Genomic DNA, 58,745 nt, shown 5'->3' with positions numbered 1-58,745 from the left:
ATTTGTGCCGCTTTCAAAGGAATTCATCATGGAATGAGTGCTTCCGAATGTGATCAATTTTAGGGGCCATCCAGAAACCACGTGGTCATATTTTTGAAGATTTTCAAACCCTCCCCATGTGGTCTATCGTGGTCATTTGGCAGACCCCCTCCCCTTTGACCACGTGGTTTTTTCAAGTACAAAATTAAAAAACCCTATGTAACTAAAACATATGGTTAATCCGATCAATTTTGAAGATGGACAATTTCAACTGATTCAAAATCAAACTAAAACCCAGCATGGAAATTATAAATTTTCATTATTTCGAAGATTTTTATGATGTTATCATGTTGTAATGTGTATCAGGTATCAGGTTATCTAGAACTCGCATACCTTCGATGCATCAGGAGGATACAAAAAAATGCGGACTCGCGAATATGTTATAAAAATTTCGAGAAAAATTTGTAATGGTTAAGAAATTTTCCAAAATATCCCTATTTTTTTAATTTCTTTATTGGTGATTGCAATTTTTGCTTTTACAAGTGCTAATTTATTATTGTTTTGTGGAAAATTTTCAACTGTTTATGGAAATTTTGCATTATTTGCAGTAATTCTATATTTATTTAATACTCATACCCTGATTTCTTTATTGGCAATTTCCAATTCTATTATGGAAAATTTCTATTTTTTCTCTAATAAATAATCCAGAGCTGGCTCATCTCTCAAAATTTCTAATTCTTCATTGAAATTTTATTTTGATATTGACTCGTGGAATCCAATGATGCCATACTAAACATATTTTCTCGGTCACTCTGATGTCTTTCGAATAATTTCCCAAGGAACTTCTATTCCATATCTCGAATATGCTTCAGTCAATGGTCCTTACATAAGCGACTCATAGAAGAATGAATGTATTATAGATCAATTATCATTTTGAAGTTCGGATCATTCGATTTATCCAATTAACCAAATTATGAATGATGTATGATATAATATCCCATTAGGTCCATTGGGTTGATATGACAATTGTTATTTGTACAAGCTACTACAGACTTTTAGTTAAAAAATTATGTTGAGCTTTTTAATGGAATGTCTTTACTTGTCATAAGACGAGTTTGTACCTTCCCATTTAATTCCACCACTTGATTGTACCTTGACAGATACGTATTTCGACCTCAACAGTAAGGTCGTCTTCAGTGTTTCGTACTTGACTCGACTTAGGTTATACAAAACTTTTAGGTTTCAAAAACGTCCTGGAAGTCGTAATGTTTGAACTACTTAATCATTCAAGTCCGTGAACCCAGTGCTTCTAAGGCCCTACAAAAAGGCATAGTCATTGTGCAGCTTGATGTTGACTCAAGATAATTTTGGGTACCTTGTCTCTTAGATCTCATGTTAATGGAAATTAGGATCATATGCTTATTTCATCGGATTGGGTACATACCGATGATGAGGACATTACAAATGTAATGATTGATCACCCGAGAAGTCGTGGGCTGAACTTGAGAGCAATCACTGGCTTAACGTTCAGGATGACCCATCTTATGTGAGTGTTCAGAATGATTCAAACATTTCAACTTCATTTGCATGCTCTTAGAATCGAAATCTTCCCAAAGTTTCGGATAACTGAGTTTTCAGGGTCAGTAAAATTTGAGCTCCCATATTTTTTTCTGTAAAACCAATATCTAGATGAACAATTTTACTGAAGAAAATGGTGGTCTAGCTCTCTTTTGTGATTTAATAGACAATCTAAAACGCTGGACATATATGACCCATCCGTCCTGAAAGGGTTGAGATTTGTTTTGGAATTCAATTTCAATCGTTATTATAACACTATTTATTACCCTAGATTAATTTAGGAATTGGAGTGTTTTTTTCTGGAACACTGCCACTTTTTTTCATATCGCCGGACTCTTCTTAGTTCTAAGACCCATTTATGAATTTAAAAAGCATTTTATTTAGAATTTCATGTTGATTTTTTAAATGCAAACTTCTCTATGTCATAACCTTTTTCATACGCACTACTAGAATTTTGTGCATTATTGATCGAAAAATTTAAAAATGCACCTAAATGTTCTAATTAGATGCATTATTACATTTTTCGATCAATTAGCCTAATTATTCAATATCATAAGAACTAGGCTTCTTGATCCTAAATAATTGCCTTCATTTATTGCTTTGATGAATTTTAAATTCCAAGATCTTCCTAATTTTCAAGAATAATTATTCTGGAGTTGCAAGGGAAACCCTTCAGAATAGTTAGATGAAATTCTTCGGAGTCTCCACGGAAAAATCTTCAGTATTTCAACAACTTTTTTTTCGAAATTCTGTGGAAGAGTTCCTAATAAAGGTTCGGTAGAAATTTTGAAGAACTAGAAGAATCCGTAGAAGGATCCTAAATGCATATTTACGATGATAATTCCAATAAACATCAAATTCCGAAGAACTTCCGGTATAAATTAGAAAAAAATCCAGCTTACTTTTTTTACAGAATCTCTAAAGATTTTTTTTTTCAAAATCCTGGGCAAATTTAATGAATCTTCAAAGGAAATTCTTCTAAATTTCCAATGGATTTTTTCGTTTTCAAAAAATCTTAGAAATTTTCAGCAGTTTTTTAATTTCCAAAAGAAATAATTCGGAATATACCAATATAATTCCGATGGAAATTCCTAAGATTTTCCAGTAGGAAATCGAAAAAAGTTCATCTAAAACACCAATAATGAATTTCCGAGGATATTTCGATGCTTTTACAAGTGGAAATAACGAAAAAATTGCACTTTTGTAGTACTTGTGAAGGTTGTACTTTAGAAGCAATTCCAATAGGAATTCCTTAGAAAATTAAATCAAAATTTTAAAGATTTTCTGATGTGAAAATTCCTTAAAATTTTTAAATCATTTCTTGTGCTTCTTTGCATGGTAAAGATTTAAAGCAATGTTTAGCTGAACCTACAAAGAAATCAAAATGACTTTCCGAAGAAGAATAAATTTCCCATGAAATTTTGGAAGAATTTATGGTGCAAATTAAAAAAAACACGAACCTTGAGAATTCTAAAGATTTATTCTTTGAAAATCCAAAGTATTTGTTGAAGAGAATCCATAGACTCTTCCGTGGAAATTCTAAAAAAAACCTCGAATAAAAAAAATATTTGGAAAATTTAAAAAATGTGATAGAATTCACAAAGAGCGTAAAAATTTCTTTTCAAAATTCCAAATTTGAAAACAAAAATCCAAAACCAAAAAATCAACGGTAATATCAAAGTGTTTCATGTGGCATTGGCTATTTAATTTCTCATGAAAATTCAGAAGATTTTTTCTTGAAAAATTTAGAAGTCTTCTTCTTCTATGGCTCCATATTCCAACTGGAAGTTGGTCTGCTTTTCAACTTAGTTTCTTCTATTAGCATTTTCTCAGTTATAAATTGAAAGTTTTAAATGCCAGCAATTGTACGATTGTATATCTTGTGTAGCAAGTACGAAGGATACATTATACCTAGGGTGTCGACAATGTTTGAAACCCGAAAACATCCTAGACAGGAACGAGAATCGAACTCGTCATCTCCGGATTGGCAATCCTACGCCTTTGCTCGTAAGGCTAACTGGAGACTGAACATTTTGAAGTGCACTCCCTAAAATGTTCGAAAAACTTATTTTGGAAATGAAATAGAATTTCTGGTGAAGATTCGGAAGAACTTGTCGAAGAAATTCATTAGAATGTAAAAAAAATATGAAAATATGAACATTTTTTTCCATCGAAAATTGTATTTCCCACGAGACTGTTTTGAATTTTCAGACAGAATTCACATGGAATTTTTTTCGGCATTTACACTGGAGATGTTTTGTTTTTTTTTTCATGACCAATTTGTAGCAAAATTTACAAGCAAAATTTTCCAGAGAGAATTGTTCAAAAAACATTCTGAATGCTAGCACTTTATCAGGATTATATGAAGTAAGGTTAAAGTTTTTACAGGAAATTTTTTTACTGGATTTTTCCTGAATATCCACAAGACATTCTTTTGAAGATTTTTCTTGAATTATTGTAAAAACATGAACAGTTTTTAAAATTGTAGCTGTAGTCCGCTGATGCAAAAGTGTCGGCGGCGTGATGCCAAAAACCATCTGCGGCGGATTTTTAAAAAAATATTTTTTCATTTTTCTTTCCCAATTTTTTTTGGTGAAATTGAGACTGAAACGCAACCTACTTTTTCGTTTTTTTTTTTTGTGGAAATAGGATCTTAAGCTAAGTTGGCCAAATAACTCAGATATGCATCGGCGTTGCGACCGACGCTGCGTTACCGGGTTTTCTCGATGCTTAATGCTAAATTCTTTTTAACACTGAGTTGAAAAGACGCTACGTGGGCATCGGCCCTAAGATGCGCTTTGCGTTTAATGATTAAATCATTAAATTTTGATGATTGTATTTTTTACACCGCTATTGTTATTTACCAAAAATTTTCGTGTTAAAAAAAACCACGTGGTTCGAGAGCAACACCCCCCCTCTCCCCATGTGGCTTATCGTGGTCATTTTCCAAACCCCCTCCCCCCCTATATGACCACGTGGTTTCTGGACGGCCCCTTATATCAGTTCAGCTTTATATCAGTAAGTATGTATATAAAAATAAAGGAATTGTGTGATTTTTTGTATTCTGATTCAAATTCTATTTTAAACCTTATTTCATTATGTTTATGCTGAAGCATACTTCATATTCATTTATCGGCATTGTTTTATCACAGACAAACAGACGTAACAGCTAGAACAATTTGTTTCAAAATCCATTGCCCAGTTATTTTACCACCACCTAACGTGCATGTTGTACGAAACAATGTTTAGTACGACAATGTCAACAGAAGGCGCTAGTGTAAGATGTTAAATACAAAGGTATACGATGCGCGCGCCCCTGGATGTGAAACTCGCAAACAGTTGAATTTAAAACGACCGTTGAGCTAATGGTCGATGGGAATTTTCTCAGTGTTACGTCTGTTTGTCTGTGGTTTTATGGTATTGACCTAAATCAAAACCAGAATATACGAATATAGCATACGAAAATAAAATACATTTGCTCACTAGACGAATCCTCCGCACCTTTCTAAAATGCACAAAGATATGTCTTTCAGATTGTGTTTCAGAAATGTGGTCGCAAAGTTTTTACGACGACAGTTTGCCAGGTATGAAGAAATCATACAAAACCTTGCAACAAAAGGATATCATTTCTTTCCAAATTCAACATTTTTATAGGAGGCTCGGAAACCCATAGTCTTTTATACAATCAACTCGACGAACCAAGCTATTGTCTGTTTGTCCTTGTATATGGGTTTGTGCATATGAGGCATGCAAAAATTGTTGTAAAATTTTCATCCTCAACCGACTTCAATTGAGTGCAAGAAACAGCTGCTATGGACAGTATGAGCCAGTCACGTCCTTACAGTCAATTTAGGATTAGGAGAGGAAAATTAGTTTGATACTTATTATTATAAGATTATAAGAGGAATGCTCTGCATCTCCGTGAGCGCCACGGGAAAGGAATTCTTTGGTTTGTTGAAAAGGTAATTCATGTGAAGCCACCTTGGTAAACAACTAAATATTTATTGTAAACGAAGTTTTCTTTTTGAAAACTCGAAGACGAAAACCGTGCTTCAAATCAATCCAACGCAAATTCATGTGCTTCGTTTAATGTTTTCCTTAGGGCTAGGGGTTCTATTTTTCCCGGGAATCAACTTCTATCTATCGCGGAGAATGACTTGAAATAATAATTTAGGTTAAAAATATACATTCGACCTAAAGGGATTGATGCTTGCTGTTCTGTTCGAAAAGCGGTAACTCTTCCTGCAAAACAAGTTCAAGAGAAAAAATATGCTGTGTCCGGATGACCTCCGCTATGTGCTACATTCCCAATAAGTTTCACATTCATCTGTGAAAAAGACGACATTGAGAGGATTTGTTCTATCATTTGTATTGTCGCCGGAGAGTTTCTAGCATTAACCATTCTGAAACTCGACCATATATTTTATTTAATACAAACAATCTTTTGGGCAAGGTTGATTGAAATACCGCTTTGATTAATATTACGAACATTTGAGCATATTTCCTCTTTGGTATTTGAAGTAATATTTGGAAATACATATTTTAGAAAATAAATTGTCACAGAAATAAAATCAGACGAGCGCTTGATGGCCATACCGTACTTCCAAGATTAAATGATTCTTTCAATCAAATTAGGTTTTAAATTTCGAAGAGCATTAAAAACGCATTAAATACAGATGTGCTCGACTTGCGGTTAGCGGCAGTAATGACCTCAAAACCTAAAATCTGTTTACTTTTATACTCTGACATGTCCAGATAGTTCGCATTGGCTCATACTAATTTGGAAAAAGCCCATAATATATTCAAATGAAATATTTCAGACATATCTCGAAACCAAGAGTGTTCGGAACATAATTTTTTTCGGTATTTAAATTAAATTTAAAATATTTTAACATAATAATTTCCCACGAAATTCGGGAAACTAAAGTGTACATCCCGGGAAATCGCTTCTCGAAATGGAAGCCCTACTTAGGGCCTTCTTAACTCTTAAGCGGTGCTTAGTCATGCACTGAAACCTGAGGTATAAGAGGTGAAGAAGTTGGCCTTCAATAAAAAAGGGCCTCAGGAATCCCCGCCACGACTGTGCCTCTTTGCAAAGTTGTACTGATCTGATTCATGTCTGATTACATTTACACTCTGAGCCTGACGTCTTAATTATTGAGTAGGATCACTTTTGAAAAAAAAAACCAGCTTAATTCACCGAGTGGTGACACTGCCTTTCTCGCATTTAGCCAAGACACCAACCTTATATTACGCTTATATAGTTCGAGTCCATTTCCTTAATAACTTTTAAACGCAATGGTCGATTGTTATCAAATTCAATAGTGATCAACAAGGCTTTGTCCCCTGTCGAATGCAACTTGTTGCGAGAAAATCGGTTAAAAATTTATGTATGAAAAAGACAGATATTTGTTCAGTTCGCCTAACTGAGTCGATTGATATATAACATCATGGGTCTCCGAGACTTCTATAAAAAGTTCGATTTTGGAGTGAAATGATAGCCTTTCGGTACAACTTTGTTTTTATTTTTATGATTTTGTTCAGCGGCGCAGCCAAAATTTTTGATAATACACGACCGCACGAGACAGTATGGTTGAGGTCAAAATTTGTTTCGAAATTCCGCGGAATTCCGTTAAATTTCGTTATAAGCTAGTTTTTTCTAGCGAAAGTTTTGTTATTTCACGAAACGAAACGAAATCAAGAAATAAGATTTCGCCATGCTCAAATTCCGCGGAATTTCGTTTCGAACCATCTGAAACGAAATTTTTCGAAATACCGCATATGCTTATTCACAACTACAGCATGAAGATGATTTCTAGCTAAAAATGCGAAATTTGTCGCACAAAAATAAAAATGCGTTAATGGAAATTGGTGTTTGAGGAAGTACTTTGTAGAACGTCCGGAGGAACTCTTCTGTGGACCTTCGGGAGGAATGCCTTTGAGAAACTTCCGGAGGAATTATTTTGAGGAACTTCCGGACAAATTGCTTTACGGAACTTCTGGAGGAGTTCCTTTGAGGATCTTCTGGAGGAATTCCTTTGAGGAACTTCTGGACGCATTTCTTTGAGGAACACCCGCAGGAAAATCTGGAGGAACTCCCGGAAGAATTTGTGGAGGAACTTCCGGAGGAGTTTGTGGAAGAACTTACGGATAAATTTCTGGAGGAACTGATCGAGGAATTCCTGAAGAAACTTTCATAGGATTCCTGAAGGAATTTCCAAAGGATTTTCTGAAGGAACTTCCGGAGGAATCCCTGGAGGAACTTCCGGTGGATTATCTGGAGGAACTTCCAGAGAATTTCCTGCAGGAACTTCCGGAGGATTTCCTCGAGGAACTTCAGGAGGAATTCCTGGATGAACTACAAAAGGAATTTCTGTATGAACTTCCGAAGGAACTCCTGGATGAACTTCCGAACGAACGCCTGGAGGAACTTCTAGAGAAAATCTTTTGAGGAACTAACTGGAGGAACTTCAAAAGATATTCCTGGAATATCTTTCCGAGAAATTCCTGGAATGTCTTCCAGAGAAATTCCTGAAGGAAATTCAGGAAGAATTCCTGAAGGATTTCCCGGATGAATTGCCGGAAGAAGTTTCGGAGGAACTTCTGGAGGCACTTCTGGAGGAATTCCAGGTGGAACTTTTGGAGGAATTAGTGGAGGAGCGTCCGGAGGAATTCCTAGAGGAATTTCCGGAGGAATTCGAGAAATATCTTCCGGAGAAATTCCTGGAATATCTCTCAGAGAAATTCCTGTAGGAGCTTTCGGAGGAATTCCTGGAAAATTTCCGGAGAAATTCCTGGAGGAACTTCCGGAGGAATTCCTAGAGAAACTTCCAGAGAAATTGCTGGAAGAACTCCCGAAGGTACTCCCGGAAGAATTCCTGGAGAAACTTCCGGAGGAATTTCTTGAGGGTTTTCCGGAGTAATTCCTGTGAGATACTTCCGGAGGAAATCCTTCCAGAGAAATTCTTATGACGAGCTTCCGGAGGATTTTCTCAGAGGAACTTCCGGAAAAATTCCTTTGAGGAACTTCCAGAATATTCGAAGGAATTCCTTTGAGAAACTCCCGGAGGAATTGTTGGAAGAACTTCCGGAGGAATTGGTAGAAGAACTTACGGATATTTTTTTAGAAGAACTCATTGAGGAATTTCTGAAAAAAAAACTTCCAGAGGATTCCCTGAAAGAACAACCGGAGGAATTCCTGGTTGAACTTCTGGTGGATTTCCTGGAGGAAATTTCTGAAGATTTCCTGGAGGAACTTTGGGAGGAATACCTGGAGAAACTTCCGGAGAATTTCCTGGAGTTACTTCGGAGGAATCTCTGGATGAATTTCCAGAAGAATTCCTGGAGGAATTTCCAGAGAAATTCCTTTGAGATATTTAAGGAGGAATTGCGAAGGAATTCCTGGGATAACGAAGAAATTCCTGGAATGTGTTCCAGAGAAATTCGTGGAGGAATTTCCGGAAGAATAGAACTGCCGGTGGAATTCCTGGAATATCTGTTGGAAAAAAATCTTGGAATATCTGCCAGAGAAATTCATGTAGGAGCTTCTGGAGGAATTCCTGGAGGAACTTCCGGAGGAATTCTTAAAGATACTTCCAGAGAAATTCCTGGAGGAATTTTCGGAGGAATTCCTAGAGAAACTTCCAGAGGAATCACTGGAGGAACTCCCGAAGGAATTCCTGAAGTGATTCCTTTGAGGAACTTTCGGAGGAAATCCTGTGAGGAACTTCCGGTGGATTCTCTCTGAGGAACTCTTGGAAAAAAATCCTTTGAGGTACTTCCGGACTTCCTTTGAAGAGCTTCCAAAGCAAGTCCTATGATACACCAGGGAATTCTTGGATGGTCAAGAACATATATTGTGGACGCATTTTAATCTTGGTATCACTAAGAGTATGTACCACATTTGAAACCGCCTGGCTGACCTTTGGTTACGCGTATAGACCCAAAGGCCTTAACTCCAGGGATTTCTTGGATGGCCGCAAACATAAACTGTGAACGCATTCTATCATTTGCATCACTAGAGCAAGTCGAATGAATATAAAACCTTTGGAATACCCTACCGCAACATTCATGTATGCCAAAAATACTACGCCTCAAAATATATCAGATCTTACATGGAACAATATACTCAAATATAACTGCTCACTAGCTCCACCTTTTGTAAGAAGTACTGATTATATTGAGTACCGCTTTGTAGTCCTGGACATCCTGAACAACTTGCTACAACTTGAGTGTAGGTACAAAGGTTCTCAAGCTAGAGCCATATTTCACACATATAAGAATATTGCAAGCACACTAGCGCCACCTTTTTGTGCATTTCCTAATTACTTCTCCCATCACAGAGCAGTCCATTTCCACTAGACGATCGTTGCTAAAGACATTTTCTTAACAAATTTCAAATTTGTTCGATAAAAATATTTACAATGTATTGGAGTATCTTGAGTGCACAGACAACGTTAGTTTTTTTAATAGAATTAGACTGTAGTGTTTATTTTCAAGATTTTTCAAGCGAATTTACACCTAGCGGAAAGATCTCGGCGAGTTTTAGCAAACTACCAAAAATAACGAAAATCGATTGAAAAATAAAGTAGCCTGGGGTCATATTGACCCCAGAGCACAGACAAAAGGTTAAGTACATATAGATTTTTGCATATCGCTTATTGATTATTGCTTATTAATAATTTCTTACTGCTTATTGCATATTATTCGCATTGTTGTATGTTGATTTACATTGGTCAAGTGTTTTAGAGCACATCCGCCTTTAGTCTAATTACTATGTTAAGTGTCTCATGCCATGTTTGGTATCGTGGCTTAAGAACCGTTATTGGTATCGTAAACCTAAAGTAAATCGCGAAATGCATCACCCTTTCAGGGGCATACAGCTCCAAAAGAAAGTAATAAGCAACAGCGAAAATCAATGTTCCAACTTTGCTACGATGGTGATGTGGCATGCACGAAGGAATGATTTTCAGATGCGCAGATCACACATTCACTTGTCCCGTCAAAAATGACTGGTGAATGCTGTTGGACAGCCGTTGTGATTACCATTCTTGGACTCTGTCGTTGCTGCCCTTAGACATAGAGAAAGTGAGAAATTAAACGAATAGTTAGTAATAGCTATAACCAGACAAAACATGGACTACAAAAACAAAACAAAAAATCGAAATCCGTGGTACTGGAGAGTTTGCCATTCGCTATATCTCTACTGTCCTCTATTGGCACTTCATTCGGCTACCGTACAACCCCAGCAAGAAGATTATCGTGAATTAAGAGCAGAAGCTGAAAAACATTGCCGTACAGACATGATTTTTATTCGTTATAGTGTCGGCAAAATTTAAGATAAGCGTTGTTCCGTCAATCCCGTATGAAAATTGTCCAATCAGCGGCGTAAAAAGTATTCAGGGACGCGTCGATGAGCATATGAAAGTACTATGTCTATGATCAGGATACAGATTTACGCGGAAAAATGCATTTTTAGCCAAATCTATATATCTTAGAAAAAAAGATTGTTCTACAAAGTTGCTCGGAATAGTAAGGCCATCAATATTGTGCTATAAAAAAATAGGGTGGCCCATTATATGAAAAAAGAAAACAATCGAATTTTATGGAATACTGACATGTAATGTTCTACAGAGTTGTAGAGGGAACCACCATTTTAATCTAATACCGCCATTCACGAGTCACTCACGAGTTGAGTCTTTCATTCATTTTTTAGCCATTCTTCGTGAATCTAATGCAATCGATGAATATTCTTCATGTTCTTTTATTTAAATCTTATTTTCAAAGGCTCAAATGCGGAGAAGCATATAGCGAGGCCCAAATAATTAAATTCATCATTTGGCTAGCTAAAATTACTGCTTTGCAAAGGTTAGACCCATTGGTATTTTTTAACAGCAACCTCTATCTGATAAATTAATTTCATTTTTTGTAACACTTTTTGGATTTAAATGTAAATTCGTAGAAATTAATCCAGATATATGGATACCTGGTCGGCTACAGCGTCGATACACCTATGCCTAGCGTATTGTAGAGCTCTGCAATCGTCGGCCTTGGGCGATATTTCTCCAGTTACTCCGAATATTTAGGGTTCCCAGGTCCGATTCCACCGCGTGCAGTCAGCGTCTTCGTGGCCTTCCTCCTATGTGGCCTATTTCTGAGCCATATATGAAGATCCACTTTTACACCGGCGGTATAACGGAAATGGAAAAATATAAAACAAAATTATTCGCGAGTTCCCAAATTTAGTGTACCGCAAAATCTCAGCACTCTTGTTGCGATTATGCTTGTTTGTGAATTGTCACTAACGAATTTGTGTCTTAATATTTTCAGCGAACAACTGACCAAAAAGCTGGTGTAATATTCAAGGATTTGTTTTGAATAGAAATCCATTTTTTTTCTTTTTCTGGGAATTACTCAGGGAGTTTAAATAGAAACCATTATGAGAGTTCATCCATGAATCCCTTCTAGAGACCTTCGAGGAATTCCTTAACAAATTCCCTTTTGGATTGTTACGTAAGCTATTCCATGAGTCCTCAAGGACTTATTCTGCGAGTTCATCTAAAAATTCTTTTATGAGAGATGATCTTCTAGCAATCCCTGAGTTATAGAAACCTTCCAAGAATTTCTCCAGCAGTGTCCGTAGATTTTTAGGATTTTTTTTTCATGATTTCCTTCTCTATGATTTTCAATAAGGGTTCTTCCAGGAGAATTTATCGGGGATTTTTTTTCGGTTGTTCTTACAGCAATTTCTCCTGGAATTCCTCCAGTTGAAATTTGTGGGATAATTCCTGGAGGAAATCTATGGGACGCATTTTTGGAGAAATTCCAAAGTGAAACTCTTTGCAATTCAATAATAGATTCTTTCAAAAAAATATCCCTATACATATTTCAGAATAAATGCTTGAAGAAGGGTGATCCGACGGTTTTGCGCCCGAAAATTCGCCAGCTGATCGCCAAGGAACTAAATTGCACTTTTCAGCTCTGCAGCGAGGGCGTGAAAGTGATGCCTGCAAACAAGGACCATCATCAGTCCGTCGTGGAGTTCCTCGAGGACCACACGTATGAGTACTACATTTATGACCACCCCGCCACGGGGCCGCTTAAGGCTTTGCTGCGAGGGCTCGACGACATGAAGGAGGAAGATCTCATTGCGGAATTCGAGGGCTGCGGCCTGAAGCGAATGGCTGTGCACAAAATCGCTCGTCACGAACGAGAAGATTTTGCGACCAGCTTTATCTGGTCTACTTGGAGCACGGCTCCACCACGTGGAAGGACCTGAAGCTGGTCGGCATTATAAATTACACAGTCGTTGACTGGGAGCGATATCGGTCAGTGCACCGCGGGCCCTCCTTAGCCGTGCGGTAAGATGCGCGGCTACAAAGCAAGACCATGCTGAGGGTGGTTGGGTTCGATTCCCGGTGCCGGTTTAGACATTTTTCGGATTGGAAATTGTCTCGACTTCCCTGGGCATAAAAGTATCATCGCGTTAGCAGAAATGGTAACTTGGCTTAAAAACCTCGCAGTTCAAAACTGTGGAAGTGCTTAATAAAGCTGCGAGGCGGCAATGTCCCAGTGGGGGATGTAATGCCAACGAAGAAGAAGAAGAAGAAGAAGAACCGCGGCTGCTTCAACTTCCAGGAATTGCCGCAAGAAGCCGCGCTGCAACAAATGTTGGCAACCCCATCCGACCGAAGAGTGTGACAAAATTGAGGTGGCTGATCCCAAATGCGCCAGCTGCGGCGACAAACACCGGGCTACAACCAAGGCGTTGGTGGAAATCCGGAAAGAGCCCTTCACCAGGACCTTTTTTTTTACAAGGGAGGATGCATTTACACACTAACCCACTACACGTGCATTGAAGTTGCCAAACTACCACACGGAAGTGTAGTGGAGTGTCGGACTCGACCATACCGGTAATACCGACTAAACTCCCTTGGGCTCCACCATCGTTTCCCCCAGGAACTACCTCCCAGTACTACTTCTGGGGGATGGCAGTACTAAACGTACTCGCTCATTATCGCTCACACAGGCACCCGTCCCATGCGAGACTGACTTGGGTGCTCGCACACCATTCACACCATTTGAGTCTTACTTGGATGCTCACCCAGGCGCTCCGCTGCCATGCCTCGAGGTGTCAATAGCGGTAACTGCCTGGGCCTACAGATATTACGCTACGACACTCCTGCCTCAGCACGAGCAGATCAATCATACCACTGCCGAAGCAGACCACACGCTACCCTGCCGAAGCAGGGACACTCCCCATGCACCACATGTGCACAACTGTAGGTGTGTGGGTACAACCCCCTGCTACCCTGCCGCCGAAGCAGCTTCTCCAAAGACTATTCGCTCCATGTGACCCTTATTCGGGTGCTCACTCTAACACTCCACTGCCATGCCTCGAGGTGTCGATAGCGGTATGTAGGGACAAATCAACGATACTACGCTACGACACTCCTACCTCAGCATGTGCAGTCCATACTCAGACTTCTGTTGCGCTTCGAGGTGACAATAGCGGCGACGCGCTATGACACTCCTGCCTCAGCACAAACAGATCACTCACTCCCTGCCGAAGCAGCTCACGCGCTACCCTACCGAAGTAGGCACACTCCCCATGCCAATTGGCACTCCCTGGGCTGTTGTGCGCTTTGAGCGGCGCAAGGTCGCTTTGGTAGGGCCTGCTTGCGGACACATGTAGCTTTTCGTAGGGGTTTAACAGAGCCCACTGCCAAACCCCACCACGTCCTAGACAGGCCCCCTGACTCGCAGAGGCCGTGGGGAGGGTTCGTAAGGCCCTTGGACATAGTCCCTGCTGCCCCTACTCACCAGAACCCTGCCGAAGAAGAACCGTGATCCTGTAGTAAACGTGGTGAACTTTCCTTTATCACCCTCATCGTGGCATACTGCCCAAAGCAAGCGAAGGAGATCGATGGGACATCGGCCGCCCACCTTAGAGACATCGCGAAGCTTACACGGCGCCAAGGGCAATACATCATTGCCAGCGATCTGAGTGCAAGATATCAAGCCTGGGGAAACTCAAAAAAGCAATCAGAACGGCATAATATGGAGTAGCGATCTGGAGGAAGGCCATTACACCATCCTGAGCCTGGACCGGAGTTCATTCGACGCTTGACCTGTTCATCACGAACATGGACAACCACATATCGCAGCCGGTCGTCTATCAAGAGATCAGCTCGGATCACTATCCGTTGCTGGCCGAAATCGGTTCGTCGATCAACCGTCACCAACTCTCCATCAGAAGGAACTACCATCGAGAGAACGGCAAATGCTGGGTAAAGCGTACCATTGGTACTTCGCGTACCTGAAGGAATAAAATAGACCCCATCTCGCGGTCCTTAGCCTCTTACCCAGCAACTCCTATCCCTACCTCCCCGCGGTGCTGGCCGGGATACGAGCAACCTTAGGGAAGATCGGGTAACCAACCCCGGTGGGAACTATGGTCGTATGCTGACAGGGAAGGGGGGGTTTGCTCCTCTCCGGAGGTGCAAATCTTATTGAGCGTCTGTTCTCCATGTCAGGATCGGCTCACAACAGCGTCTGTTCTCCATGTTAGGGGCGGCTGATCATCGTCCGAGTGCCAGCGAGGGACTCTAAGTGAAACTGTGCACCATGGTCCTCCGGAAATTTAGGGGGTTTGGTGTCAAGCCCTGCAAGCCAGCCTTTAAAAATCATAAGCAACGAACAATCAACAAGAGAGTACGGACCGGAACCATCGGCGAAGACCACTGCGACGAAAAGGGACTAGCGATTGGAAACTCGGTTCGTGGAACTGCAAATCTCTCAACTTCATCGGGAGCACACGCATACTCGCCGATGTGCTCAAGGACCGTGGATTCGGCATCGTAGCGCTGCAGGAGGTTTGTTGGAAGGGATCAATGGTGCGAACGTTTAGAGGTAATCATACCATCTACCAGAGCTGCGGCAACACACACGAGCTGGGAACAGCTTTCATAGTGATGGGCGATATGCAAAGGCGCGTGATCGAGTGGTGGCCGATCAATGAAAGAATGTGCAGGTTGAGGATCAAAGGCCGGTTCTTCAACGTCCATAGCCCACACTCCGGAAGCACTGATGATGATAAGGACGCATTCTACGCGCAGCTGGAACGTGAGTACAACAGCTGCCCAAGCCACGACGTCAAAATCATCATAGGAGATTTGAACGCTCAGGTTGGCCAAGAGGAGGAGTTTAGACCGACTATTGGAAAGTTCAGCGCTCACCGGCTGACGAACGAAAACGGCCTACGACTAATTGATTTCACCGCCTCCAAGAATATGGCCATTCGCAGCACCTACTTCCAACACAGCCTCCCGTATCGGTACACCTGGAGATCACCATTGCAGACAGAATCACAAATCGACCACGTTCTGATTGATGGACGGCACTTCTCCGACATTATCGACGTCAGGACATATCGTAGCGCTAACATCGACTCTGACCACTATCTGGTGATGGTTAAACTGCGCCCAAAACTATCCGTCATCAACAATGTTCGGTACCGACGACCGCCGCGGTACGACCTAGAGCGACTGAAGCAACCTGATGTCGCCACTGCATACGCGCAGCATCTCGAGGCAGCGTTGCCGGAAGAGGGTGAGCTCGATGGGGCCCCTCTTGAGGACTGCTGGAATACAGTCAAAGCAGCCATTAACGACGCAGCGGAGAACAACGTCGGATATATGGGTCGAAGTCGACGGAACGATTGGTTCGACGAAGAGTGCAGACAGATTCTGGAGGAGAAGGACGCAGCGCGGGCGGTCGCGCTGCAGCAAGGTACCCGGCAGAACGTGGAACGTTATAGACGGAAGCGGAGACAGCAGACCCGCCTTTTTCAGGAGAAGAAACGCCGCTGTGCCGTTCTCAAGAAATACGCAAGTTCTACCAGAAGCTCAACGCATCCCGCAAAGGCTTCGTGCCGCGAGCCGAAATGTGCCGGGATAAGGATGGGAGCATCTTGACGGACGAACGTGTGGTGATCGAAAGGTGGAAGCAGCACTACGAGGAACATCTGAATGGCGCTGAGAGTACAGGCAGTGAAATTCAATTCAGCGGAGGAGATGACTACGTCAGTTCAGCGGACGATGGAAGCCAACCAGCCCCCACCTTGAGGGAAGTTAAGGATGCCATTCAACAGCTAAAGACCAATAAAGCAGCTGGTAAGGATGGTATCGGAGCTGAGCTCATCAAGATGGCCCCGGAAAAGCTGGCCACTTGCCTGCACAAACTGATAGTCAGAATCTGGGAAACCGAACAGCTACCGGAGGAGTGGAAGGAAGGGGTTATATGCCCCATCTACAAGAAAGGCGACAAACTGGAGTGTGAGAACTTTCGAGCGATCACCATCCTTAATGCCGCCTACAAAGTGATATCCCAGATCATCTTCCGTCGTCTGTCACCATTAGTGAACGAGTTCGTGGGAAGTTATCAAGCCGGCTTCGTTGACGGCCGCTCGACAACGGACCAGATCTTTACTGTACGGCAAATCCTTCAAAAATGCCGTGAATACCAGGTCCCAACGCACCATCTGTTCGTTGATTTCAAGGCGGCATACGACAGTATAGACCGCGTAGAGCTATGGAAAATTATGGACGAGAACAGCTTCCCTGGGAAGCTTACCAGACTGATCAAAGCAACGGTGGATGGTGTGCAAAACTGTATGAAGATTTCGGGCGAACACTCCACTTCGTTCGAATCGCGCCGGAGACTAAGACAAGGTGACGGACTTTCGTGCCTGTTGTTCAACATTGCGCTAGAAGGTGTCATGCGGAGAGCCGGGTGTAACAGCCGGGGTACGATTTTCAACAGATCCAGTCAATTTATTTGCTTCGCGGATGACATGGACATTGTCGGCCGAACATTTGCAAAGGTGGCAGAACTGTACACCCGCCTGAAACGTGAAGCAACAAAAGTTGGACTGGTGGTGAATGCGTCAAAGACAAAGTACATGCTTGTGGGCGGAACCGAGCGCGACAGGGCCCGCCTGGGAAGCACTGTTACGATAGACGGGGATACCTTCGAGGTGGTCGAGGAATTCGTCTACCTCGGATCCTTGCTAACGGCTGACAACAACGTTAGTCGTGAAATACGAAGGCGCATCATCTGTGGAAGTCGGGCCTACTACGGGCTCCAGAAGAAACTGCAGTCAAAAATGATTCGCTACCGCACCAAATGTGTCATGTACAAGACGCTTATAAGACCGGTTGTCCTCTACGGACATGAAACATGGACAATGCTCGAGGAGGACTTGCAAGCACTCGGAGTATTCGAGAGACGGGTGCTTAGGACCATCTTTGGCGGTGTACAAGAAGACGGTGTGTGGCGGCGAAGAATGAACCATGAGCTCGCCCAACTCTACGGCGAACCCAGTATCCAGAAGGTAGCTAAAGCCGGAAGGGTACGATGGGCAGGACATGTTGCAAGAATGCCGGACAGCAACCCTGCAAAGATGGTGTTCGCTTCCGATCCGGCAGGTACGAGACGGCGTGGAGCGCAGCGAGCGAGATGGGCAGACCAGGTGCAGAACGACTTGGCGAGCGTGGGGCGTATCCGGGGATGGAGAGATGCGGCCTCGAACCGTGTATTGTGGCGTCAAATTGTTGATTCAGTGTTATCTGTTTAGATGTTAACTAAATAAATAAATAATAATAAAACGGAAAGAAAAACATCAAGTTTTGATACATGATATTCGGAAGATTTTGTACCAAATTACTTTGGCTGCACTGGCGACCACCTCGTTAGAGCAACCGACTAAAAAACAACAAGGCAGTCTCAATTGAGTTGTCACATCCTATCCTAGCTCAACACTCGTCCCAGGACACAAAATTCTGAGGTCCATCGTCTGGCCGGTATCAAAACACTTTGGTGAGTGTAAAGATCGGTTCAGGGTCCGTTGCTTATCTTCTGACCAGGCTGCCATTAAGGTGCTTATAGCAAATTAGGATATCAAATTGTAGTGTAAATATGTAGATAGGTTATCAAATTTAGCTCTAAGTCTTTTTAACAAAGAATGCCTTATTTAGGCTGCAATGTAGTATTATCTTTCTTTAGCACAAATTTTGAAAACAAATAATACAAAATAAATGACAAATAAATGATGAAGGGACATGTGGTCAACCACTAAATCTGTAAAAAATACTGTAAAAACTACCGTTAAAAACACAATAATTTTAAAGTAAATTAATTTCAACTAACTAAACGAATATTAATTAAAAGCAAATATTAGAAGTGTGGCATCACTGAAAATCGTGAGCTTGTATAATTACTATAAATCGTTTATAGTTCGAGCTGATCCACAAATCAATAATCTTCGCTAAATATGATCAACATATCTTGCCTCATGCTTTATTTATAAAGTTTGACTCTCCACGTGGCTGAATATGTTAGATTACAGTTCTATCACTTAGGATGAAGATTCTCAAAACTGGTCATTCTCACAACTGAAAGTATACAGGCTTGATAGAAATGATCAGTGAATGGTATCATATGAGCATCACTCGTTTATATAACATATTCTTCCATAATGGTGAATTTATTCACTGCGAGACAGATAGAGGAAACTGGGGTATTATGCACCCCCGGGGCAAAACGACCCTTTGGCATTTTTGAGTACATTTTCGGCAGTCTTTCGATAATATTTACTACAGAGCATGTAGTTCGAATCTCGAACTACCAACTCAGTAGTAATCATTCTCGAAAATATTAATGGAACACTGCTAAAAAAGCCAAAAGGTCGTTTTGCCCCAGGGGTGCATATTACCCCAGTTTACCCTATGCGTAGAAGTTCAACAATGGGACAAACAGACTTGATGTTGTTTCCACTAATTTTTCGAACATTGTTCGGTATTTTTTAATGTTTTCGGAAAATATGCATAAGAATAGACCGCTCTGTGATAAAAACTTGAAATCTCCAAAAACATTATGCGTAGAAGGGCAGAGAAGGAATAAAATAAACCCCACCTTGCGGTCTTTATTTTCAATTTAGATTTCAAGACAGCGCCAAAGGAAAATATTAGCAAATTTACATTTTAAGCGGTTCTAAATTGGTGCAAATTATTCCAAGCCGCACAATTTTTATCTGATACAATGAAAGCAGTGTAAATATCACAAAAAATCTGTTTAAAAAATTGATTAAAGTATGTATGAAGCAGAATGGAATCAAACGCGTAGAAATATGATGGCATTGGAAGTTTATTATTCTTTTCACCTCATAATGAAGCTTTATGGTGCGCATAATTCACCTTTCACCACAGTGCAAGCGCCTACCGGTATGCCTTCGCGCGTGATTAACGTGAGGTGAGTAATATGCTTTCAACTCCTATTTTCGTAAGACAAAATCTAGGTTTATTCGTGGTAATGCTCTTCAGACAGACTGATTAACGATGGGATGCCCAAATAGGGATGTAGAAATACGTGAACTTTTTTTTATTCATACGTGTCAAGAAAATTACTGAAAAACCTTTGTTTTTTTCTTCTTGACATTGCGTCTCCACTGGGACATTGGCGCCTCGCAGCTTCCACATTTTTAAGGTGATTATCTGATAATACAATAGACCAGTGCATGATGACGTAGGTTGACAGTTCACAGAGCTTTTTCTCCGGGACTTAGCCTTCGGTGCAGCTTCCGATAAAATTGTTTCGTCATTTTATTCGCATGTAGATGTCCATTGCGATTGATTTCATGCTGAATGCAAAGAATAACACTAAAATATTCGGATCACAGCAATTTTAAACTAAAAATATGAATTTTAATTTTCCCTTCGTCGATTTTTCTTCTAACACCTTGTAAACAAGCTCTGTGAACTGTCAAAATAAGTGAGGTTAAGTTAGAGTTTGCATTGGTCTATTAATATCGTGGTGAATTTCATATTCACCAAATATTTTCCTACTCCCATTTCCAAAGGCGCAAATCTGATCTAATAATCTTTGCGGTGATTATTTTTGTAATGTAAACAGGAATTGTCATCTGCTAAAAGGCTCCCCCACCTAAGCGATTTCATCGCCGCGACGGCGCCAACTAGTCGCCGCGATTCTATCGTTGGGTCGCTGAAGGCAATGTTCTATTTACGCTTCCATACCAACGACGACAGAATCGCTGTCGCCAAGCGATAGAATCGCGTCGCGACTGTCGCGTCGCGTGTGTTTGGGGGAACCTAAAAGCGTTTACATTTTGCTAAATTCGCGCTAGTATTGTCGGATACTGTATTATCTGCTAGGATTAGCGGATATGTTAGCGGATATGTATGTTCTATCACTATTTTTAAATGCCAATGATGTCATCAGAAGCTATGATCTATCTGGTGAGACTGCAATATCTCACGAAACTGAAATCGTTACGATGGAAATATTATAACTCTATTTGTCGGGGTATACATAAATTTGTTATCTTGTGATTATTGTTTGAATGTTTTGTGCTGTCAAAATTCGAATTTGAAATTAGTTGGGGAGAGTTCATCTCTCTACAAGAACTTGTTTTGATTGTTTTGTTTTTTTTTAATTATTTTTCCTCCAAAATACGCAGCTTTTCCGACTTGCAATGCGTATTCATAAACGATTTTCGTTATGGAATTCGACAGCGTAGACAATATTAGAATCAAGAGATCAAGTGTCTCATATTGAGGCAACAATTCAAAATCCAAATATTCTAAAATAGTGAAAAAATGCTGACATTTTTACCAGTACAGATCATTTACCATTTTCATCGCATTGCGCTGTGCAAAAATGAAAGCATTTGATAATTAGAAGAAGTTGTTCAAATTTTGCGTGACCACTAAAAACAAATCTTTAAGAGGGTCAAACACACAAATCTAGTCTCCCCACCAAAAGTCTCTTTAATCTTCTCTTCTTCTCTATATAATAAAAATGAGTTGAGATTTCCTTCCTGACGATTTAACTCGCGAACGGGTTGATCGATTTGCAAGATTTTTTCCCTGATCGATTCGTTTTGTGATTCGCAAGGTTTGTGTATACAAAAAGTTGGTGAATCTGACGGGGAAATGATCAAGATGAATATACCACTAGGTGTTCCAATTTGCCAAATTCACGATTTAGCCATCTTGGACTTCAGTATGATAGAGCCAGCCGGTTTGATTTCGTTTTGCACTGAAAATGAATTTTCGCCTTCTTCTCTTCCACAAACTTGGCAGATTGGAGCACCTAGTACTGTATTCATCTTGATTAGAATATAATTTTGGGTCAACTGTCGAGGTCAACAAAACAAACGCACGGTAATTGATCTAGGGTGCGGCGCTGCAAATAGTACATTGTGACATTTGCAACACCCAGGCAAAGCTGGGTTCTTTCGCTAGTAAATATATAAAAATTGTCTTCCCGCACCTTTCCCTATAGGGTTTACCTACTCATTATTTTTCTTTCATTTACTGCAGCTTATTTCTATTTTTACAAATTTCCTTTATTGCATAAATAATTATAAATATGATCCTTAGCCTAATTTATCACTCTTAAAATGTTCACCCACTGAATGACACCTTTAGAAGCAGCACATGAAGTAATCTGGCGCGCACCTGGCAATTGAGATCTGAATTCGTGGACAGTTCCAAATTCGCTCACATCGGCACTTCGACTTGTACTTTCGACGTTTGTACCTCTGAATAACAAAATCGCCGATTTGGATGTCATTCTCTTTGGGGGGTTGGTTGTTTTTCTTGAACGGCGCCGGGGAAGAAGGTTTCTGAATGTAAAACAAATCGGAATCTCCGGTGAGTTTGACCGATCCGGTTGCTCTCCGACGATGTGAGGACACAGGGCCTCCTGCGAATGATGACGGCCGCAGTGGGCTTATGTTGATGATGTCGTTGTCTGTGCGAAGATTATCATATTGCAGCTTTCCTTCTCTGCTGGAAATATTGTGAGCCACTGCCGAGTCCATAATTTGCAGTTTTATTATTTTACTGGTTTGTGTGTCTAATTGGGACATTTCAGTTGTTGCAGTTGTATCGATTGATGTTGAAGTGGTTGGTGCCTCTTGAAACGATCTTGACTGAACGGACTCTTTTGCACCCGCCTGGAGGGCTTTAATTTGAACCAATTCGAGTTTACTGCCCCTGTTATTGGAACGGCTGGATGAAACACCAAGAATTTTGAATTGTGCGTCGCATCGGTGCAGCAACAGAACTGATGCTGCTGTCAAAATAGTGAGGGATCTGGAATGATAATAAGATTGATATGATTACAAATTTACTTTTTTCAATTAGCTAAAATCTAGCTGGTGCTATCTCAAATTTGCAAAAAAAAAATCGATAGCGTCGAAACCAATTCCCACATTTCAAATAGAAATGTTGGTAGTCTTATGGTCCATGGATGCAAACACACACCTCCAATGCAAGGATGCAACATGTGGAGGCGCGTGGTATATCACATCATGGGTTATTGTCACAAGGTTGTTTTTTTACTAGCTAAATGTAAAGTTTCTGATTATAAAGTTGCGCAAAGAGGATCTTCTCACACTAATTCTGAATGATGTTCTTGTTATTATGTCTGCAGCTTTCATTTTTGTTCAACCCTTCAAGTGACTTCACGGTAGTTTTGTTTGTGCTAATCACCGCGCGTTTATTAATTAATTAATCCGCTAGATTGATTCACCAAAGCCAATCTAGCGGATTAATTAATTAACTTCACGGTAGTGTTCACTTCTAAAGTATTTTTAATTCGATAACCAAGTCACCCACAGAGTGCAAACACGTGAGTTTCTTATTACTATGTATTGAAGTTTTTTGAAGATGTTTCTAGAACAAATCCAATACATTTAAATTCCTGCGTTTTAATTCGCCATAATAATCATTAGGCGATAATAATACTTCCGCCTTACCAACAAGCATTTGTTTACTTTGCTCGATAGGTAGGCTTCACTCTTTGCGCAACTCTATATATAATAGACTCTGACTAAATGCTTTATCTCCATGTGATAAATTTGGAGAAGGGGGGCAGTGGACAGTGCGTGGAGACGCGTAGTACATTGTAGGTTAGTCCAAATAGAAAAATAAATAAAATAAAATAAAAATAAATAATAGAATCAGCACAAACACAATTTCTACTAAACGCTCTTCGTAAATTATGTTAGACGTTATTTCTTCTTCCATCTTATGAAGCACATGCTTATAAACATACACACATTGAAAGAGCTGCGAGAATTTACAATGGCTTCATTTGTTAACGATATAGTTTCTCGACGTGTTGACTCAACTGAAATTTTATTGAAATTAAAGTTTCACATACCTTCTCAACTACTTCGACATAAGACATTATTTTAACTAACTACCGCCAAACAAATTACGCTAAATTGTTGCCAAATTATGGCTATTGATTTAACAATGTGTGACATTCCACGACGTCATTCCTAGCTGAAATATGCATTCAAATATTTTCATAATATATTTATGAAGACCAAGAGACATTGTAAGATGTCAAACTGTCCTTGAGTTCAGAACTTGCCACTAGAAGCTTGGATATGCATTCAACCATGTCCATAACATACTCCAGAATATCCCGGGGCATCAAAACCGTCCTTGAATTCAGAACTTGTAATGTACAGTCACAGGTTTTTTTGGCACTAGAAGCTTGGATATGTATTCAACCATGTCCATAACATATTCCAGAAGACCAGGAGATATGGGAAGATGGTTTTGGGACATTCTGGGTTATCCAAACCGTCCTTGAATTCAGAACTTGCGATCTACAGCCACCACTCTAGCTTTTTCGTCGATTTAAGCTTTGATATCTGTTCAACCATATCCACAATATATTCCTGAAGATCAAGGGATGGTGTTGGGATAGCCTGGGTCATCAAAACCGTCCTTGAGTCCAGAACAGCCACAGCAGTAGATTTTTCAGGTAACCGTGTGTGTGTGTGTATCTTCAATCTAACCCCCACTGTCCGGCAGTGGTATTATGGAAGAAAGCTGTCTTTAATAAAGTCAGCTTTAGCCCGGGAGTTAGAAGGTGTTAGCTCTACTGCAGCTCCAATGACCCATTTCAGACTGCCTGGTAACTCACGTCCAGTCCGAGGTCACTATCACTTGCAATAAGCCCCGCCTGTTTATGCTACCATTATCAATTGGATAATGGATCCATAAACAAACTTCCGGATTTTTAAATCCAGCGCGTATTTAGTTTTGGAATCATATAAAAACATATTGAAACAATCTCACCAAATTGATCCAATTCCGGATAAATGAACTGAGGAAGAGAAGACCACAACTAGTGTCCACGAAAAAATCACTACTCTTCCAGCGCTATTCCGAGCAATTTTTTTATCCATATTTTCCTGGTATTATCACACATTCATACATATTTTCACCAAATACATCCCCGTATTCAAACTACACAAACGATTTCGCACGCTCAAATACACTACAATAATACACTTGAGTAAAAGTCACCAAACTCTTAAATCTCAAACTCTAGATCACTTAAACTTTTTTCTTCTAGTAGATTTGCAAAATATATACATCAGCCGAATCTATTTCTTGCGGAAACGAACAAAAACCGTGACAGCAAATTTAAAAGCAACCGTCCGCGCGCATGGCTTGCTGCGATCCCCAGGTGATTTTTCAGGTAACCGTAAGCATTTAAAAAATCCGTACGTGCAACTACCCGACCAGTAGATAGTAACAGATTTATATCAGACCTTGTTATTCTGTTACAGTACACTGCGCCTATCATGCACGTAAATTTTACCGGATTATTCAGGTAAACAATAAAAAACATTAATCCGATGCCTTTCACATGTCATTCGTAAATATTATAGATATGCAAGTGAACTCTACCTGATATTCAGGTAGATATTACGTGAATTTTGGGTGAATTTCATAGGAGACCATATGTAAGAAAATTTGAGTGATTCTCATCAAACGTCAACGCATTGATGGCGGTGAAAATAAGAGAATGGTTTGTAAAGTGTTAACATCACAAATTTACATCATGAAGGAAAAGCGAATGTAAGTATTTTTTTGTTATTTTGTGGAATAATTGCCTGATTTTGCTCCCTACAATATTTATAAGGACTCGCTATTGGTGGATTTAATTATACCATATCGACGATCGAAACGGGAAATGGAACCATACTCCCCTGGAAGACGAATGGAGGACCAACTGAATATTGTACTATTTTTCAACGGATTGCTCCATTTGAATCTGTGTTCGGATCGGCCAGAACTATAATTACTTACAATAGCTTACAATGATTGTCAAGCTTAATTATTTTGAGAGATACATGTCAGGCCTACTTTGCGATTGAGGCGTAACAAACAGAAAGTTCCTGAAACAAGCATTTTCTGTAAAAACCACGGTATATTTCAGAATCATAAAACAAATGATAAAAATGTTCATCCACTAAAACGTGTTTTCATTTTTTTTTATCAATAATCACCAATAATGCTAATTTTCAATAAAAATAGAAATAGAAATTTCAATAATATCTATCTGAAAAACCCTGTAAAATTCATATGAATATCACGTAAATTCTACGTGATTCATGTACGGTAAATGTTACGTGAAAATCAGGTACATATCACCTGAATCATTTGAATCGAGATTGACATTTCGATTCACGTAGAATTCACCTGAAAAAATAGGTGGAAAATATCTACGTGTGTTTTCAGGTAAATGTTACGTGAAAATTATTTGCAGTGTAGTTTTTCATAACAGCGGTTGTTATAAAACATGTACCATTGTAGTTAAAATAACAAAAATTGTAACAAAATCTCTTCTAGTTTTAACAAAAACATTACTAAATATGTTATTTATTGAACAAAAATATGATTCGTTGTGTTGCATGAAAAGTGGTAAAAATAGCTTGTACTATAAAAAATTATGTTCTTGAAATAATTCTGATTATCCATAATGTAGACAATTAACTTTGTCCAGCTGTCTCAAATTTGAATGTAGGTTCGAGTTATACTGTAGCTGGTACCTTCGTTTTTTTTCAATTCCTATCTACCAAAAATGTAGGCAATTTTTTTTTCGGTAGAAATAAACATAACACATTATGTTATATTCATGTTATGACGATCATGAAACTTCCTTTCCATCTTTGGCAGAGAATTTATAACAAAACTATTGCAAGTTTTGTTATTTGTAACACATAATGAACCGGTGCCAGCGAAAGTGGTACATAAACCATTTTTGTCAATTTTGAGTTTTTTACACCAACGGCTTCTATTTGAAAAGATTTAGCAAGGGAATCACGAAAAATTGATTTTTGGCAACTAAATCTGGAGATATGCACATTTTATTTTCTGGTATATATCACAATGGCCATTTCGTTGCCAGAAAAAGTGGTACATGTACAGTTTCACCCACTAAAATCAGCTTATTTAAAAGAAAATTCAGCAACATGACTGTTTTCACAACAGATTTTAATCCTATTTTAAATTTCAAGATAGTTTACTGCCGTTTAGAATGACTTTAAAAATGTACATGTACCACTTTTACTGTCAATTTTTTTCGGTTTCTGTTTCCTTTTGTTCCCATTAATAGTGGTACATGTGCAATTTGTTCTAATAAACTTGAAATTTGTCATAAAATTCACTTATTTCTCACTACTATTTTTAGGCACATCAGTCATAACATGTTGGTACAGTTTAGTTGCAAAAAATTGCAAATATGAATTTATTATTCGTTGTTTTTGGGAAAATGCGTCTCCTGAAAAATTTACTCAATGTAACATGTACCACTTTCGCTGGCACCGGTTCATATTGATATAATTGTGATAAAGTTTTGTTATGACTAACTGGTCGGGTATACTGCCGCTAACCGCAAGTCGAGCACATCTGTATATGGGGCTCCATATACAGATGTGCTCGACTTGCGGTTAGCGGCAGTATATCGCTGTCACAATGCAAATATAGTGCTAATGGTTACTTCATGCAGCCATGGACCTTGCGGAATGAAGAATACTTTTATCTTTCTTTATCTTTCTTTATTGGGAGCAGGGAAAAGCCCGTTCGAGTAGTGCAACAATAAGCACTTTCTCGAATGGGCGTAAAACCTCCTCATCTTTTGTATCAACAGAATTTACATATACTCCAAATGATACAATATTGACTTATATCTAGAATTACTATCTACTTACAGATAACACAGGTACAATTCGGTAAAACGATTACTGTTACAATACAAGAAATAAATGCCTAACGAGTAGTGGTTGATGTAGTAGCCAATAGGTGCGTGAATCGCTTTTTCAACGTCGAGCGTGAAAAATGGAAATCGAATTCAGAAGAACAACGATTGAATATTCTACACATGGCAATAAGGGGTTCGTTATGCCCGTAATTTGTGCGGGCACCATGAATAAAAAAGAAAGGTCTAGACCGGAGCTGTCTTTGGGGAATATTTACATCCAAACTAGATAAAAGACCAGGGCAATCAATTTGAGAAATAAGAAGATCGGAAACATAAAGTGCCCTGGAGACCTCGCGACGCACACTTAAAAGCTCTAATCCTATAAGTTTACAGCGATCGTCATAACTTGGAAGATTAAAAGGATCATTCCACGGTAGGTGGCGCAGAGCAAAACGCACGAATTTGCGTTGAATAGATTCAATGCGTTGTATACTGTTGAGATAGTATGGTGCCCAAACAATGCACGAGTACTCTAAGACTGATCTCACCAGAGAACAATACAGGGATTTCAGACATTGAATGTCTTTGAAGTTTTTTGCTATCCTGAAGATAAAACCCAGTGTTTTTGAGGCTTTTGAGGTGATGTAAGCAATGTGCTCCTTAAAAGTAAGCTTGGAATCGAGCAGAACACCAAGATCTTTGATTACCGATTCCTTTTAAGGCTATCAGCACCAATTTTGTAATCAGAATCAAGCAAAGTTCGTCGACGGGAGAACGAAATAACTGAGCATTTGGCATCATTGAGGTCCAGTCGGTTAATTTTACACCATTCAGTGAACCGCTCTAGCTGAGATTGTAGAAAAAGAGCATCATCAGGGCCATTAACAATCCAATACAGCTTGAAGTCGTCGGCAAATGAAAGTTTGAAGCATTCCAAGTGTAGATGAACATCGTTAAGGTACACCAAGAAAATCAGCGGCCCCAAGTGGCTACCTTGTGGCACTCCTGAAGTAACGAGGAAATATGTTGAAATGATGTCACCGATCTTAATGGCCATTTCCCGACCACTCAAGTAGGACTGTAACCAGTGAAGAAAAGATCCAGAGAAACCCAAACGGCCAAATTTTGCGACAGTAATCTGATGATTGATTTTATCAAATGCCGCTGAAAAATCAGTGTAGATGGAATCAACTTGTTGGCCTTTCTGGAGAGCTTTAGCGATGAAAGATGAGTACAGTACAGTTTATGCACTGCACATGTCACTCCGGCCTTAGGGGCGATTTAAATATGACGTCTACTATTTTTTTGATATCTAGATCCTCTCCCTCTGTCATGTTTTTTTGTATAGCTAGTGTAAGTACTGTCACAAAATCTTAGAACCCCTCACCCCCAAAACCTGTGACATCATTTTTGAACGACCCCTAGCCTGAAAATAAAAAAATAAAAAAGGGGAATCAAAAGATTCGGTCCTTCACCAAGTTGAAAAGCATCTGAAACGAAGCACCTCTGAAGGAACTTACGGAAGTTTCGTTCCGAAAGAGCACATAGTTTTTTTTATCTCGGCTTTATCGTCGGCCTATTTCCTCATGAGTAGCAACCATCGAGGTCAGGAAGGCCACTCCTAATGCCTTTTTACATATCGTATGCATCAACATACGTGTCTGGCCCAAGGGTTTTTAACTTCCGATCCCGATAACACGAACTGACCCGAAATTTTTCGATCAGTGGTTCTCAACCTTTTTATTCGTCTTGCGGATTCTCAAGTATCCCTGCACGACCCGGGCAGAAGCCATGAACAGAATAACAAAACATGATATGGACTTGATTGATATAAGAGATAAAAGAACAGGCAACAACATCAAAAATTTGCACCGAAATATCATTTAAATATCAAGATATGCTATGGATAAGAACAAATCAATGACACATGATATTGATCACTTATTACAAATAGCATAACTTGATCTCCTCGTGATATTTTAGTGCAAAATATTGATATTGTCGCCTGATCTTTTATCTCTTATATCAATCATGTCCATATCTCATTTTGCTATCTTATCAACATTTGATATTATTGAGATATTTTCTTCTACTCGGGGATGCGTCTCCGTATTTCTCTACTGATCGTTTCCACGCCAAATAGGTATTGCATCAAACTCGAGTGTCATCGACTTGAATGAAACTTGGCACATGTTTTCATATGGCTAGAAAAGAAAATCCGCTGGTGTTAAGGCCATTATCTTGAAAAGTTTTCGTATGAGCTAATTTTAGTGTATTTTAGGAGAACTTATGGGAATGTCTCCGGTTGTGGGACAACCTGAATAATTTTCAACACTTTAACTCTGATACGACAAATCGATCCAACTTGTAATTTGACAGCATACATAATCAGAGCCTATATCCAAACGTGCACACGTATATGGTTTCTTGCTGCGGGCAAAAAATGTCAATATTTAAGAGCGATAAATCTAAATAAAACATAAGAAACAGGTGAGTGTTATATTTTATTATTTAGTAAATTAAAATTACTTCGTGATGTGATATAAAATTTCAGTAACATCGTCCCGTAATGGAACGTACACACAGTCAAGCAGTTTGACCAACAATGACTCCACCTCTCGTTTATTCAAACATCCATCAAGTTTCACCAACAGCGGCACGAACAATCAATTTATTCGACCAACAATATCACACACGAACGACCGAAGCGCCAACGTGTACACCAACCATCAAAAAAAATATGGGGGTTTGTACAACTTCACTACAAATGCTCAAACATGTTCGGCGAACCTTGACTCCACCCCCGACAGCTCAAACCAAAATCAAACCGTTTTAAATTTTTGCCAACCGTCAAATGGTTGTTTGAACAACTTCACACACGTTCAAACAAAGCAGCAACCGAAGCGTTTTCTTGGGGGCGGAGTCAATGTTCGTCAAACTGCTTGACTGGTGTGTACGTTGCATAACGCTGGGTAGACACCTTTACGTGGTGTATTGAGGAGTAAGATCTACCACGGTTACATTGCCAGCTACAGGCAAATCCTGACCCAACGAATACCTTCCTCATTATCCAACTCCGTGGTACTTATGAAGGTGTCGCTAAGTCGGTGGCCTCTCGTTAAGTAGGTACCACATCAACACTTCCTTCCTCACCATAATTACGGTGAAGATGGGCGTGGTCAGCAGGAGTAGTCATCCTCATGCTTTTGTTATTTTTGTTTAAGACTGGAATCAAGGACTACTCCCCTTCTTGATTTCTGATAGCATTCTAGATAAGGATCTCAAAAGTAAAACATGAGTATCACTAGTGTCCAATCTACGAATTACACCGTAACAATGCTAATGCTAATGCTAATAATATAAAATTTCAGTAACATGTTTGTGTCGTGTAAATTCGCTGAACTAAAAAAAATATGAACCGTAACGTAACACTCGACTTGCAACCTTGTCCAAAAATACGTATTCTGGCACAAAAACAAAACAAAAATTGTTGAAAAATGTATTAAAAGTTTGTTTAAGAAACTACATTTGTTAACGCATTTCGGTGAACAATTTTGGAGTACTGCTTGCGGTTTTCGAACTGGCGCCTCAAGGTGTTGACGTTGAGTTTTGCTTTGCCTAAAACTATTGATCTGTATCGAAGAAATCGAAAGATTCGGTTTCAGTTTGTTTAAGAACAGTTTTTGCCTTTCTCGTACAACAAAGTTGTACCGAAAGTCTATACGATTGCTCCAAAAAAGAGCTTTTGATAGAAGGCCCGGAGACCCATACTATTATATACCGAGTGATTCAGCTCGACGAACCGAGGTGATGTCTGCATGTGTGTGTATGTGTACAAATTTTGTAGACAGGGGACAAGGGGGACCTTAGAAAGAAAATCAAAATAAAAAAAATGTTTTCAATAATGGCGGCAATGCGTATCAATTAATGCAAAAACATGCAATTCGAAAAAGCGTTAGCGTTGTTAAAATTTTTGCCTTTCTCGTAAAACAAAGTTGTACCAAAACTCTATCATTTCATTTCGAAAACGAAATTTTTGTAGAAGCCCTGGAGATCCATTGTTTTATATTTGGTATATTGGTCGATTGGTATATAAATATAAAAATTCATTCGACATAGGGATAGGAGAAGCCTCGTTGATCACTACTGAATTTGATAACGATCGACCACTGCGTTTGAAAGTTATGAAGAAAATGGCACATCCCAAGTAACATTTTTGGTTTAATAACGTCCTTGAAAATCATTATTTGCTCTAAAAAAAGCTCTATAAAACCAGAGTAGAACTAAAATGTTGCTAGGGATGGTTTGAGGCCCTCTTTAGCCGTGCGGTACGATGATATACGAATGCAAAATGGTAACCAAGCTCTGAAACTTCGCAGTAAATAACTGTGGAAGTGCTTAATGAACATTAAGCTGCTAGACGGCAATGTCCCAGTGAGGGATGTAATTCCAATGAAGAAGATGGTTGGATATAGGCGCCATATAAGGTTGGTGTTTTGGTGCGAGGTAGTCAGTATCACTACTCGATGAATTGAGTTTTTTTTTCAATGAGGGGCTTTAGCCAAAGCCACCGTGCCTATGTAAGCCCAAGGTGCAACTTACTTCAAACTTTGCTACACTTATAACAATACTAGACTTATGCTACACTTACAACAATATACACTTACTTATATTGTCAAACCAAATTAACCATTTTTAGATCATAGTTCGATTTTTATGCCTTGTATCAGTTTCAGTTTGTTGTTGAAATACTGACCAGGCTCTTTAACAAATTTATCAAAGGTAATTTTAGGACAATTATGCGTGGAATGAAGACAACACGAATGGAATAGATATATTTCTGTGTGTCGACAGCCGGCTCGGTTGATTAGCATACAATATAGCGATAAATTGCCCATTTTTTCCTGAAGCAAGCACTTCAGGTTTCGGTTTCAAGTTTAAGATCGCTTCCTCATGGCTAGCAGAAGAGTTTTTCTAGGGCAGCGGGTGTAAATCTTCGGTGTTGGTTGTAGTGGCCGTTCACCGGTTTGGAGATTCACGTGGAACAAGAACAGAAACGCTATTTATTTCTTTTGTGGTGATATAACTTCAATTAAGATGTGGTATTGTATAATTTCGCTTCGCAGTTCGGTGAACAGGTGATTCAATTAATTCGAACGGGACTGTCTGTATAAGAAAAGTTTTAAAAATTGTGATTTTGGGTTCGTTTAATATTTTGAATAAACATGTGTTTAAGAATTCAGTTTCAGTATAAAATTTCAACAAGTTAAATTTATTGTATCCAGTTCTGTCTTATATTTGGCAAGCATCCCCACCCCATATTCACAATCCTCATGGACCATTAAAAAATGTTTCAAGCATATTTTAGTTACATCACGCTAGATCCATGCACTTCTTCAAATGATAAACGCAATAAACTTGCGTAAAAAATCAGGGAAGCGGACAATTTAACTGGAAGTGTCGGATAATAATCAAGAAATAGCAACGATCTGGTGTGTTGTGGAGAAAACAATCGTGCTCGCACTCTAGTCGATCTAGCAATGTGCTAAACCAAATACTAATTGCTCAACTATTGACAGTTTAAACCTAGGTTTGAACGCAAAATACAAACCCGAGCAAGATTATCTGCAGTCAAACCTCCAATAGTCGATGTTGAAAGGACGGTCGACTCATGGGAATATCGAGATGTGGAATAGAAAATCCTTTGGAAGGTGTTTGAATGTACTGCGCGTTGTGGACTAGGTACCCATACGAATCCTAATTCTAGTTTCTTAACAATTTACTAAACCTTACTCGTGATTCTGCATGAGCAAATATCATATAAATCCGCCGGAAACGATAACAACATATCTGCAGAAGGAATGAAGTCTGAACTGATAGGTTTGACTGTATATGAATAAAAACTAGTTGAGGTTTTTGTTGTCTCGATTTGACTAGCGAAAGGATTCACCCAGCGCCTGATTGGGGTGGCGGGGTGGGTCCGGTGGAGCCATGGCTTGTTGTTTAGTTTGAATAAAACCTATAATCGAAATCGATTTACAGCATGGCGCTGCTAGCAACCTAAAGATTGATAACATATGAGAGAAAACTAACCTAAGCCTATAATTTTATTGGTCACAACTGGAAACAAAATGTATTCAACAAAAGGACGATGAACCGTATTTATCCTAATTGATTGCCGATTCGCTATTTTGAATTAATTTCATTTAGTACAAAGTTAGTAGTCATTCCCCGTCCTACGTTCGAGACAATCGGATCGTTTGCCGTTGTTATCCCTGCGCAGTGTGATTTTGCCACGTGTTTTTTTTTCCCTAAAAAGGGTCGTTTTACACCGGTTTTTTTCACCAGTAGTGCAACCCGGGACTGGGAAGCAGCGTACCCTGGCTGAGTCCTCCGGTGCGACTGTTCCGAGACGGTTTCAACCTACAGCAAGGCCCGGCTGAAATCATCCTACAGCTGAATTCCATTGGAAACATTATCATCAGCATCAAAGCAGATACCATACCATCGCCCTGTGTCTGCTGCCTATACCTATACGAGAGCCACAACGGTACACTAGCATTGAAGATCGCCTATCGCCTGTCGGCTACCTAGCATCGCATCGATCTGTTCGTTCGCAGAGTGAGGTAAAATTTCGATCTGCTTATTTCTCCTACATTCTGCTGCTGTCTGTCGATAGGCCTCCCGTTAGTGGCTTTTACCACAAAAGTTGAAGATTATTTTTTGATCATTTATTTTTTATTTTTTTTTATTTCTCTCTATTTTTCTCCATAATAATAAGATACAACATATTCCCTTATAAATATCATTAGCGTTTTTTTTTTATGTATTTTGTAGAACTATAAGTTATAAAAGATCTAGTTTCCATTCCCTTCATAAAATAAGAATAATCTCCCTAAAAGATCACTGAAATCTACATAACTTGTTTTTCGAGCGTTATTTTCATCCAGTACTGTTTGTCCCCCTATTTTCTTACAAAGTTGCGGTGGATGATTCACACGCTTTATGGAAGGAAACGATAACGGCGAGGACTCAGAATTTGTGATTTCAGATGACGATGAGATAGATTCCCCATCATATGAAAAATTGATTGGTCCCTTTTGTGTTGCCGGAGGCCAAAACAAAGACAAGACGTCTGAATTAGCAAATCCATCTTCAGGTATCTGTACCTCAGTATCTCCAGTACTAATGGATACTAGTGCAATCGTTGATACCAATGCTAACCAAGAACATGTGTTTCTTCCTGGCTCCTCTCCCCCGGCAACTCCTCGTCTTAAGGCTTATCCCCGGATCTAAGGGTCCCTTCCTGGTTTTCTTTCGGCCCAAAAGCAAACCTTTGAATAAATTACAAATTGAAAAGGACCTGGCAAAGTCGTTTCGAGGCATTGAGGAAGTGAATTCACCGAGTCGCAACAAATTACGGGTCACAGTTAGTGATCGTGATCAAGCAAATAAAATTGCTGCCTGCGAGCTCTTTCGCATGGAATACCATGTTTACATACTAAGTCACGAAGTTGAGGTTGCAGGAGTGGTCACCGAACCGTTTTTGACAAGCGATGACATCAAGGCTGGCACTGGTGGATTTAAAAACCGAGCGGTTCCAGCAGTTCAGATCCTTGATGTGAGGCAAATGAACTTTGTGTCACCAGATGGCACGAAAAAACCATCAGATTCATTTCGAGTGACTTTTTCTGGCTCAGCTCTGCCTGACTTCTTGCTAATAGGAAAGCTTCGTTTACCTGTCCGTCTCTATGTACCGACGGTCATGCACTGCAACAGGTGCCAACAAATTGGACACACCGAAAAATACTGCTGTAACAAGCCACGCTGCAACAAATGTGGCGAACAACATGCTGAGGGTCCCTGCAGTAAGGATCCCAAATGTACTTGCTGTGGCGATGCTCCGCATGATCTCTCTGCATGCCCGCGGTACATAGAGCGGGGAAAACATCAAATCCGCTCTCTCCAACAGCGGTCGAGGCGAACTTACGCAGAAATGCTGAAGAAGATCGCCCCAGCCGCTGTACCATCAACCCAATCTATCACCAATACTAACATCTTCTCTTCCCTACCTCAAGATGATCAAGGCATTGACTCTGGGGATGGTGAAGAGTACACTGTTGTCGAAACAGGATCAAAGAGAAAGCGTATGAGATAAAACCCAAGCAGCATGCGCAACATCTTTCAAATAGGTGTTTGTTCCTAATAAATTGCATTGAAGACACTGGCAATACATCGAGTCACATTAAAGCCACTTTCCAGTTTCAGAAAATCACAATGTTTCATTTCCGTTTAAGTGGCGTCGCAATATTCTACCCATCTGACTTCTTGGGTGGTTTAAAATTCGATGTGTTTCATATTTGAAACAAAACAGATAAGTTGCAGAATTAATAACACTTCGGTTCGTTGCTGTTACGACAATGTTTCTGATATGTTGCAAAACACTTTGAGCTCAGCTGAGCAGTATTTTATTTTTGACAGTCCCCTGCATGTTCCGTATAAGGTACAATGAAGTTACAAATGACTTTGTTGTTTATGTAGTGCACTTGTAGCAGAATCTCCAAATAGAATTGTTGGTGTGATGGTTATAGTAGCAGGTTGCAAATCTCAAGGTCCATGGTTCGATTCCCGGTTGGTTTTTGTGTTTTTATTTTCATTGTACCCGCAAGATGTTGCAAATAGGCTCCACCTCTTGCGCTTTTTGTGTCACAAAGGAGTTCCAAATACGACGCGTTGTGCATAAGTCAGACCTTTAGTAAGTCACACCACAGTTGTTGTTACTCACTGAGAAACAAGAGGTGTTGCTTGGGAAGCTTCTACGCCAACACGTATCTCAAAAAGTTTCTGTCGATCAACAGGTTTTCCGACCCTCGCCTGCGAAATTAGCAAGTAGCGGAAAACCCAAGAAAGTTTCTCCTCCTGGGTTCAAATTTGTGGCTAATGATTTTCCGTCACTTCCTGGAACATCTAAAACCCCAGTTGTTCCAATTTTTTGCCCAGAAAGCAGGAAAAAACAATATGGTCAATGCGAATCTCAACAACCACAAGCTGAAGCATCAAATAAAATGTCGCTTTCTGGGATTGTGGATTTCATCTTCAACCTATTGGAGCTTTCACCCGCAACAAGAAACATCATTAATATGATGATTTCTTTAGTGAAACCTTTTTTGAAGCAACTGAGTTCGAAGTGGCCTATTCTTGATTCGATCATATCCTTTGATGGCTAATACAACCAACGAGGTCGGGGATATGGTCACGATACTACAGTGAAATTTAGGAGTATCATCAAAAATTTAGCAGCGTTTAAGTATTTAGTTCACAGCACAGGTTGTGATGCATTTACTCTCAGTGAAACATGGCTAACTTCAGATAAAAATCCCAATTTCCACGATTTCAACATTATTCGTCGAGATCGAGGTGATGGATATGGAGGGGTGCTCTTGGGGATCAACAAGCTCCACTCCTTTTACAGAATAGATCTTCCCTCGATGATAGGCACTGAAGTAGTCGCATGTCATGTCACCATACGAGGTAAAAGCTTCAGCATAGCTTCTGTGTACATACCACCGAATGCGACGGTGCGGCACAGAGATCTCACGGCCATTTGCTCAGCTATGCCGGAGCCGCGGTTGATCCTAGGAGATTTCAACTCACACGGTACAGCCTGGGGGGAACTTACCGATGACAACCGCTCTTCCTTGATTTATGACATGTGTGACAACTTTAATATGACATATTTAAATAACGGAGAAGCAACACGTGTGGCGCCATCAGGACTCGAAAGTAGAATTGACCTCTCAATCTGTTCGATTTCACTAACATTGGATTGTACGTGGAAAGTAATTCAGGATCCCCATGGTAGTGATCACTTGCCTATCGAAATCTCAATTACCAATGGATCGCGTAAGAACCATCAATCGACAATGCATATGACCTCACGAAGCACATTGACTGGGGCAAATATGCTAAGGCGATCATCGATGGTGAACAATTGGTCGATGTACTTTCTCCGTTGGAAGAATACCGATTTCTCGCCGGTTTGATCCACAACAGCGCGCTTCAGTCACAGCGTCGATCTATACCGAGTTTCAAAGCGCGTCATCGTCCACCCTCTCCCCTCTGGTGGGATGACGAGTACACTAGAGTTTATCGAGAAAAATCCGACGCGTTCAAGGATTATAGAAAGCGCGGTGCGCGGGATAATTACGACCGATATATGTCTCTTGAACGCAAATTCAAGAGCCTTGTGAATGCTAAGAAACGCGGTAACTGGCGCCATTTCGTTAATGGGCTATCACGGGAAACGTCGATGTCAACTCTTTGGACTGTCGGGAGGAGAATGCGAAACGCGTCGTCGGTTAACGAAGATAGGGAAAGTTCTCATCGATGGATCTTCGCTTTCGCCAAAAAAGTGTGCCCGGATTCCGTTCCAGGCCAAATAATCGTGCGTGACGCTGGCCTCGGTCGAACTGAAATGGATAACCCTTTTATGATGGTCGAGTTCTCGCTTGTTCTCCTTTCTTGTAATAATTCTGCCCCAGGAATGGATGGAATTAAGTTCAACCTGCTTAAAAACCTCCCAGACGTCGCGAAGTTGCGTTTGTTGAACTTATATAATCAACTCCTGGAGAACAACATTGTTCCAGATGAATGGAGACAGGTGAGAGTGATTGCCATAAAAAAGCCGGAGAAATCCGTGTCCGATTATAACTCGTACCGTTCAATCGCGATGTTGTCGTGTATACGGAAGCTGTTAGAGAAGATGATTCTCAATCGGCTCGACAGATGGGTTGAATCAAATGGCTTTCTATCAGATACTCAATTTGGATTCCGCAGAGGCAAGGGGACGAACGACTGTCTTGCGTTGCTTACTACAGAAATACAACTGGCCTATTCTCAAAAAGAACAAATGGGTTCAGTTTTCTTGGATATTAAGGGGGCTTTTGACTCAGTTTGCGTTGACGTCCTTTCAGACAAACTCCACGAGTGTGGGCTTTCACCAATATTAAACAACTATCTGTACAACTTGTTGTCTGAGAAACATATGAGCTTTTCTCATGGAAACTCAACAACTTCTAGAATTAGTTACATGGGTCTCCCCCAGGGCTCATGTTTAAGCCCCCTTCTTTATAATTTTTACGTTAGAGGCATCGATGAATGCCTCATGGAAAATTGCTCGTTAAGACAGCTTGCGGATGACGCCGTTGTCTCCTACACAGGAACAGGGGCGGGCGATATGCAAGGACCATTGCAAGATACTTTAGACAATTTGTCTACTTGGGCTATTCAGCTAGGTATCGAATTCTCTCCGGAGAAAACTGAGCTGATTGTCTTTTCTAGGAAGCATAAGCCACTCGAATTAGAGCTTCACATCAGGGGTAAGAGAATCGCTCAAGGCATTTCCCATAAATATTTAGGGGTCTGGTTCGACTCGAAAGGCACCTGGGGAATGCACATTAGACATCTGTATCAGAAATGCCAACAACGAATCAACTTCATGCGTACAATTACCGGAACATGGTGGGGAGCCCACCCGGAAGATCTGATAAAGCTTTATCGTACAACAATTCTGTCGGTCATCGAATATGGTAGTTTTTGCTTTCAATCCGCCGCGAAAACACACATGATAAAACTACAACGGATTCAATACCGTTGTCTTCGTATAGCGTTAGGCTGTATGAACTCGACTCATACAATGAGCTTAGAGGTACTTGCGGGAGTACTTGCTTTATCGGATCGTTTCGCGGAACTGTCGTTGAGGCTCCTCATTCGTTGTGAGGTGTTAAATCCTTTGGTCATTGAAAATCTCGAGAAGCTACTCGAACGAAACTTACAAACAAAATTTATGAAACTGTACTACTGGTATATGAGCCTGGAAATTGCTCCTTCTTTGATTGTTCCCAATCGTTGTTGCTTCCTAGACTCTTCCAATTCTACTGTAGTTTTTGATCTAACCATGAGGCACGAAATCCATGGAATTCAAGATCATCTCCGATTGGAGAGCATACCTAAAATTTTTGCAAGCAAGTATAGCCACGTCAGTAGCGATAAAAAGTTTTTCACCGACGGGTCAAAAACAAATGAATCCACTGGTTTCGGTGTCTTCAATGATTTTCATAGCGCCGCTCGTAGACTTCGAAATCCTTGTTCCGTATATGTCGCAGAACTAGCGGCTATACACTATGCATTAGAGCGAATCGCCTCTCTTCCCTCTGATCAATACTTCATTTTTACGGATAGTCTCAGCTCAATAGAGGCTATTCGTTCAATGAGGCCGGTACAGCACTCACCGTATTTCCTGCGCGAAATACGATTTATATTGAGTGCTCTATCGAATCGCTTATACACTATCACCCTGGTATGGGTCCCTTCACATTGCTCTATTCCGGGTAATGAGAGAGCGGATTCACTTGCCAAGGTGGGCGCTATGGAAGGTGATATTTATGAGCGTCAAATCGCCTTCAATGAATTTTTCACAATTGTCCGTCAACAGGTCTTGCTCAGTTGGAAACAAAAATGGGATGAAGGAGATTTGGGTAGATGGTTACATTCTATTCTTCCTCAGGTAACGAACAAACCTTGGTTTAAGGGATTGGACCTTAGCCGAGACTTTATCAAAGTAATGTCACGGGTAATGTCCAATCACTACTCACTAAACGCGCATTCCTTTCGAATAGGGCTCGCAGACAGCAATCGCTGCGGTTGCGGTGTTGGTTATCAAGACATCAACCACGTTGTCTGGGAATGCCCCGAATACGGAGCTGCCAGGTCCGATTTACGTACATCCCTCCGGGCCCAAGGGAAACCAGACAAGGAAAACATTAGAGACGTACTGGGTAACCTTGACCTGGCCTACATGATTCTCATATACAAGTTTTTGAAACGTATCAATGTCTTCGTCTAATCCCCTTGTCAGCTATTTGAAAACGTCAACCTTGCAACCCCCCCTCCGCTCGGAAAAATACGTTTTATTGTATCTTTTCAGTTCGTCCAATGTCCATGCTACGTTAATCATGAGCGAAAACTCCACAATAGCACGCCCTAGGCCCTATCCTTTCCTATTTTTTTTTTCTATCATGTACTCCTTAACCTCGACCAAGCCGCGAGTTTTTCGGCTCCCCAACAACTAACCACTAGAATTAAAATGAAGTTTATGAAATTGTAAAAATATTTCAAAAGAAAAGCGGCTCCGTTATGCCTACTGGCGCTTGAGCCTTCAAATAGGCAATTAAAAAAAAAAAAAAAAAAGTTAGTAGTACAAAGGGTCGACTTGAAAGATCTCCATCCTGAGCGATGTCCAGCTATCGCCTTAACTTGTTGCCAGGTTAGACTTCTTTTATTTCTTTATTGAGGCTTCGGCGCCATGAGCCTCTGGGTCGACCTCTGCTGCGATGTCCCGCTGGCTTCCAGTCTAATGCCTGTTTACAGATTTCCTTTCGTATCGTGTGGTTGATCCAGCCCACTTTCGATCCCGAATTTCTGATGCTATCGGCTCCTGGTGACAACGACGAACCGAAACCTTTATCTTTATTATCTAGATACATTTTCATCGCTTCCTGCCTTCTTGCCCATAGAACAATTAAAACGATTCCAAGGTATGTTTTCCATCGCAAAAGCTTTCATCGCTTATGTACCAAACTACAAGCTTTTCCACTTGATACAGATTAAGTTGATATCCATGTTCGTACATCTACATAGGTTTCACTGGAAATAAAGCATATTGCCTCTCATATCAAGATTTGCTACACCATGTGATCTAACAAATTGTCTGGCTCTGATCGGCACATAAGTATCATTCGGAAAACAATTGAACTTTTTTCGCACATTTTAAATCATCTACAAGAAGCTTTGAGGTGCTTTGTTTTGGAACCCGAGCGTCAAGGAATGACAGAATTTTAAATTACTTTTTTTTATTGCGCTCAATCTTTGCAGCCTCGTGTTATGAGTTGTGGTATACCACTTTGGTTGAACAAAAATAACGCAGAACGCGCCTGAAGTTCAAGGTTGGTATATTCTCATACTAAGTAAAACACCAAGGGTGGAGCAAACGAAACCATCCAAAGGTGGTGTGAAAATGATTTCTAATAAGTGACTTCATTATTTATTGGCGATCGCAACAAAGATACGATTTTCAGCACCTACAAATGTCACTGCGGCTAATCTCGTCAATGCTCAACCTAGAAGATATTAAACATGATGAAATTCAATCGATGCTCAATGCTATCTTTGTAAGAAATTTGAATCCTTCCTATTGACTCGGTAATCGATTAACGAGTAGGGGAGTGTCTCCAATTGTGGGCCTAGTTGCGTTTTTCCCTCATAACTTTTTTCCAAGTCAATATTTTCTGATGACCTTAGCTTACTTTTCTCTGACTTTTATCTATACTGTTTTACCCAAACAGTTTGCAGCTACTTATATGAATTATTGATTTTTGATTTTGACCAAACAAAATTTGGTACCCGGTTGTTGGTCATCTTAGTAGACAGCAATTCTTAGCAATACTTGCTGAATAACGAAATTAAGATTAAATCTCGCTTAACTTTTCAAAAGGACCTAAGTAACATTTTTTTCATGATTTAATTTGAATAGCGCAATCAACAGAACAACATGAAAGCTATTGATTGCAGTATTCAAATTAATTCATGAAAAAAATGTTACTTAGGTCCTTTTGAAAAGTTAAGCGAGAAATCTTCAAATGATTATCGTTTAAGGACGAACTTTTCGGAATCCAATGTTTATACACCCCGCGTTCTCAAGGGCACCATTATCAAAACTGAAGCAACGAGCAGCTGTCATTTTTCATTCTATGCTTGCTACGACGCAGCAAAGCCAAAGTAAAAAGATGACAGAATCAGACCGCATCGTGCTTTCGTGCTGTGCGGTTCTTTCTCTCTTTGCGGAAGGAAGTTTTTAATACTACCCGAAGCTATTTTAATTTCAACGGTGCTTCTTAGCGCTATTTGTACCCACTGATCCCGTTACGATCTTTGCAAGGACCCGTGTCTTCGTTTTACGTTGGACCCGTTTGCGGAAGTAAAATTCCGACAAGCGGCGGTCATCCTGCAGGGACACCGTTCTGGGAAAAAACCTCTTAGAAGGTCACGTCTCCACGCTCAGCCATGAGCATTAATAAAAACAAAAGGAAGGGGGAGTCTCTGAATTCTCCACTTCCTTCAAAGAAACAAGGTTTCAAGACCGTCCTGCCAAAGCGCGGAAAAAATAGAAGGAAGCTGGAGAATTCTGATATTCCTTCTAACTCTAATATCGGAAATAATTCTTCTCCAATCGAACTGAGCAATCAGTTCGATTTGATTAATGATGAAATTGAGCAAATCGAATATACCTCTAGCCCAGGTGATTCGATTCATGCGAAAAAGTAAAGGATTCCGCCAATTGTGGTATCTGTTGCCGAGTTTTCTGGCTTCCGGAATGAGATTTTGAGTAACCTTCAGGGGATCAAGGTTTCATTTCAGATTGCTAGGAAGGGTGACTGCCGAGTTTTGCCAGGATCCTTTGACGATCGCAAACGTCTTCTTCAGTATTTAGCCATAAATTCTTCACACACGACGACAAAACTGAGCGATTGTTCAAAGTCGTCTTGAAAGGTCTCCCCAGTGATGATAAATCACTGGATGAGATTAAAATTGAAATTTCTCAATTACTTGGATTTTCACCAGTCCAAGTAATTAAGATGAAAAGAAATCCCACTCTGGTACTTCCCAGAGGGCATTTCTCAAGAATTTTATTTAGTTCATTTTAATAAAAGTGAACTATATAATATGAAAAGTTTGGAAAAGGCCTGTATTATGTCCCATGTCCGTGTTACATGGGAACATTTCCGCAGGCCTGGGGGAAATTTCCAAAACCCCACCCAGTGCCGTAAGTGCCAAAAGTGGGGTCATGGAACCAAACATTGTCACATGGATGCTAAATGCATGATTTGTGGTGGAACCTCTCATGCCAAGGACGCGTGTCCTGTGTGAGAAGATTCCAATAAATTTAAATGTGCCACTTGTGGGGGCAATCATAAATCCAATTTCTGGGAATGCCCTTCACGCAAAATAGTTTTGAATTCCCGTGCAAAATGGATGACGTGAAATTCCAATCGGATCCCAGATTCGACGGGTAGAAATTTTCAAACGCTCAAATTTCGAAACCAGTTACCGGTCGAGCAATTCATACCCACCACAATTCACAAACAAATTTTGCCGCTCGTCAACGGGTAGCAAGCACTTCAGTAAATTCCAATTTTTCGAATGTACCTACGTATGCAAACATCGCTGCTGGTAGACAAAATTTCTCTTCTCAAAATGAGGTTTATACCCATGTCCCAACGGAAAATAACGGTCATGTTGCCGATTCAGGTTGCATGACTGCTTCCGATTTTGATTTTTTAACTGAACAATTGCATCACATGATTGATGTTCAAAGCAAATACCATACCAGAAGCTGTTCAGGTTGGTATAAAGTACACACAAAAAATTGTTATCAGACTCCGTTTTAATGGATCTAAATAATTGTGTGAAAGTTCTAAATTGGAATGCCCGCTCTCTAAAGGGTAAGGAAGATGAATTATTCAACTTCCTAACAGTTAATAATGTGCATATTGCCATTATAACAGAAACTTATTTAAAGCCCGGGCTCTCCATTAAAAGAGATCCAAATTATTTTATCTACAGAAATGATCGTCTTGACAGCGCCTGTGGTGGGGTCGCCATTGTCATTAATAGACGTATCAAACATAAATTATTTTCTTCGTTTGAAACCAAAGTTTTTGAAACCTTGGGAGTTTCTGTTGAAACAAATTTTGGTCAATTTTCCTTCATTGCAGCCTATTTACCTTTTCAATGCAATGGACAACAAAAGAATTTGTTGAAAGCTGATCTTCAAATTATGACTCGCAACAAATCAAAATTCTTCGTAATTGGTGACTTCAATGCCAAACACCGTTCATGGAATAATGCTCAAAGCAATTCCAACGGCAACATTCTATTTGAAGATTGTTCTGCGGGATATTATACTATTCAATATCCCAATGGCCCAACTTGTTTTTCGTCCACTCGATATCCTTCGACAATTGATTTGGTTTTAACGGATTCAAGTCAGCTGTGTGGCCAATTGGTAACTCATGCTGACTTTGACTCTGATCACCTTCCTGTGACATTTGAAATCTCACAAGAAGCCATTTATAATCCAATCAGCTCTACTTTCAATTATCATAGGGCTGATTGGGATTTATATAAAACGTATATTAATAGGAATTTTGATGTTGATATTCCTCTCGATACCAAAAGTGATATTGATAATGCTCTCGTATCTTTGACAAATTTAATGCCTCAAATTGCAATGCCTCTGCAATTCCTAAATGTGAAATTAAATTCAACTCCATTATTATTGACGACGATCTTCAGCTACTGATCCGTCTTAAAAATGTGAGGCGAAGGCAATATCAAAGAACTCGCGATCTCGCGTTGAAAGTTATTTGGCGAGATTTGCAAAATGAATTTAAAAAACGTTTCGCTATTCTAAGAAATACCAACTTTGAGAATAATGTCTCGAAGTTGGATCCCAGTTCGAAACCCTTTTGGAAATTAACGAAAATTCTTAAAAAACCTTAAAAGCCAATTCCAGCGCCTAAAGAGGGAAATCAAATTTTATTAACAAATGGCGAAAAGGCTCAAAACTTGCTCAGCAGTTCGAGAGTGCCCATAATTTTAGTCTAGGTCTCACTAGTCCAATTGAGGATCAGGTTACACGGAGCTTCGAAGACATTCTCAATCAAGAGTATGTTTTTGACCCTTCGTTGGGAACTAATTTGGATGAAGTGAGATCTATTACTAAAAAATTTAAAAATATGAAAGCTCCTGTGATGATGGTATTTTCTACATACTTATCAAAAGCTTCCTGAGAGCTCTTTATCCTTTTTGGTTAATTTATTTAACAAATGTTTTCAATTGGCATACTTCCCAGATAAATGGAAAAACGCCAAAGTTGTTCCTATTTTGAAGCCGGACAAAAATCCAGCTGAGGCTTCTAGTTATCGCTCAATCAGTTTGCTTTCTTCAATAAGCAAACTGTTTGAAAAGATTATTTTAAATAGAATGATGGTTCATATTAATGACAATTCTATTTTTGCTGATGAGCAATTTGGTTTTCGCCATGGGCATTCAACCACTCATCAGTTATTAAGAGTTACGAACTTAATTCGGCTCAACAAATCTGAAGGATATTCGACTGGAGTTGCTCTTCTTGATATAGAGAAAGCATTTGACAGTGTTTGGCATGAAGGTTTGATTGTAAAATTGATGAATTTTAATTTTCCTCTGTACATTATTAAACTGATCCAAAATTATTTATCAAATCGCTCACTGCAGGTAAATTATCAGAATACTAAATCTGATAGATTACCTGTAAGGGCTGGTGTCCCCCAAGGCAGCATACTGGGGCCCATTTTGTATAACATTTTTACTTCTGACTTACCTGATTTACCACCAGGGTGTCAAAAATCTTTGTTTGCAGATGACACAGGTCTCTCAGCCAAAGGGCGTAGCCTTCGTGTCATTTGTAGTAGATTGCAAAAAAGTTTGGATATTTTCTCCACTTACTTGCAAAAATGGAAAATTTCCCCGAATGCTTCCAAAACTCAGCTTATAATTTTCCCACATAAGCCGAGAGCTTCTTATTTGAAACCTTCTAGCAGACATATTGTCACTATGAATGGGGTTCCAATTAATTGGTTTAGCGAAGCTAAATGTTTAGGACTTCTGCTAGATCAAAAATTAACTTTTAAAAATCATGCATTCAAGCCAAATGTAATAAATATATTAAGTGTCTATATCCACTTATAAACAGAAAATCAAAACTTTGTCTTAAGAACAAACTTTTGATTTACAAACAAATTTTTAGACCTGCCATGTTGTATGCTGTGCCAATATGGACTAGTTGCTGCAATACCAGAAAGAAGGCACTTCAGAGGATTCAAAATAAAATTCTGCAAATGATTCTGAAGTTGCCTCCGTGGTATAGTACCAATGAACTTCATAGAATTTCTAATATTGAGACATTGCAACAAATGTCCAACAAAATAATTTCCAATTTTAGACAAAAATCGTTGCAATCTTCTATTGCAACGATTAACTCCTTGTACCCTTAGTATAAAATAGGTTAAGTTTAGTTTAAGTTGAAAACATTGTAATTCCTACATGGTTCAATTCAACCAGAGGAAAAATTCTAACTGCCAGAGGCAATTGAAATGTATTAATAATAACTAAAAATATAACATAGCAAAGAAGGATGATAGTGTTAAGAAAACACGGAACACCTAGTCTAAGAGATGAATGCATGTATTAGATAATTAGCAAATAAAATTAGTTAAAAAAAAAAGAAAAACAAAAGATGACAGAAAAAATATTTTAAGCTCTTTTTAGTGGAATGTATTCAACCGTCTAAGACGAGTTCAGTACTCTCCATTTAATTCCACCAATTATTTTGATATCTTTGCTGATACGTATTTCTACCACAACTGTGTGGTCGTCTTCAGTGTCTCGTATTTGACTCGACTTAAGTACGAGACACTGAAGATTCGCTTAAGTTTCAGTAACAGGAACTTTACTGCAATTCAGTTTGCTGGACGACGATACATAAATTTTGCCTGTAAATGGCCAACAATAGATGTTTTCCCCTTAAGATTTACTGGAAATGATAAACAATCATTTCAATTAAATGATGCCACAATCCTCGTCAAAACAGCTTATCATGCTGTTGAACTACAGAGCGTGAAAAAATGAATAATCTTCTACGCCGAATTTGTTGCTGCTCACACATGTGATGATACTGCAAGAAATAGCATCTGCATATACAGTTCGAACAAAACCTGTACATTAGCCTTCAAGCAGATGTAAGAAATTGACCTCTATTTAAAATAATGTACAATATTTGTTGAAACTTATACGAGCTGCAATTTCACAGATCATACTTTTTCTTGTAAAATGAAAAAAAAATAATGCAAATCGAACATACAGGCTAGGATAGGGTGCATACAGGATAGTGATGGCTTGTTGGAAAAGATCCTTGTACGCCCAGAATAGTGTAATTTTCCACGACTTTATTATTGACGCGCTGATTACTTTTCATTATTTCTTTCTGTGTAGATAGGGTGATCTTGAATAGACTTACGGTCTATTCATAGTGTGATAGTGGCCGTTCTACCGTCGAAGCAATTCGGCCGGTAACGGATACGGCTAAGATAGCGCGGTAGGGTAACGTGTAGACTGATTGCCACTTCGAGGCATGGGCAGAAGTGTGGACTGAGCATGCTGAGGCAGGAGTGTCGTATCGTAGTATCGTTGATTGGTCCCTGCATACCGCTATTGACACCTTGAGACATGTCAGTGGAGTACCGAGCAGCACACATGTTGCATAAAGATTACTGTAACCCGTGTACAGCAAAAATTAGTCACATTTGAGTTGCAGCAACCAAATCGGATTGTCCGGAGGATTGTGCGGCTAGGGTGAGCACACAAATAAGTGACATTTAGAGAAGCTGCTTCGGCGGCAGGGTGGTAGTGGGTTGAGTCCTCTCACCAACACTGCACAAGTGTGCCCCTACTTCGGTAGGGTAGCGCGAGGTCTGCTCCGGCAGAAGAGTGAGTGATCGGTCTGTGCTGAGGAAGGAGTGTCGTAGCGGGTAACCACTATGGTCACCCCCATATGATGGAGAAATGAAAAAGCTGTTGAAAAGTTGAAGAATATTTTTTGGGATGTGCTCGGCCATCCGAACTACAGCAACGACACTTTTTTGGTCACTCAAGGTTTGAATATATATTTAACCACATGCTTTACAAAGCTTAGAAGATCGACAGACGAGGTAACATTGTTTTAGTTTATTCCGGGACATGCGAATTATCCATGAGTTCAGATTTTGCGATCTACATTACCTTTTTTGTCACTCAAAGCTTCGAATACATACTACCTAACCATTATTTACATCTCCTGGGAGATCAACAGACAACGTAAGATAGGTTTGGGATATCCTGGGTCAACCAAACTGTCCTTGAAATAAGAACGTGTGACACTTGCCTTATCTCGTCACTCTAAGTTTGAGTATGTATTCAACGGGGTTTGCAGAAATCGCTCTACAAACCATGAAAACAAGTTTATCGAACTTGTATACACGTGCGAAAAAAAACAAAATCGGATAGGCAACCTCCACTGAGAAGTGCATTGTTGTCGTTCATTTTGTGTTAGAGACCATATTTTTTTCGCACAGCTTTTTTAAACAAGTTGAAATACACTGGATTCTGTTTTTACACGATTTACATTTTCTCAATTGTGCACTCATCCTAAATGTTTAACGCATATCAATTACCATGTGATTTTTCTGTTAATTATTTAGGATTTTTTGAAGCATGTTGCCGACTTTGGTGGTAAATTGAAGTCACGCGATCAAAATTACGAGCGGAAAAAAATCGTGTAAAATCAGAATCCTGTGTACATCATCAGAAGCAGTGCCCGTCGGGTTTGGAGTATTTTAAAGCGAATTTATCATAAAGTATAGCTTCCTGAATCAGTTCTTTATCATATACAGAGATGATAAGTGAGAGATTTTATCAATCTCTTTTGGATTCAATTCCTGATATTCAATCATATCCGTTACATCTCCTTGTAGATAAACGGACATTGTATGACAGTTTTGCGCCTTTCTGAGTTAGGAAATTTCTGTAGGTGGATTAGCCAATCAGGAAATTGGCGCACAACGCGGCGACATCACGCCACGCGGTGCACCAATCAGGTGTTAGGTCGTAGGAATGTGCATAGTATGCACAATTGGACTATAAAACCAGTTTGCCTGAGTAACTCAGGTCTCTTTTATCATCGTGCATTAAGTGAATAAAGAGCCAGTACGTCTAAGTGAGTCTTTTAAAAACCGGAAGTGGTGCAAGAAATCCCTAACTCTGAATCATATAAACTGTTCTTAAGTTCAGAATTTACGATCTTCAGACACTGTATAGTACTTTTTTTTCGTTACTCACTGTTTTGCCTTTCTCGTACAACAAAGGGGTACCGGAAGGCCATATGATCATTCAAAAAACGAGTATGTAGTTGTGTGTGTATGTGTGTATGTATACAAATTTTGTACTTTTAGGGAACTTAATAGCATAGTCGGAATAATTCGTATCAAGTTCCATTCGACGAGGAATCCTATCTCATTATTTGCTATTGAAAATTGGCCAGATCGTACTATGGGATCAGAAGTTATGACCAAAATACTATTTTTTATGCTCAAAACACGCTAAAAACACTCATTATTATTATTTTTTGTATTTTCTAGCACGAGAAAGGCACCAACACCGCTAGGGTTCCAAATGCAGTGGCACGGCAAATGCTGGGTAAAGCGTACCATTGGTCCTTCACGAACCTAAAGGAATAAAATAGACCCCATCTCGCGGTCCTTAGCCTCTTACCCAGCTACTCCTATCCCTACCTCGCCATGGTGCTGGCCGGGATACGAGCAACCTTAGGGAAGATCGGGTAACCAACCCCGGTGGGAACTATGGTCGTATGCTGACAGGGAAGAGGAGGTTTGCTCCTCTCAGGAGATGCAAATCTTACTGAGTGTCTGTTCTCCATGTCAGGATCGGCTCACAACAGCGTCCGTTCTCCATGTTAAGGGCGGCTGATCATCGTCCGAGTGCCAGCGAGGGACTCTGAGTGAAACTGTGCACCATGGTCCACCGAAAATAAGGAGAAATGGTCCTTCGGAAATTTAGGGGGTTTGGTGTCAGGCCCTGCAAGCCAGCCAAAAAAACTCACGCAACGAACAATCAACAAGAGAGCACGGACCGGAACCATCGGCGAAGACCACCGCGGCGAAAAGGGAATAGCGATTGGAAACTCGGTTCGTGAAACTGCAAATCTCTCAACTTCATCGGGAGCACACGCATACTCGCCGATGTGCTCAAGGACCGTGGATTCGGCATCGTAGCGCTGCAGGAGGTTTGTTGGAAGGGATCAATGGTGCGAACGTTTAGAGGTAATCATACCATCTACCAAAGCTGCGGCAAAACACACGAGCTGGGAACAGCTTTCATAGTGATCGGCGATATGCAAAGGCGCGTGATCGGGTGGTGGCCAATCAATGAAAGAATGTGCAGGTTGAGGATCAAAGGCCGGTTCTTCAACTTCAGCATAATCAACTTCCATAGCCCACACTCCGGAAGCACTGATGATGAAAAGGAAGCATTCTACGCGCAGCTGGAACGTGAGTACGACAGCTGCCCAAGCCACGACGTCAAAATCATCATAAGAAATCTGAACGCTCAGGTTGGCCAAGAGGAGGAGTTTAGGCCGACTATTGGGAAGTTCAGCGCTCACCGGCTGACGAACGAAAACGGCCTACGACTAATTGATTTTTCCGCCTCCAAGAATATGGCCATTCGCAGCACCTACTTCCAACACAGCCTCCCGTATCGGCACACCTGGAGATCACCACTGCAGACAGAATCACAGAACGTGGAACGTTATAGACGGAAGCGGAGACAGCAGACCCGCCTTTTTCAGTAGAAGCAACGCCGCTTGGAAGAAGCGGAGTTCGAGGAGATGGAACAGCTGCGCCGTTCTCAAGAAACACGCAAGTTCTACCAGAAGCTCAACGCATCCCGCAAAGGCTTCGGGCCGCGAGCCGAAATGTGCCGGGATAAGTACAGGCAGTGAAGGTCAAGGCAGCGGAGGAGATGACTACGTCAGTTCAGCGGACGATGGAAGCCAACCAGCTCCCACCTTGAGGGAAGTTAAGGATGGCATCCAACAGCTAAAGACCAATAAAGCAGCTGGTAAGGATGGTATTGGAGCTGAGCTCATCAAGATGGGCCCGGAAAAGCTGGCCACTTGCCTGCACAAATTGATAGTCAGAATCTGGGAAACTGAACAGCTACCGGAGGAGTGGAAGGAAGGGGTTATATGACCCATCTACAAGAAAGGCGACAAGCTGGAGTGTGAGAACTTTCGAGCGATCACCATCCTTAATGCCGCCTACAAAGTGATATCCCAGATCATCTTCCGTAGAATGTTACCATTCATTTCATTTATTTAGTTAACATGTAAACAGATAACACTGAATCAACAATTTGACGCCACAATGCACGGTTCGAGGCCGCATCTCTCCATCCTCGGATACGCCCCATGCTCGCCAAGTCGTTCTGCACCTGGTCTGCCCATCTCGCTCGCTGCGCTCCACGCCGTCTCGTACCTGCCGGATCGGAAGTGAACACCATCTTTGCAGGGTTGCTGTCCGGCATTCTTGCAACATGTCCTGCCCATCGTACCCTTCCGGCTTTAGCTACCTTCTGGATACTGGGTTCGCCGTAGAGTTGGGCGAGCTCATGGTTCATTCTTCGCCGCCACACACCGTCTTCTTGCACACCGCCAAAGATGGTCCTAAGCACCCGTCTCTCGAATACTCCGAGTGCTTGCAAGTCCTCTTCGAGCATTGTCCATGTTTCATGTCCGTAGAGGACAACCGGTCTTATTAACGTCTTGTACATGACATTTGGTGCGGTGGCGAATCTTTTTCGACCGCAGTTTCTTCTGGAGCCCGTAGTAGGCCCGACTTCCACAGATGATGCGCCTTCTTATTTCACGACTAACGTTGTTGTCAGCCGTTAGCAAGGATCCGAGGTAGACGAATTCCTCGACCACCTCGAAGGTATCCCCGTCTATCGTAACACTGCTTCCCAGGCGGGCCCTGTCGCGCTCGGTTCCGCCCACAAGCATGTACTTTGTCTTTGACGCATTCACCACCAGTCCAACTTTTGTTGCTTCACGTTTCAGGCGGGTGTACAGTTCTGCCACCTTTGCAAATGTTCGGCCGACAATGTCCATGTCATCCGCGAAGCAAATAAATTGACTGGATCTGTTGAAAATCGTACCCCGGCTGTTACACCCGGCTCTCCGCATGACACCTTCTAGCGCAATGTTGAACAACATTCATGAAAGTCCATCATCTTGTCTTAGTCCCCGGCGCGATTCGAACGAACTGGAGCGTTCGCCCGAAATCTTCACACAGTTTGCCCCCCCACCCCCCGTTGCTTTGATAAGTCTGGTAAGCTTCCCAGGAAGCTGTTCTCGTCCATAATTTTCCATAGCTCTACGCGGTCTATACTGTCGTATGCCGCCTTGAAATCAACGAACAGATGGTGCGTTGGGACCTGGTATTCACGGCATTTTGAAGGATTTGCCGTACAGTAAAGATCTGGTCCGTTGTCGAGCGGCCGTCAACGAAGCCGGCTTGATAACTTCCCACGAACTCGTTCACTAATGGTGACAGACGACGGAAGATGATCTGGGATATCACTTTGTAGGCGGCATTAAGGATGGTGATCGCCCGAAAGTTCTCACACTCCAGTTTGTCGCCTTTCTTGTAGATGGGGCATATAACCCCTTCCTTCCACTCCTCCGGTAGCTGTTCGGTTTGTTCGGAATGTTACCAATAGTGAATGAATTCGTGGGAAGTTATCAAGCCGGCTTCGTTGACGGCCGCTCGACAATGGACCAGATCTTTACTGTACGGCAAATCCTTCATGAATGCCGTGAATACCAGGTCCCAACGCACCATCTGTTCGTTGATTTCAAGGCGGCATACGACAGTATAGACCTCGTAGAGCTAAGGAAAATTATGGACGAGAACAGCTTCCCTGGGAAGCTTACCAGACTGATCAAAGCAACGGTGGAGTGTGTACAAAACTGTGTAAAGATTTCGGGTGAACACTCCAGTTCGTTCGAATCACACCGGGGACTAAGACAAGGTGATGGACTTTCGTGCCTGTTTTTCAACATTGCGCTAGAAGGTGTCATGCGGAGAGCCGGGTGTAGCAGCCGGGGAACGATTTTCAACAGATCCAGTCAATTTATTTGTTTCGCGGATAACATGGACTTTCTCGGCCGAACATTTGCAAAGGTGGCAGAACTGTACACCCGCCTGATACGTGAAGCAACAAAAGTTGGACTGGTGGTGAATGCGTCAAAGACAAAGTACATGCTTGTGGGCGGAACTGAGCGCGACAGGGCCCGCCTGGGAAGCAGTGTGACGATAGACGGGGATTCCCTCGAGGTGGTCGAGGTATTTGTCTACCTCGGATCCTTGCTAACGACTGATAACAATGTTAGTCGTGAAATACGAAGGCGCATCATCTGTGGAAGTCCGGCCTACTACGGGCTCCAGAAGAAACTGCAGTCAAAAAAGATTCGCCACCGCACCAAATGTGTTATGTACAAGACGCTAATAAGACCGGTTGTTTTCTACGGACATGAAACATGGACAATGCTCGAGGAGGACTTGCAAGCACTCGGAGTATTCGAGAGACGAGTGCTTAGGACCATCTTTGGCGGTGTGCAAGAAGACTGTGTTTGGCGGCGATGAATGAACCACGAGCTCGCCCAATCCTACGGCGAACCCAGTATCCAGAAGGTAGCTAAAGCCGGAATGGTACGATGGGCAGGACATGTTGCAAGAATGCCGGACAGCAACCCTGCAAAGAAGGTGTTCGCTTCCGATCCGGCAGGTGCGAGACGGGTTGAAGCGCAGCGAGAGAGATGGGCAGACCAGGTGCAAAACGACTTGGCGAGCGTGGGGCGTATTCGAGGATGGAGAGATGCGGCCTCGAACCGCGTATTGTGGCGTCAAATTGTTGATTCAGTGTTATATGTTTAGATGTAGACTAAATAAATGAAAAAATGAAAATGCAGTAAAACTCCAAGAGTCTACAGATATCGTAAGATAATTTTAAGATATTCTGGGTCATCCAAACTGGCATCAAGTTCAAAGCTTGAGATCTACAGCAATGACAATTCCTTTTCTCGTTACTCAAAGCTCCTATTAATATTCAACAATAAAAATTGCAGTTGTAGATCTCTTCTTCTTCTTCTTATTGGCATTACATCCCCACACTGGGACAGAGCCGCCTCGCAGCTTAGTGTTCATTAAGCACTTCCACAGTTATTAACTGCGAGGTTTCTAAGCCAGGTTACCATATTTGCATTCGTACATCATGAGGCTAACACGATGATACTTCTATGCCCAGGGAAATCGAGACAATTTCTAATCCGAAAATTGCCGGGAATCGAACCCAGCCACCCTCAGCATGGTCTTGCTTTGTAGCCGCGCATCTTACCGCACGGCAAAGGAGGGCCCCTAATACTGAATCTCAAATACTGAACTAAAGGACATGAATAACTTGGATGACCCACAATATCTCAGGCTTTTAACCGTCTTTTTCTTACCATCATGGATATAACGAACATGCTTGAATACGTTTCGAAACTTTGAATATGTAATGGAAAGAGCCTTTTGGCAGCTGTAGACCCTCAGACCTGAACTCAAGGATAATTCAGATGGCCTTGGACATCCAAAGAATATTGAAAGTAGTTATTTATTTGTCACGATAACTCTTCAGCTTCGTTCGAATAAAAATTTATTTCGGATCAGCACAATTCGGAAACAGAAAATAGTTGGTAGTGGCCAAATATTTTCTGCTTCCTAACTCTATTGTGCCATGCCTGATATATTTCCCTGATGGGGGACAGAGTTCACTTTTTTGCATCGTGAGATTTTATACAACCATTTTAATTTTTGGGTTATTTATGACTCCTTGGGTCTGGAATGGTTAAAATAGATTGGATTATATTTTTCTAGGATAGAGGTTTAATCACGGTTTCCTTGCTACTTCGCAAAATATACGCATTCTAAAATCAATACGCTCACGTAGTGAGCTGAGTATTTTGTTGTTTTTATCGTGGAGTAATAAGACCTTTTTTAATTTGAACCCTTTTCAATTTGAACCCCGTTGGTTTGAACATCGTTCAAATTAAAAAGTGTCCAAACGTCATTTTGGACGTGGGATCAAAAAAAGAATAATGGAACATCGTGAAACGAAATGCAAAATCAAAACAAAACAAGTTCAAATTTAAAAATATGAGCCCCGTTAATATGAATGAGGTACCGTTCAAATTATTTGGGGTCCACGGTAGTTCAGGGATTCACCGTATTTAGTCCTCTATACCAAGAGCAGTTTCTGGAGTATATAGGGAAACGGTTCGGCACTTCATCCCATCCCATAACATCATCAAAAACAAAGCAATGAAAATGAATTTGGTTTGTTTCTTATTTTTGTGATTTTTTATTTGATTTTCATTAAATAGCTTTCACCACCTGTGGTTTATTAATAATCATTTCTGAGTACCTGTCAAGAATTTTGTAAGCCTTATCGACAAGAAACTATGGGGTTCGTTTGCCTAAATGGGTCTAAATAGCAGGCTCTTGTCATAAAACTTTATGCATATGAGAATAAAAAAACAAAATCTGTAATCAAAATCGAAACCGATACTGCATTGCTTCTCAATAGCTCTGAAATCATTCGACACTAAAGATACGGGTAATATATATATTTTTATACATAAAAATGAATTTCAGTCTGTCTGACCCTTACAGACTCGGAAACTACTGAACCGATCGCTCGAAAACTTATATGCTGGGGTTTTTGAGACCGGGGAAGGTTCTTATGATAATTCGAGACTTCTCCTCGCTCACATACAATTGAAACACAAATTTCTGCATGACTCGAGAACTTATCAAGTAAATGGAAATAAATTTAGCTTATGGAGGTATTTGAAGACAAGAAATGTTTGTATGATGGTTCAAAACCGCTCCCCGTTCTAGAAGGGAGAAGAGAGGCTCCCATACAAATGAAACATACTTTTATGCATAACTCGGGATCTAATGAAGCAAATGGAACCCAATTTGGCATGTGAAAAAAATGTCGACGTTTGCTCTGCCAAATGCAAAAATCGAATCACAGGGCAAACGTTAAAACTTAAATTGTGAATACAAGATAAATGTTTATGCTAACTAATTAATTTTGGGAAGTTCGATGAGTCTGCTAGTGCTATAACAGATCTAATAACTGATAGTAGTGGCATAAACAAACAGTAAAAAATAGGCTAACAAATATTTCTGTTTAATATTCACTTTAACTTAAAACTATCGCAAACCTTTCTTTTTCTTCTTATTGGCATTACATCCCTCACTTGGACATTGCTGCCTCGCAGCTTCATTAAGCACTGCGAGGTTTCTAAACCGAGCTACCATCATTCTTGCATACGTATATCATGAGACTAATACGATGATACATTTATACCCAGGAAAGTCGATAAAATTCCAACCCGAAAATGTCCTAGATCGGACCGGGAATCGAACCCAGCCATCTTCAGCATGGTTTTGCTTCGTAGCCAAGCATCTTACCGCACGGCCAATGCAAACCAATGCAAAGGTTCATCAATATGATATTTACAAATAGAATCTAAAGTTTGATATAGTTTTGTTCAATGTTTTCTACAACGTTTTTATTGTCCCTACTTTTGACCACAAACGACTAAAGATACATAAATCATTCCATTTTTAATGAGCCATAATTCGATAAATAAAGGCCTGCAAATTCGTTGCAGATACTCATAATCGTTCCAGTCGGTCGTCGAACTTTGCTCAATCGGTCTTCGTGATGCCAATGGACTAGAATAATATCCAGGACGATCCGCGGATAGCCGATGACAGGTTCTCACAACAACCTGACCAACCAGAATCTCACCCTATCGCACTACTTATAAGCTAGCGGTCACGACATCCAGTATTCAATCTCAACAGGCAATCCTGGTGCGTTTACAGCAAAGATTGAAGGATCGGGTTCTATACTTACGCTCCCGTCTTCATCATCATGACATTAATAATTATGGCAATTATCGGTACCGGGCGAGCGACGCCGCATACGCATTTGATGTGATATGAGGATCGTACGTGGGTAACTGCTTTAATTAAAGCATTACATGCTGGTTGAATCCATTTAGTCCTTATTTACGCTTTACTGATATACTTTAATAACATTGACTCCCCGAAGAAGTTTTTTTTTATAGTTTTAGAACATTAATTCCTTTATAGCACATCGACCATCTGAAATCATCTTCAACACTCACTTCAAATGCCACATTTTGCTCGCTCTGCTCAAGATTCCGGTTCCAGTAAATCTCTTCACAATTGCGCAGCGTGCGCTTGTTCGTAATCGGTTCACTTTTCAACTGTTCTACTGCGGATCACTTGAAAGTTTCTTGTTTTTTATCACCGTGGTTCCACTCTAATAGCTGAACGTTGTCCATCGATCTTTCGCGAGCCCGGACAGACAGATAGGTTGGTACTTGTTTCGATTTGCTTAATTTCAATGCCACGCGTACGTGTTACCGCCACGATACACAAAACCGTAATGAATTAAGGCTCTTCTCTACATTTTAGTTTTATATGGTTACATATATCGATTCTGCAATGTCTTGTTCTTTCGCAGCATAATGATGAAGATGGTGCTTTTTCTTCGACGCGTCTTCGGTCAAAAGAGGCACATTGATAATGACTGTTGTTGTTTTTGTTGCTATTTGTTGGACGGGGTGTTATTCCCTCGTCCGGTCAGCGCACCAGAATGAGTTCCTATGGATGGGGCCCAGCATAAACGGGAAGAAAAAATGAGGACCTGATGAAATCCAGGCGTACGCGCGTTTAGCGGCCGGTGTTCAAAAGTAATACGCGCGAAACAGCTTCAAATCACAAACTGCGGGGCCATCGGGGAGGCTCACGCGAGCTATCCTCCGAAACATTGGTCACAAACAACACAACAGAGCGTAAATCGTGAACAGTAAATCATCAGATTGTGTGGTGTCACGCGTGTTAAATTAGGGTCTATTATCCTTTTTATGTACAATAAATAATGAATCAATATAATAATTCTTATTATAATTTCTTAATGTTTATAAAACAATAAATTTATGACATTTGACGTCGAAGTTTACATTTTTTCATGTGCATGAAGTATTCCTTAAACTACCAAGGCACTTTAAACATATGTCATAAATACAAACATAAATTTAAAAAAATATATAAAAATGAAGCCCCAATAATTTTGCAGAAATATTTAAATTCAATATAAAATTGAAAGCTCCTTCCAGTGATGGGAAATGTCAAAAAAATGTCATGGCATTGCTATTACTAATTTCGTAATAACTT

The 58,745-nt window shown here is 40.5% G+C and overlaps 1 protein-coding gene across 1 annotated transcript; it reads right to left on the bottom strand.

The window, feature by feature from the left end:
• Positions 1–21,944: 21,944 nt before the first annotated feature.
• Positions 21,945–58,288, bottom strand: LOC134224787 (uncharacterized). Its single transcript, XM_062704366.1, has 2 exons — positions 57,671–58,288; positions 21,945–22,733 (listed from the first exon to the last, which is right to left on the bottom strand). Exons 1-2 carry the CDS (start codon positions 57,682–57,684, stop codon positions 22,061–22,063), a joined length of 687 nt encoding a protein of 228 aa, XP_062560350.1. The 5' UTR covers positions 57,685–58,288; the 3' UTR covers positions 21,945–22,060.
• Between the last annotated feature and the right edge of the window lie 457 nt (positions 58,289–58,745).

Source organism: Armigeres subalbatus, chromosome 3 (assembly GCF_024139115.2).
Source record: "Armigeres subalbatus isolate Guangzhou_Male chromosome 3, GZ_Asu_2, whole genome shotgun sequence".
In the NCBI taxonomy this organism is placed as follows: Eukaryota; Metazoa; Arthropoda; class Insecta; order Diptera; family Culicidae; genus Armigeres; species Armigeres subalbatus.
Note: the sequence above shows the minus strand (reverse complement) of the source record. Positions and strands in the feature narration are given on the sequence as shown.